The following is a 72,089-nucleotide window of genomic DNA, read 5'->3' as shown; positions in this document are numbered from 1 at the left end:
CAGTCTATAGAGACATAGAAGTACAGGATCTCCTCCTCTGTGTGTACAGTGTATAGAGACATAGAAGTACAGGATCTCCTACTCTGTGTGTACAGTGTATAAAGACATAGAAGTACAGGATCTCCTCCTCTGTGTGTACAGTGTATAAAGACTTAGAAGTACAGGATCTCCTCCTCTGTGTGTACAGTGTATAAAGACATAGAAGTGCAGGATCTCCTACTCTGTGTGTACAGTGTATAGAGACATAGAAGTACAGGATCTCCTCCTCTGTGTGTACAGTGTATAAAGACATAGAAGTGCAAGATCTCCTCTTCTGTACAGTGTATAAAGACATAGAAGTACAGGATCTCCTACTCTGTGTGTACAGTGTATAAAGACATAGAAGTGCAGGATCTCCTCCTCTGTGTGTACAATGTATAGACATAGAAGTGCAGGATCTCCTCCTCTGTGTGTACAATGTATAGACATAGAAGTGCAGGATCTCCTCCTCTGTGTGTACAGTGTATAAAGACATAGAAGTACAGGATCTCCTCCTCTGTGTGTACAGTGTATAGAGACATAGAAGTGCAGGATCTCCTCCTCTGTGTGTACAGTGTATAGAGACATAGAAGTGCAGGATTTCCTCCTCTGTGTGTGTACAGTGTATAGAGACAGAAGTACAGGATCTCCTCCTCTGTGTGTACAGTGTATAGAGACATAGAAGTACAGGATCTCCTCCTCTGTGTGTGTATAGTGTATAGAGATATAGAAGTGCAGGATCTCCTCCTCTGTGTGTACAGTGTATAGAGACATAGAAGTACAGGATCACCTCCTCTGTGTGTACAGTGTATAGAGACATAGAAGTACAGGATCTCCTCCTCTGTGTGTGTACAGTGTATAGAGACATAGAAGTACAGGATCTACTCCTCTGTGTGTACAGTGTATAGAGACATAGAAGTACAGGATCTCCTCCGCTGTGTGTACAGTGTATAGAGACATAGAAGTACAGGATCTACTCCTCTGTGTGTGTACAGTGTATAGAGACATAGAAGTGCAGGATCTCCTCCTCTGTGTGTATAGTGTATAGAGACATAGAAGTACAGGATCTCCTCCTCTGTATGTACAGTGTATAGAGACATAGAAGTGCAGGATCTCCTCCTATGTGTGTACAGTGTATAGAGACATAGAAGTGCAGGATCTCCTCCTCTGTGTGTACAGTGTATAGAGACATAGAAGTGCAGGATCTCCTCTGTGTGTACAGTGTATAGAGACATAGAAGTGCAGGATCTCCTCCTCTGTGTGTACAGTGTATAGAGACATAGAAGTGCAGGATCTCCTCCTATGTGTGTACAGTGTATAGAGACATAGAAGTGCAGGATCTCCTCCTCTGTGTGTACAGTGTATAGTGACATAGAAGTACAGGATCTCCTCCTCTGTGTGTGTACAGTGTATAGAGACATAGAAGTGCATGATCTCCTCCTCTGTGTGTACAGTGTATAGAGACATAGAAGTGCAGGATCTCCTCCTATGTGTGTACAGTGTATAGAGACATAGAAGTGCAGGATCTCCTCCTCTGTGTGTACAGTGTATAGAGACACAGAAGTGCAGGATCTCCTCCTCTGTGTACAGTGTATAGTGACATAGAAGTGCAGGATCTCCTCCTCTGTGTGTGTACAGTGTATATAGACATAGAAGTGCAGGATCTCCTCCTATGTGTGTACAGTGTATAGAGACATAGAAGTGCAGGATCTCCTCCTCTGTGTGTACAGTGTATAGAGACACAGAAGTGCAGGATCTCCTCCTATGTGTGTATAGAGCTGGTATAAAGCTCCTCCCTCCAGCTCTGGGGAACTGCAAAGTATAGATGAAGTCTACAGACATACCATATAAAATTTATATAATGTCTAGAAATAGTGCTGCTTCTCATGTACACACCGAGGGCATCTTATCCTGAAAAGTCACCTGAAATGACAGGTACGCTGTATATCCACTTTTATTATTTAAGAAGAAGAAAGTCCAGCACAGTTATTTCAACAGATGAGGTTTATTTCATGCAAGCAGGACACAAGACAATCGTGGAGGTGGCGCGTTTCGGCCGGTGGCACCCGGCCTTGCTCATACTCAGTAGTATGAGTAAGGCCAGGTGCCACCGGCCGAAACGCGTCACCTCCACGATTGTCTTGTGTCCTGCTTGCATGAAATAAACCTCATATCTGTTGGAATAACTGCGCCGGACTTTCTTCTTCTTGATTGCGTATCGGTGAATCCACACCTGTCCGAGCTGCAGTTGGTCCGTTGTGGGAGAGGTGATTTTGCTTGCTTCTACCACTTTTATTATTTTATATAGTTACAACCAGAGATGATCGAACTTACAGTATATTCGATTCGTCACAAACTTCTCGGCTCGGCAGTTGATGACTTATCCTGCATAAATTATTTCAGCTTTTAGGTTCTCCCGTGGGCTGGAAAAGGTGAATACAGTCCTAGGAGACTCTTTCCTAGGACTATGTCAACCTTTTCCAGCCCACGGGAGAACCTAAAAGCTGAAATAATTTATGCAGGAAAAGTCCTCAACTGCCGAGCCGAGAAGTTTGTGACGCATCGAATTTACTGTAAGTTCGCTCATCTCTAGTTACAACCCATTGCATTTTTTCGCCTACATATTTAGCTGCTATAGAAATGGATAAGCCCGATACATTTAGCCATTACAAGTTAATCTTACCATATAAATGGTTTGTGCATGCAAGATCTTGTCAAGGTGGAGGTTTTTGGGTATGGTTGGCACACATCCATATTCAAATAGAGGCAAATAAATAGGTAACCCTAAAAATGTTGTTAAATGATGCACAAAGACAATGCTGCCATACTGTATCCAGAACGAGGGTAGGTGAGATAAAATAAGAGACAGGGAGCGCTCCCTTGTAGAGTATATCGACACGGTGTGATCCCTCCACTGCACCTCAGTGATATACTCACCTAAGTGATATACTCACAGGGCTGATCCCTGTAAAAAAAAACCTTGTAAGGCACTATGTCCCAAACAGGCAGATGTAAATGTTGTTTGCAGAGTAAAGCACTATGCTGTGTTTATGGCACTTTGCATATATGTGTCGCTATCATACAGGTCTGCCGCAGCACAGCTTTGCTCAGTTCTCTGCTTGTGTTTTGTCTTTTTTATCAGTCATGAAAATGGCTTGCTGGGCTTTGTGGTACGCAATGAGGCTTGTTTATGAATGGACAGGAGGTCCCCCTATGAACAGCACACACAGACTAGGGATAAGCACTTCTTTACTGTGAATCCTTGTATAGTCCATATAGGATTTGTGCACTGTGGATGTTATAGATCAGAAATGGATTTTGTTTTCTGGATAAAAATTGTGGCTCCTGTTCTCACACAGTCTGTTGTTCTTTGTTCCCTATGTCTGTCCTATTCCTCTCTCTCTCTCTAAAAGGAAAACAGAAGGCGCTCCATGTGCGGGATCAGCAGGTCAGGCCCATAGGGAAGGGGAGTAGATCTATCCCACGCCGCTTACCAGAGTTGGTTGTGTGCGCACACACAATGGGAAGCGCCTGAAAGTAAATGTGTCCTCATCCGCAGCCCTCCTTGAGAACGATAAGTAGGCAGATGGACCGTAAGAGTAAGAGATATCGGCGCTGGATGAAGGAGCCAGGAGAAGTAGCAGCATAAAATCAAGGCAGGTTTATTGGATGCAACGCGTTTCGCTGCGCATGCGCAGCGAAACGCGTTGCATCCAATAAACCTGCCTTGATTTTCTGCTGCTACTTCTCCTGGTTCCTTCATCCAGCGCCGATATCTCCTACTCTTATGGTCCATCTGCCTACTTATCTCTCTCTCTCTCTGTCAGTCTCTCTCCCCTGAGACTGAGTACAGAACAGTGTTAGCCCTTACGGCTATGTAAAACTGCCCTCCCCCTTGTTATCTCTTATTGGCCCCTTGGTTGATTGACACATAAAACTATCAAATCATTTGATAACCTGTGGTCATGCTGGTCATCTGAAGTGATGCCACCACCCCCTGATCTTCCCGCCAAAACGCCATGCTTTATATGTATTTTCCGTGCTTTTACCAGGTAAAAGTACAGGAGTTCTACAAGCCGAGCAAAACGCAAAGTTCAGGTAGAATCTGGGTTCGCCACAGTCGGCTCTCTCATCTCTATTTTTGACACTACTGCAAAGGCGATAATGACTGACAGTCAATAACAAGACACCTAATGGGCACCATGTCACCAAGTGCCTGAAAATTGTTTGGGATGTGTAATAAAGGTGCCACCTGTATCTAGATGATGGACAAGAAAACTTTGGGAGCGTCATACAGTATGTTACTTTATGCATGGTGCAGCAATGTAGAGTTTATGCAAGGGTGTTTTTATGTACCTTTTTATGGTCAGTAGAAAAAAAAAAAGTTTAAAGCTGTAGCAAGCTAAAAAGGAGGAATGGTGGAGGAGGCGGAAAGATGTGAGATATTGTACATGGAGGCAACAATTTTTTTTTACATTGCTTCTTTCCCCTGTAACCAGACCTAAAATGAAGACTGCAGCTACCTTACTATAGAGCTGATCTGTGTCTCTGGTGACCCAGCAGCTCCCGTAGCAACTCCGCTCCCAATCAGGACTGCCTAAGTATCATTGCCACTTCCCGATCTGCCATGTATATAGTAATTAGAGATGAGCGAACTTACAGTAAATTCGATTCGTCACAAACTTCTCGGCTCGGCGGTTGCTGACTTTTCCTGCATAAATTAGTTCCACTTTCCGGTGGGCTGGAAAAGGTGGATACAGTCCTAGGAAAGAGTCTCCTAGGACTGTATCCACCTTTTCCAGCCCACAGGTGCACCTGAAAGCTTAACTAATTTATGCAGGAAAAGTCATCAACTGCCGAGCCGAGAAGTTCTTGACGAATCGAATTTACTGTAAGTTCGCTCATCTCTAATAGTAATGCATCATCTCTATGACGACAGACAACTCTTCCCTAGCAGCTGTATAACTTCTGTGCATCTGCATACTTGGCAGAGGCATTTTGACATGTCATAAATAGACCAGACTGGCATCTAAAGACAGAGCGGGCCACAGACAGTTAAGATATTATTTCAGTTTTCAAATAATTAACACATTTAGATTATTAATCAGATTTCACGTTCAGAAAAAAAAAATCATGCCATAATATGGTTCATTATTAGTGAGGAAGTCCGTACAAAGTGATTGTGGATTGCAGATCAGCCCTGCCTTATGTAAAGCAATCAGGTATCTTACTGGCACTAAAATCCTAATTATACTTGTTCTAATTACATCCAGAGCATAAATTAACATCAATTGCTTCCTGCAAGTTTACGAAGTTTGTTATTAAGTGCAGACTCATTTATTTTTTCATCTACAATAACCCCTCTCGGCATTCAGATTTTAATGATCATTTAAAAAATATATAACCATTAACATAATAAATAATGAACTTTTAAGTAATGTGATTTGCCCCTTCACTCCCATGCCATTAATGTTGATTTAACTGATCAGAATTTATTGAATATTTCTCTTTTGGGGGCCATTATAAAGCCATCATTTTTTTTTTTTGTACTCATGAAAATTTTGAATAATTAAGTGAATAATTGTTAGTAAAATTTAACTGTGTGGAACATTAATAAAAGGTTAATGGTTTAATATTGTCAATCTGTAGGAACAGCTGCTCAATTGTTTTGCCCTTCATAGTTAAAGGATTTCATGGCTGCCATGTAGTTTACCTTCCCCTCATTTCTGTACCTGGGTTTATTCCAGGAATAGGTTTGCGCCCCAGAGTTTCCCATTTACTTTCAAAATGGAATTGGATTACGGTAGATTATCCAAAGCTGAGAACCCCTTTTAATTAAAACTTATTAGGCTCACATTGGACTGTGCGGACATTGCTGTCCCGATAGATGGCAATGTCTGCAGCACGGAATCTGTCAGAACATTGAGCAAGTTCAATGTTCTGGTGGAAGAGAAGAATTTTCTGACCGAAAATACCACAGTGTGAATTGGATAACAGAAAACCCATTCAACTGCATTTTACCTTCAGCCAGCAGAATTTCTGACTGAAATTTAGAAACAGAATTCCTGGCCTTAGAAGAATCTCTTTAAATAAAACAGATCGAAGAAAGGGGGCTTAAGCTATGGTCACACGAAGACCGCAATGTGGCTTCTAATAACTGTCAATGTGTTCCTTTTGCAACCTGACATTCAAACAAGACTGAAATTTGATGGATTTCCCTTTGCAAGTCGATTTTACCTGCAAGTCACAGTGTAAGTGGGACCTGTTGGTGAAATTGAGCACAATCTAAAGGGGTTAAATAACGAACTTCAGCATGATCGCTGATGTCCATCATTCACTGAGAGTCCTGTCAGCTAAAAGCAGCTGGAACTTAGTCTATGAAGTGAGCACAGCTCCTGCGTTTCCCTTAAAGGGTAACTCTCATTAAAACTAATTGCTATTGCACTCCTTATGGTAAATAAAAAATATTTCTAATACACTTTGTTTAAAAAAAATGAAGTTTGCTATGTTTTATTTGTGCTTAAAAAAGCTCAAGAGCACATTTTCCCCCATCTTATACACAGACTTTGGACCGAAGTCCAAACACAGGAAGTGCAGCCTGGAGTGCTGAGGGGGGTGTGTCCAGCCTCATCCAATCATAGCTCCTCTCACACTTAACTGCCATATGCTGTTGGCTGGACACACCCTCCTCAGCCCTCCAGGCTGCACTTCCTGTGTTTGGGCTTCGGTCCAAAGCCTGTGTATGAGATGGGATAAAATGGGCTCTTGAGCTTTTTTAAGCACAAATAAAACATTTTTTTTTAAACAAAGTATATTACAAATATTTTTTATTTACCATAAGGAGTGCAATAGCAATATTTTTTTAATGAGAGTGCCCATTTAAGAGTCCTAAGAAAGCGAACATATCTGTAGGAAATGGCCTAAAAATAGTCACTATTGACTGTGTTTAGGCAATTAAAAGTAGTTTGGTGACCAGACTACTTTCATTTTTAACCCCCTTAAGGTCAAAATGGGCTTAGTCCTTTTAAGGACTAGGTCAATTTTCGTTTTTGCACTTTAGTTTTTTTCTCCTCTACTAAAATAATAACTTTTAATTTTGCCCCTACAGACCGATATAAGGGCATGTTTTTTTGTGTCAGCAATTGTACTTTGTAATATCATTTAATAAAATCTACTGTAAAACAAAAAAAATATTTGTGGGGTGAATTTTTTTTAATCCCTTAAGAACTCTGGGCGTATGGGTACGCCCTGGCTCCCTGGTACTTAAGGCGTACCTTTACGCCTGTGGGAATTTCGGTCCCCGCCGGGCGGGGACGGGACGACTGATGATTACTATCAGCAGGCATCCGGTGCAAATGCCCAGGGGGAGTCGCAAATCGCTGGTGAATTCAAACCATCTATTTGCGGCGATCCCTGAAGGGATAGGAGTGAGGTGGCAGGGGTACCACCCCTCCTATCCCTGCTATTGGTTGCTCAGAAGCGACGACCAATAGCAGATCGGGGTGGGGGGTTAAAGTTCAGTTCCTCCGTTCTGACCACACACAGTAGTGTGGGCAGAACAGGGGAACCATCGGTGACCGGCGCTGGAGGTCACTTACTGGCGGCGGTGATGACGTGCGGCAGGCTCCATACTACGGAAGCCGGTGAGTTGCCTAGCAACATCTGCAGGGCTACAGTTTGGACACCACTATACAGTGGTCTCTAAACTGTAACCTTCCAGATGTTGCAAAACTACAACTCTCAGCATGCCCAGACAGCTGTTTGCTGTTTGGGCATGCTGGGATTTGTAGTTTTACAACATCTGGAGGGCAGTTTGGAGATCACTGTGCGGTGGCTCCTAAACCGTGGCCCTCTAAATCTTGCAAAACTACAACTCCCAGCGTGCACGAACAGCCAACGGCTTTCTCGTTATGCTGGGAGTTGTAGTTTCGTAACTTCAGCTGTTGCATAACTACATCGCCCAGCATGCCCTTCGGCGATCAGTACATGCTGGGAGTTTCTAGTTTTGCAACAGCTGGAAGCACACTGGTTGGAAAATACTGAGTTAGACAACAGAACTTAACTGAAGGTTTTCCAACCAGTGTGCCTCCAGCTGTTGCAAAAGTACAACTCCCAGCATGCACGGTCTGTCAGTGCATGCTGGGAGTTGTAGTTTTGTAACAGCTGGAGGTTTGCACCCCCATGTGAATGTACAGGGTACATTCACACAGGTTGGTTTACAGTGAGTTTCCTGCTTCAAGTTTGAGCTGCGGCAAATTTTCCTCTGCAGCACAAACTCCTAGCGGGAACCTCACCGTAAACCCCCCGTGTGACTGTACCCTAAAAACACTACGCTACCACAAAATAAAAGGGTAAAACACTACATATACACACCTTACACTGTCCCCCCCCCCCCAAAAAAAAAAAGATGAAAACGTATCGTACGGCAGAGTTTCCAAAACGGAGCCTCCAGCTGTTGCAAAACAACAACTCTCTGTCCAGGCATGCTGGGAGTTTAGCAACAGCTGGAGGCACCCTCTTTGGGAATACCCCTATGTCCACCCCAATGCAATCCCTAATTTAGTCGTCAAATGCACATGGTGCTCTCTCACTTTGGAGCCCTGTCTTATTTCAAGGAAACAGTTTAGTGCCACATTTTGGGGTCTTTTTCTCCTTTAACCCCTTATGAAAAGGAAAAGTTGGGGTCTACACCAGCCTGTTAGTGTAAAAAAAGATAAAAATTTACACTAACATGCTGGTGTTGCCCCATACCCATTATCTTCACAAGAGGAAAAAGGGAAAGAGACCCCCAAAATTTGTAACGCAAATACCCCCTAGTATGGAAATACCCCATATGTGGGCGTAAAATGCTCTGCGGGCACACAATAAGGCTCAGGAGTGAGAGCGCACTATGTACATATGAGGCCTGATTTTACAGCGGTTCTGACAAACTCAAAAAAATGAATACCCACATGTGACCCCATTTTGGAAACTACACCCCTCACGCAACGTGACAAGGGGTATAGTGAGCCTTAACACTCCACAGGTGTTTGACGAATTTTAACTAAAATGCTTGTGTCACCCTAAATTTTTCATTTTCACAAGGGAAAATAGGGAAAAAAAAAAAAGCCCCCCCAAAATTTGTAACCTCATTTCTTCCGAGTAAGAACATACCCCATATGTGGATGTGGAGTGCTCTGCGGGTGAACTACAATGCCCAGAAGAGAAGGAGCGCCATTAGGCGGGAAAATTTGTCCGGAATTGAAGGGCATGTGTGTTTACAAAACCCCCATAGTGCCAGAACAGTGGACCCCCCCACATGTGACCCCATTTTGGAAACAACCCCCCTCATTAATATAATAAGGGGTACAGTGAGCATTTACACCCCACAGGTGTCTGACAGATTTTTGGAAAAGTGGTCTGTGAAAATGAAAAATTTAATTTTGCATTTGCTCAGCCCACTGTCCAAAGACCTGTCCAACGCAGTGGGGTGTAAATGCTCACTGCACCCCTTATTAAATTCTGTGAAGGGTGGAGTTTCAGAATGGGGTCACTTGTGGCCCCTCCACAAGCAACACCATTTTTGAAACTGCACCCCTGTCCACTGTTTTGCCACCACGGGGGGGGGGGGGGGGTGGGGGGGGCTTTGTAAACGCACATGGCCCCTGACTTCCATTCCAAATAAATTCCCTCTATAAAATATCAATGGGGCTCCTTCCCTTCTGAGCATTGTAGTGCGCCAGAAGAGCACTTGATGTCCACACATGGGGTATTTCCATACTCAGAAGAAATGGGGTTACAAATTTTGGGGGGCATTTTCTCCCATCTCCTATTACCCCTTGTAAAAAAAAAAAACAGCATTTTAGTGATTTTTTTTTCCATTTACACATTCAACTTTAACGAAAAGTCGTAAAACACCTGTGGGGTGTTAAGGCTCACTGTGCCCCTTGTTACGTTCCTTGAGGGGTGTAGTTTCCAAAATAGTATGCCATGTGAGGTGTTTTTTTTTTCTGATCTGGCACCATAGGGGCTTCCTAAATGTGACATTTCCCCACAAAAACCATTACAGCAAAATTTGCTTTCCAAAAGCCAAATGTGACTCCTTCTCTTCTGAGCATTGTAGTATGCCTGCAGTGCACTTGACGTCCACACATGGGTTATTTCCATACTCAGAAGAGATGGGATTACAAATTTGGGGGAGACACTTTCTCCTATTACCCCTTGTAAAAATGTAAATTTGGAGAAAAAACAGCATTTTAGTGAAAAAAAAGAAAGAAATTTACACATCCAACTTTAACGAAAAGTCGTAAAACACCTGTGGGGTGTTAAGGCTCACTGGACCCCTTATGTTCCCTGAGGGGTGTAGTTTCCAAAATAGTATACCATGTGGTGGGTTTTTTGCTGATCTAGCACCACAGGGGATTCCTAAATGTGACATGCCCACCAAAAAAACATTTCAGAAAAACTCTCTCTAAAATCCCATTGATCACTCCTTCCCTTCTGAGCCTTGTAGTGCACCCACAGAGCACTTGACATACACATGAGATATTTCCTTACTCAAGAGAAATTGGGTTACAAATTTTAGGGTGATTTCTCTCCCTTTACCCCTTGTATAAATTCAAAAACTTGGTCTACAAGGACATGCGATTGTAAAAAATGAAGATTTAGAATTTTCTCCTTCATTTTGCTGCTATTCCTGTTAAACACCTAAAGGGTTAACACGCTTTCTGGATGTCATTTTGAATACTTTAAGGGGTGCATTTTTTATAACGTGGTCATTTATGGGGTATTTCTAATATGAACTCTCTTTAAATCCACTACAAAACTTAACTGGTCCCTGAAAAATTCAGATTTTGAAAATTTTGTGAAAAATTGGAAAATTGCTGCTGAACTTTGAAGCCCTCTGATGTCTTCCAAAAGTAAAAACATGTCAACTTTATCATGCCAACAATGTATATGTGAATCAATATATGATTTATTTGGGATGTCTATTTTTCTCTGACGGCCCCTAACAGCCATAGCCAGCAGGGGTGACCTCACGATCGCCCTGATTCGTCGGCCGGTTTACCAGCCGACCAATCAGGGCACCTGCTGCGGGTGTCACTCCCGCAACCCACTCCGCCCCTCTTCCGGAGGACATGAGCGGGAAGTTTACCCCGGCAGCTGGGGACCCCGATCCCCGGCGTCCCTGTTGGGATCGGGGCCCCAGGAGCGGCGGCAAGGGACTGACCTGTGTGCCAGAGCAGTAGTTGGAGGTGAGTGACAGCCTCCTGCTGTTGCTTAGCAACAGCTCCCATCATGCAAAAAGGGCATGCTGGGAGCTGTAGTTATGCAACAGCAGGAGGCAGACCACCACAACTCCCAGCATTCCCTTATGGGCATGCTGGGACTTATAGCTGTTTGTGACCTAACTCAGTGTTTCACAACCAGTGTGCCTCCAGCTGTTGCAAACTATAACTCCCAGCATGCACCGTACATAACCAGTGTGCCTACAGCTGTAGCAAAACTAAAACTCTCAGCATGTACAGTCTGTCAGCGCATGCTGGGAGTTGTAGTTTTGCAACAGCTGGATGTTTGCTCCCCCAATGTGAACGTACAGGGTACACTCACATGGGCGGAGGTTTACAGTAAGTATCCGGCTGCAAGTTTGAGCTGCAGCAAATTTTCTGCCGCAGCTCAAACTGCCAGCGAGAAACTACTGTGAACCCCCGCCTGTGCGACTGTACCCTAAAAACAGTACACTACCACAAAATAAAATAAAAAGTAAAAAACACTACATATACACATACCCCTACACAGCCCCCCTCCCCAATAAAAATGAAAAACGTCTGGTACGCCACTGTTTCCAAAACGGAGCCTCCATCTGTTGCAAAACAACTACTCCCAGTATTACCAGACAGCCACTGACTGTCCAGGCATGCTGGGAGTTATACAACAGCTGGAGGCACCCTGTTTGGGAATCACTGGCGTAGAATACCCCTATGTCCACCCCTATGCAAGTCCCTAATTTAGGCCTCAAATGCGCATGGCGCTCTCACTTTGGAGCCCTGTCGTATTTCAAGGCAACAGTTTAGGGCCACATATGGGGTATCGATGTACTCGGGAGAAATTGTGTTACAAATTTTGGGGGTTATTTTCTGCTTTTACCCTTTTTAAAAGTGTCAAATTTTTGGGAAAACAAGCATTTTAGGTAAAAAAAATTTTTTTTTTTTTTTACATATGCAAAAGTCGTGAAACACCTGTGGGGTATAAAGGTTCACTTAACCCCTTGTTACGTTCCTTGAGGGGTCTAGTTTCCAAAATAGTATGCCATTTTTTTTATTTTTTTTTTGCTGTCCTGTCACCATAGGGGCTTCCTAAATGCGGCATGCCCCCAGAGCAAAATTTGCTTCCAAAAAGCCAAATGTGACTACTCCTCTTCTGAGATCTGTAGTGCGCCAGCAGAGCACTTTTCACCCCCATATGGGGTGTTTTCTGAATTGGGAGAAATTGGGCTTCAAATTTTGGGGGGTATTTTCTGCTATTACCCTTTTATAAAATGTAAAATTTTTGGGAAAACAAGCACTTTAGGTAATTTTTTTTTTTTTTACATTTGCAAAAGTCATGAAATACCTGTGGGGTATTAAGGCTCACTTTATCACATGTTACATTCCAAGAGGGGTCTATTTTCCAAAATGGTATGCCATGTGTTTTTTTTTTTTTTTTTTTTTTTGCTGTTTTGACACCCTAGGAGCTTCCTAAAGGTGACATGCCCCCCAAAAACCATTTCAGAAAAATGTTCTCTCCAAAATCCCCTTGTCGCTCCTTCGCTTCTGAGCCCTCAACTGCGCCCGCCGAACACTTTACATAGGCATGAGGTATGTGCTTACTCGAGAGAAATTGTGCTACAAATACAAGTAAAAATGTTCTCCTTTTACCACTTGCAAAAATTCAAAAATTGGGTCTACAAGAACATGAGAGTGTAAAAAATTTAGATTTGGAATTTTCTCCTTCACTTTGCTGCTATTCCTGCGAAACACCTAAAGAGTTAAAACACTGACTGAATGTCATTTTGAATACTTTGGGGGGGTGTAGTTTTTATAATGGGGTCATTTATGGGGTATTTCTAATAAGAAGACCCTTCAAATCCACTTCAAAACTGAAATGGTCCCTGAAAAATATCGAGTTAGAAAAATGCAAAATTTTCAAATTTTTCATCACATTTTGGGATTTTTCACCAAGAAAGGATGCAAGTTACCACAAAAATTTACTACTATGTTAAAGTAAAATATGTCACGAATCTCGGAATCAGAATGATAACTAAAAGCATTCCAGAGTTATTAATGTTTAAAGTGACAGTGGTCAGATGTGCAAAAAACGCTCTGGTCCTTAAGGCCAAAATGGGCTTGGTCCTTAAGGGGTTAAAGGGGTACTCCGGCCCTGAGACATCTTATCCCCTATCCAAAGGATAGGGCATAAGATGTCTCACCGCTGGGGACACCCGCAATCTTGTATTCACCACCCACCTGTTTGAGCTGCACGCCACGGTGCCAGCTCACAAACAGCCGGGTGGCGACCAAGGGGCCGGAGTATCATCTGACACCTATTTTTATTTTTCCGCATATGGGGCTATATGGAGGGCTCATTTTCTGTGCAGTGATCTTTAGGTTTTTAGCAGTACCATTTTTATTTTGATGAGACTTATTGATCAAAGATGCAAAGTTTTGGACTTTTTTTTTTTTTTTACATGGCAATGATCAGTTATTTGTACTCTACTGCTCTAGCCTGCCATCACTGGTGAGAGCCTCAGAGCACCGATTGGATGGTCAGGAGGAAGGTAAGGGCCCTCCTGCCATCCACTCAGCTGATGGGGACCCGTGATTTTGCGACGGATGTCCCGACCAGCTCTACTGAGCTAACCAGCACCGTTAACCCGCACTTTAGATGCCGCAATCAACTTTGATTGTGGTGCCTAAAGGGTTAATGCCGGGCATCAGCCCACTCAGTGATGCCCAGCATTAACAGTGTGTCCTGACTGCCTATAGAGACTCTGGCACCCACCGGGTTTGAAGTGTCCTCAGCTCGTGAGAACGCTTTAAACCTCAGTAATGGGACCATGGCGTACAGGTACTTAAAAGGGGTATTCCAGAAAAAAAAAATTCTTATATCAACTGGCTCCAGAAAGTTAAACAGATTTGTAAATTACTTCTATTAAAAAATCTTAATCCTTCCAATAATTATCAGCTGCTGAATTTGAGTTGTTGTTTTCTGTCTGGCAACTGTGCTCTCTGCTGACATCTCTGCTTGTCTCGGGAACTGCACAGAGTAGAAGAGGTTTGCTATGGGGATTTGCTTCTAAACTGGGCGGTTCCCGAGACACTTGTCATCAGAGAGCACTTAGAAAAGAACAACTCAACTTCAGCAGCTAAAAATTACTGGAAGGATTAAGATTTTTTAACAGAAGTAATTTACAAATCTAAAGAACAGAAAAACAATATCCCCCACCTCAAGGTTAGTGTTTAAATAGTAATAATGTTACAATAAGACCGTGCTTCAATTATTCCAATAATTTATAAAAAATTTGTCATAATATCTTATATTCCACTCTCCCAAGGCCCTTGCGGGAGAAGAAACAATGTTAAAATACAAATAAAAAAATATATAACATCATGCAAAAATATTCTATATGCCACTTCTGTTATGTTATTATTAGTATTGCAAGTTGTGTCCATTAATGGACACCGATATAATTAGGAAATGTAACTGTCCTTTATGTTGTAGCAATAGTCGCTACGATGATGTTACAATAATAAATTGTCTCTGGTTGGATTATTTGAGTGCACTACAAACTGTAGCAAATGATGTAATAAACGAAGTTTGTTACCAGTTCCTATGGTGCTCCTTTCTAGTCAGCAATCCCTCGCTGAGCTGCAGATGAACTTGCAGAGATGTGTGCTAGCATGCACAGATGGCGGCTGGTCCTGACGGCGCAGGGCCCGGGTGATACCGCCCGATGATACCGAGGAGATGGATGCAGAGCCTCGTGTTTTCAGCGTCTGACGTCAGGAGTCTTGCAAACCATAGGAGCTGAAACTTATTGAGTCCAGACGTAGAGGCAGGTAAGTCCTGGAAGTGGATTGCTCACTCAGAGCTGTAGGAATTTTCCAGAGTGCAGAGTGTAGCCAACCACGGTCCTTGCAGTAATAACTTTCTGAGCAACAAGTAGCAAAGTAGCATAAATAAAAATATTAACAACAACTAGACGCGTTTCAGGGTGCTTAATAATGTCTGACCGCTTCTTCAGTAGTCATGTTTTCTAATAGCAACAATGGTCTTTTTATATATGGCTGTTTCAGTTATCTTAATTAGAAGAGCAAGAAGCAATAAAATTGTGGTATGGATTTTTATTTTCTTAAGACTTGTCATTTCCTATAAGTCAATCATGCGGCAAATAAACGCTTAGTGTGAATAGGATAGAAGTCTTTTACAACAAAAACGGCACGTATTTGATTCTAATTATAAATATCATAAATATATGATTACATGGGAAATTATATTGTATAATACGCTTGTCTTTGTGGCAGAAAACACACAGGTTCAATTTCTATTACATCGGAGCGGTGCCGCTATCAAATGTGAACACCGGCTTAAGTTAAAGAAGGGGGTTAGTTTGATGTAGTTCAACAATGGGTGTGGTACAACAATACTAACCGCATTCTTAATGTGAATAACATCCCAACCAAATGGCTGCTAATATTATATTAAAGCGGTGCCAAAAATGGACACTGTCTTTATCTATAGAAAAATGATATATGTTAGTCTAATGAAGACATTAAGTAAAGAGAATATTTAAAGGAGCACCATAGGAACTGGTAACAAAACATTGTTTATTACATCATTTGCTACAGTTTGTAGTGCACTCAAATAATCCAACCAGAGACAATTTATTATTATAACATCGTAGCGACTATTGCTACAACATAAAGGACAGTTACATTTCCTAAGTATATCGGTGTCCATTAATGGACACAACTTGCAATACTAAAAATAACATAACAAAAGTGGCATATAGAATATTTTTGCATGATGTTATAAATTTTTTTATTTGTATTTTAACATTGTTTCTTCTCCCTCAAGGGCCCTGTGAGAGTGGAATATAAGATATTATAACAAATGTTTTAATAAATTATTGGAATAATTGAAGCACGGTCTTATTGTAACATTATTACTATTTAAACACTAACCTTGAGGTGGGGGATATTGTTTTTCTGTTCTTTTGATATATTTAACACACCGTGGTATAGGTGTGTACCCCATATCACCTCGGTAAGTGTATAATTGTGAGCTGCACCAACAAATTTTCTCTTTTCCATATAGTATATACCTTGTGTGAACGTGCTCCAATTATGAACATTTGGTTACATTTAGAGTGCAAGAAGCAGTCTTGACAATTTTAAATTTTCCACTATTGGTTCACAACAGCATGGCCAAAGTGAATCCAATGATGCAGGTATGATTCAAACTTTAAAAAAATTTGAAAACATTATGTCTAAAAGACTTAGAAATCAATGGGAGATCAAAAGTCTATCTCATTTATTGGAGGTAGACTTGGTCCCCAAAGGTCTCAGTTTATTTAAGACTCCTGCGGGAGATCTGGGAAGTGAAAGTTTCAACTAAAGATGGGATAATACACTAGAAGAATATTCTAGAGGACTGGTGGGACTGGTTATTGAACGAAGACAAGAATTTATTGGCCAACTAGATAACCAGCTCCACCAGATTAAATTAGATCTAGACAAACTGGATCAGAGTCCAGAATACCTCAAACAACAAGAATACATATGTAAAAGGTTAGATAAATTAGAAGCTGAAATCATTAATAGGAAAAATAAAAAAAAATTTGTGGCAGACTAGCAGCCAGGTAGCCAACACAGCAGAGATAGGAGGGGAAATACAATATAATATTCCCATACAAAATAAATCTGTCCCTCTAATGGAAAATCAAAATAAAAAGACTCTTTAGGAGAAACACAACATCACAGAGGGCCCTATTCTATAAGGGATGACCAATATCATAGATATTCCCCATATAGGCATAATCCCAGACCTTATGGAGGGAAGAAAAACAGTCCCCATTTTCAACAACCAAGGTATTATGGAAATCCATATCCCCAACAGAACAGATACTACCAAAAACACTACTACAATCAGTACACATACAGGGAGAATCAGACACCACAAACAACACAGGTGCCGAGGCCCCCACAAAGGATCCATACAGTAGCGGCAGAAATACATCCAGCTCCAAATCATACAGACCATACCAGGAACCCCCAAAAAAAAGAGGGTGCGTAGAATAATCAGGAAAAGATGTACAACTACAACCACCCCAAAAAGTGGGGAAAATGTATCCAATATCCCCTCTACATCTATCATAAATTTAAGTGATCACAAATTAACTTCAGTACAGGAATCTCTTCTCAACAGAGGACTAAAATATGCCCCATCTCAACCCTTAGATGTTACATACACACATATATATATATATATATATATATATATATATATATATATATATATATATATATATATATATATATATATATATATATATATATATATATATATATATATATATATATATTTTTTTTTTATTTTTTTTTTTATTTTTTTTTTTTTTTTTTTTTCCCCTATTCCAACATAGGTATGAAATTTATCTGTCTAAAGAAACATTTTCACAAGCATCCTTTAGAAAAAATAATAACTAGTTCAGAATACACTCATACAGAATGTAAACCTAAATCATGGTTTTACCCCAAACATTTAATGGGTCCTGATGTTACTACTTTTAAAAAACTAGTAGAAGGAGATTTAAGAAAAATTAAAAAAACATCTCAAAAAGACAATATAACATATAAGGAAAGACAAGCTATAAAAGAATTACAAAATTACAAACAATTACAGACATTATGTAAAGAGGCAGCGGAGAAAGAGGTCATCAATGAAAAAGAACAAATTCATTTTAGATACTCCTGAAAGATTACCTATTTTTTATTGCCTTCCAAAAACACAAATGTTTAAAAAATCCCCCTGGTCGACCAATCGTGTCTGGGATAGGTTCGATTACATCGAACCTATCCCAGTACGTTGATAAATTTTTACAACCCTTTGTTCAGAATACCCCTACCTATTTGAAGGACACCACACAATTAATTAAAATATTTGAGGAATTCAATTGGACTGACAAACATATTTTGGTGACACTTGATGTCTCATGATTTTATACCATTATCCAACATCACCAGGGTATAGATGCAGTCATACATTTTTTTATCACAGGGACACATCAAATTACCACAGGATTGAGTTTATCACTTCCGCTATTAATTTTATTTTGACTCACAATTTTTATTTTGAGGGGGATTATTATTTACAGTTAGTCGGTACCGCTATGGGCACCAGGTTTGCGCCCAGTTATGCTAATTTATTTATGGCAGAATGGGAGGAGAAAACCATCTTACCCCGACTTGGCGCAAACCTGGTGCTCTGGAAGTGGTACATTGACGACATTATTTTAATTTGGGAGGGGGAATTATCTGATTTGGAGCACTTTATGAGTTAAAATAATAACCAGTCAAATTTAAAATTTACATCAACCATCAGTAAAGACAAAATACATTTTTTGGATATTGAGGTGAGAGCAAGTCATGATCATTTAATCTGCAATATGTATTTGAAACCCACGGCAAAAAACAACTATATAGGTTTCACTAGTTGCCATCTACCTAGATGGCTATTGAATGTGCTGAAAGGGCAATTTCGTCGACTTAAAAGAAATTGCACCCAGGAAGACAATTTTTTTGGAAGAAGCTATTGCCTTAACCAACCAATTTAAAGAAAAAAATTATCCTGACTCTCTCCTACAACAATCTCTAGAATCCGTTAAGCAGTTAGATAGAACAAAAAGAAAGAGAAGAAATAGGGGCCGACTTTGGGGGTAAATTAGTGTTACCTTTTAACAGTGCATACAAAAAAGTTGAGAAAATACTTAAAAAGTATTGGCCTCTATTAAAAGAGGACAAAGAAGTAGGTTGGTTGTTACCATCACGTCCACCAATTGTGTTCACTTGTGCCCCAAATCTGGGAATATCCATAGCTCCGTCCATCAAACCACCAAAAATAAAAGGACAGAATTCCTGGCTTACCAAAGGTTTCATAAGATGTGGCATCTGCGCAAATTGTGTAAAACTAAAAGGCCCAAAAAGAGTTAGTGAAGTAAAATCTTGTCACCAAAAACAATGAGGCCAAATATGGAAAAAATTCATATACTTTATTGAAAATACAGTAAAAACGAAGCGACAAGCGAAAACGCGTTCGGGGTAGGTGAGCTGTCCCAAGATAGGGTGCATGACCAGAATTTGTCTGCTATTTCCATTCTTTGTTTACCCTGTCTTTTTTCTTATTTGATTCCTGTTCTCTACAGTCTCATTCTCATACATATTGTGTGTTTGCATACTGACATACCCCATGTGGTAGGCCACCATATTGAATGAGACTTCTTGTACCATGCTTATCCTGTTTATTCATAGGGAACATTCTCATTTTCTTGCAGTGTGTGTTGTATGACCACCGATTTAATATTGTATTGTAATTTTTTAGTACAAGTTTTTACTGTATTTTCAATAAAGTATATGAATTTTTTCCATATTTGGCCTCTGTTTTTGGTGAGAATATGTTATAGTGACCTATGGTACTACTATTTAGATCTTGTACCAATTCATTTAAGTGGACAATAGAAGAACTTATTACATGCAACACTAAGGGGGTTATATACTCCATAAAGTGTGCATGTAATAAACAGGATATTGGGCGCACAAAGAGGCCACTAAAAATGAGAATAGCGGAACATCTCAACAATATAAAAAATAAAAACACAACACCCAGCTCATTTCGCCACAATTCATAATAGTGACTTAAGATCTTTCACTTATACTGGTCTTCTAACAGTTAAGAAAGATTGGAGAGGGGGAAGTTATTTAATAAAAATGTCAAAAGCAGAAAGTAAAAAAATATTTGAATTTTCCTCCCTGGAACCAGCAGGTTTAAATTCCAGTTTTGAATTATTTGGATTTTTATAAGGGATGTGCTTAACTCCAGGATGTGGTCCCTTTAATTCATGGACCACCTTCTGGAGACCTCCATATCCCATCTACCTAGGGGAGTTTATATTAAATTAAAAAAAAAATCTAAAAAAATTCAAAGAATCCAATACACAAACCCATTCTAAATCACAATACTATTAATTTTGCTATTATTAATATAACGTTTTGTTTGCCATACACATTATATACCTACAGTTTTCTTTTTCTTTGGGTACAAGCTATGTCCAGCTATGTCCATATTTTTGGCAATGTTTTTAATATTTTAATATATTGGTAGGTTGCGATACATTTGAATAATTTACACCAGATAATCTATATCAAAAATGACCCTTTGACTGGGACAATATTCACATTAATATATTCAGTCACAGCACTTTTGTGGCCGCTCCACATTCACCTATTTGCTAAGACTGTTAGAATAGGACGGTATTCACACTGTGTGTTCGTGCCAGTTAAGATTGTTACTACTGTGAAATCTAGAAATCTAAAAATCTAGAATAGAACGGTATTCACACTGGGTGTTTGTGTTAGTTAAGATTGTTACTATTGTGAAATCTAGAAATCTAAATATTCTCTTTACTTAATGTCTTCATTAGACTAACATATATAATTTTTCTATAGATATAGACAGTGTCCATTTTTGGCACCATTTGGTTGGGACGTTATTCACATTAAGAATGCGGTTAGTATTGTTGTACCACACCCATTGTTGAACTACATCAAACTAACCCCCTTCTTTAACTTCAGCCGGTGTTCACATTTGATAGCGGCACCGCTCCGATGTAATAGAGATTGGACCTGTGTGTTTTCTGCCACAAAGACAAGGGTATTATACAATATAATTTCCCATGTAATCACATATTTATGATATTTATAATTAGAATCAAATACGTGCCGTTTTTGTTGTAAAAGACTTCTATCATATTCACACTAAGCGTTTATTTGCCGCATGATTGACTTATAGGAAATGACAAGTCTTAAGAAAATAAAAATCCATACCACAATTTTATTGCTTCTTGCTCTTCTAATTAAGATAACTGAAACAACCATATATAAAAAGACCATTGTTGCTATTAGAAAACATGACTACTGAAGAAGGGGTCAGACATTATTAAGCACCCTGAAACGCATCTAGTTATTTAATATTTTTATTTATGTTTATTTATGCCACTTGTTGCTCAGAAAGTTATTACTGCAAGGACCGTGGTTGGCTACACTCTGCACTATGGACAGTTCCTACAGCTCTGAGTGAACAATCCACTTCCAGGACTTACCTGCCTCTAAGTCTGGACTCAATCAGTTTCAGCTCCTATGGTTTGCAAGACTCCTGACGTCAGACGCTGAAAACACGAGGCTCTGCATCCATCTCCCCGGTATCATCGGGCTGCATCACCCGGGCCCTGCGCCATCAGGACCAGCCGCCATCTGTGCATGCCAGGACACATCTCTGCAAGTTCATCTGCAGCTCAGCGAGGGATTGCTGACTAGAAAGGAGCACCATAGGAACTGGTAACAAAACATCGTTTATTACATCATTTGCTACAGTTTGTAGTGCACTCAAATAATCCAACCAGAGACAATTTATTATTGTAACATCATCGTAGCGACTATTGCTACAACATAAAGGACAGTTACATTTCCTAAGTATATCGGTGTCCATTAATGGACACAACTTGCAATACTAATAATAACATAACAGAAGTGGCATATAGAATATTTTTGCATGATGTTATATATTTTTTTATTTGCATTTTAACATTGTTTCTTCTCCCACAAGGGCCCTGTGAGAGTGGAAGATATTATGACAAATTTTTAATAAATTATTGGAATAATTGAAGCACGGTCTTATTGTAACATTATTACTATTTAAACACTAACCTTGAGGTAGGGGATATTGTTTTTCTGTTCTTTTGATATATTTAACACACCGTGGTATAGGTGTGTACCCCATATCACCTCGGTAAGTGTATAATTGTGAGCTGCACCAACAAATTTTCTCTAATTTACAAATCTGTTTAACTTTCTGGAGCCAAATTGATATATAAAAAAAGTTTTTTCCTGGATAACCCCTTTAAGTACCAGGATGCAAGGGCGTACCCTTAAGCCCTTTGTACTGAAGGGGTTAAAGAGACCTGTTAAAAAAATAAAAAAAAAGCAGCAATCTGATTGGTTGCATGGGCAACTGCATAACCCTTCCTCCCCATGGACCTATAACACAGGTGTAAATCTAACCAAGATCAGTCATCCAGGTCAGGATTACTGAGAGAGGCTTTTCATTGGTTCATTGCCACCCACCCTTTGCCCAAATTTAGGGCAGCAGCCAAGGAAATTTTTTTTTTTTTTAATTATTATAAAACACCACACAAACCCATCTCTGGACTGCTTTACACTTAGTTGACTGTCAGTGTCATCAGTGCCACCCCTCATTTCCGGGTTGTACTAATACCCCCATCATGGAACAGACTGTTCCATGATGGAGGTTGTAGTATATGGGCTGAGGGAATGATCACACTGAATCTCACTTGAGACCTGATGTGATTAGAAGTTATTAAACAGGGGAGCGGGTGGCATGTTGCACTCCCCTGTGATGTAGGATGCATTTCACTTTCATTTTTAAATTCCCCGCCGGGAGCCCTGAATGGCCGGTATGGAGAATAGAGAGATAATAGAGATGATAGAGAGGTAAGAGAGGTAAGCGAGGAGAGAGAGAGGTGAGAGAAAGATATATATTCCCCCCCCCCCCCGGCAGCGCTATGAATGAAAAGTTTATTAGCAGAGCATCTGGCCAAGAAGCCTGCCGGCCTGATTCGCTGCTAAAAGAATACTTGTCTTTCATAGTGCTGCTGCGGCATATGTACATAGCACTGTGGGGGTCAGATAACGCTATATGTCTGGCCCCCACAGCGCTTCTATGTACATATGCCTCCATAGCACTATGAATGACAAGTATTCTATCAGCAGCGCATCAGGCCGGCCGGCTTCCCGGTCAGATGCGCTGCTGTTCGAATACTTTTCATTCATAGCACTGCGGAGGCTTATGATTATACGGCCCATAGACTTGAATGGGATTTTGTAACAGCCATTTAACATCGTTTTTAAGGCTTTTCTAATGGAAGTTTATAACGGGTCTTAACGGAGCAACTTTATATAGTGTGAAAGGGGCCTTAGTCACTGCCCCAGGACTTCAGTTTGCATGAACCCTTAAGGCCAGCTTCTGATGTTGTAATGCAGCTGCATTTTTATAAACTACTGAAGATTTTGGAAGATCTAGTTGAATTACAGTTACCTGAAACTGGCTTTAGCATTACATTCATCACCAACTCAATTTAATAAATGTAGTGACTATATAAAAAAACTTACAAAAATGAAAACAATGGAGCCCAAATGAGTAAAAATGTATTTCAATTGCTTTATTTAAACAAGAAAATAGGGATAAGCTGGTTGCATACAAAGCATAAATATTGTTATTTCCAAAGGGATGATGTAAGCAGGACTTTGTACGACAAAGACCAATATATCCAAAATGAATAAAATTTGTCTTGATAAAAAGGTTGACAAATTTATGAAAGTCCCGTATTTTAAGTAGTATGGCTTTCCAGCACACATGGTATGGTAGAGATGGAAAAAAATAAAAAAAATAAAGTGGTCAAATCAGACCATGCCAGAACTTTTTGTCCTTTCATCACTCATTCCACAAGTTTTACTAGATGCCCCTAATGAGGATTCAGGAGTGACCTCTGAGAAAGCACTTATTTAGGTATAGAACCCTTGCTAATGGGCTTATGATCTGGGATAACTGATTCTTTTCTCTTTTTTTCAGAGCCTGGTTTGGGGTTACGAACATACCCCAGAAATAAGGGTAGACTGGTCATATCATCATACAAAAAATATATGAATGGGCGATTAATGCTAAACGTAGACAATGAGCGTGACATAATGGAGGCTGTGGCAGCAGCAGCCTCAACGCCTTCCTCATTTAGCTGCAGCGTGGACTGATGTTCAACACTGGATACAAACAAGTGCTCATCTGAAATTCCCTTCAAATTTGGATTAGTGAACAACTCTCCAAGTCCTAAGAAAAAGATTACAATTATTACATAACGCAAGAACACACACACACATGGGATGTTCAGAAATCAAATACCTGTATTCTACAGCCTAACTTGGTCTGGAAAGGTTTCATCAACGCTCTACAAAGTGATTTGCACTTACAAAGAAATTAGGCTTGGGTTACACAAGCAAGTGACATATTCCATCTAAGTCATGCAACTTGCTGCCTCCCAAAAATGCAGAGAAGTTTCACACAACTTGCAACTTTGCAAGTATCTACCCCAATGCATGTGACTTGCGTCCAAAAATCCATTAAGGTTAGACCTTGTGCGATTCATGTCAGTGTCTCATTGTGACCAGAATAACAAATCAATGAACATTGCAATCTTCATGTTGCACAAACAAAGAACATAATAAAAGAACAACAGAAATTGTTAGCCTGTTGAGAGATCATTCAAGAGAATCTAAAATAGTATAGGAACCCACTCATTTCTAGCCCCGATCAGAGATTAGTGAAACTGATCTGCAACCAATGGTTACACCAACTAGAAAACTTTTGCAGGCAAGCAAAACACCAATTTTAGCAGTTTACACCAATCAATGTCTGACTATTCCTGTAGATTCACTCATTTTTGATCAGGTCTAGAGATGAGCAAGTCTACAGTAAGATATGGCCATCTATTCATTTAGCCATGTAAAAGTCGCTCTCAGGGAAAACGGGACACTTGGAAAGCAGAGACATTTAGAAGACTAAACAAGTCTAGATTCATTTGGATTTGCCAATCTTGCTGTAGATTTACCCATCTCTAGTCAGGACCAAAAGCAAGGTAAAACTTCAAATATTAGATTCACGTCAACAGCTTACAGTAACCTTACAGTACCGAATGCAGCAGCATTCACAAGGCTAACAGTATAGCAGTGATGCCGATTGGCTGTTGCAGTGTTCAGAGGTTTTCCCTGGTTGGTTGAAAGGTATCAACAAATAACACGAGACGTACACTATGATTGGCCGGATATTCTAGCCAAACTCTGTTGAAACCCACCGTACAGCTGAAACATAATTTGATGCCAAATTAAAATTAGCATGTCATGTCCATCTTATCTCTGGCAATGTACTGAACATGAGGTGGGTTTGTATGTAACTGGACTGAGTATTCTATCCCATTTAGCTATGCCATCATATACTATCTGTTGAGGTTAAAGTAATACTTACCAAGGTTGGATAAAACATGACCAAGTTCCAGTTTGAAATCTAGGTTTAGTTTTGGAACTTTCAGAGTGGTCGGCTTTTCTTTATGCAATTTGTTATAAAGTTCAGTTCTGTTCAACTTATCCAATATTCTTGAGAGATTCCAGTTCATGTTGTTTGGCAATACAACAACAAAACTCAGGTTTCCCTTAAAAGGTATTCTGGCCACCTTGTGGAAGAAAGGAAAATAGTCGATCAATTCAACATGTTATGTGAAGCAAATCAAAAAAATTCTGTAAAGTTTTCAAGTTTAGCAGTAAAAGTCAAACTGTAAAGTTGATTCTTTTAATACTATTTCTATATATGGGGTGATTTGGACTGTGTTTGTTTACTGGTGAGCATTATTTGATGTTACCAGACACTAGATAGTGCTATCTATACATTAGTGCGTTGTGCTACAATACACGCCAGTGCTTGGTGATAAATACAAGAATCTGAATCTGTGATATTTCTCCTGTCCGTCTATCCTGAGGGACAGGGGTAAATCACGTTCTCACCATTATATGAATATCATTACCGATCATCAATACCGATTCATTTTTTGCAAATTGCGTGATAGTGATTGATTTATCGGTGGTCCATTACCTCCAATAATATTTAATAAATTTTCTTGAAACTTTTTTCCTTTTTGGTGCTCACAAGTGGTTATCACAAGTTGGTGAAAAGATTTTAGTGCATATCAATAAAGAACTGTTTTTAATTTATCATTTGGAAAAGGGTTTAAATAGAGCTGGGATTTATTATTTAAGTGAACCTTTATTATTTATAAAGTGCTGTATTCTTTCATTGTATAAATAAGTCAAACATTTATAATCCTTTATATCAACATTCTTCAAAAATGCCCTTATAAATACAGAAGGAGAAGGACTTTTTAAGTGAACGTAACTCACGAACAGTAGGGTATTACTTTGCTTTTCACTATGTACCACCTGACCTAAGGTAACCACCTGACCCTATGTAAAATGTAACATTTTTTGCCAATCCCCTGTTAAAGGAGTGCTTTGGGGAACAAACTTATTCCCTATACAAAGGATAGGGAATAGGTTTCTAGTTGCTGGAAACCCCTGTGATCTCCTGTATGGAGCCTGGCTTCTTACCTGCCCACGGCATGTACCAGCCTCCCACCTTCTGAGATAAGCACAAGTGAGCTGAGACAGGATCCTAAACAAGGGTCAACTGTGAGTCTTAACCAAAACTAACAGCCACACAACAGCTGCAAAAATTTGTGTGTCTATATTAAACTTGAGTAAAGTTTGTTACAGACTACACAGAATCTACATGAGGACAGAATCACAGTTCACAATTGTGTTGAAAGGATTGCAATAGGCCATTTACAGTTATATTCCTTAGTTGACAGCAACTATGTTGTCCCAAGTTAATACTTGTGCTCCATAGAAATTGTTAGTCTCCATCAATAGCTTTAAAGTGATAAAACTATATTTTAGGCATGGAACAGAACAATTCAGAGGAACCATGTTGTAAACCATTATAGGAGCAAAACTACAAACATATTGGTGGTGCTTGATCCCCTATGGCACTTGACAGACCCCTTTTGTTTTAACAGAATACATTGGGTTTCTGTCATGGAGTCTGGAATATTACTAGACAAGATATCTTCAACACATGAGTTTCCATCAGGCTAAGCGTGCTGAACTATCAAATTAGGATAGTCACTGTTATACAAGATATCTTCTATAATAACCTAGACTTTGCAATACTTTGTTCACGTTTCACATACATAAGAGGAGAGTTTGAAGAAAAAAAAAAAAAGGAGATTACAGCGCTTCGTGCCGTTATAGATAAGTTGCAGAGGTGTATCCTATGTGCAGAGGTGTGTTACCTATGGCAACATCCGGGTAGGCTGAGTGCATACCAGCAGCATAAATTACAGAATCATTGGCAGAGGTCCGTAAATCGTATAGACTGAAACTGAAAAATCTTACTGCATCGACGCTTCCAACCAAGAAGATCTGGGATTCCAGTGGTAAGGTGGTTTCAATAGTTCAACTATTGAAGACTTAATAAAACATAGAACAAACATGCATGAAAACCAGGTGGTGGCAAGACACGTTTAAGAAGAGGTAATCTCCCGTTATCAATAGCAAGTAGAGAAGTCTTCTACATAAGGGGTAAAAGACAGGCTATAAATACAAAGGAAAAAGGATGCCAAAGCAAGGTAAGTAGGTGAGGCGAAAGAAGTCAAAATTAGCATGTTAATAATGGATCTAAAAAAAGAGCCTATGGAACCAGAGATATGAAATAACATGATATAAAATATACATTTAGGGGGTGCAGATGTATTGTAAATACAAATGAAGAGTCCAAAATTGGTGGGTCTAGCCAATCAGCATAGCTAGAAGCTTAGGTAGCCAATCATGATCGAGGTATGAAGTGATGCATGCTGTCAGCCGAAAATGCATTACAAGTCTGTGGAATAATTGCATGATGCCGAGCAGCCAATCCAGTGGCGAGAAAATAGTTCATTCATTGCATTGGTTGCCTCAGAGGAGGCGACCAATCAGAAGAGGGACGTATAGTTCAGTGTACGGCACAGTGGAGTCCAGTGGTGAGGGACGGCATTTTAAGAGGGGAGCCAATCAGATCATCCCTCCGGCAGATGGCGACCAATAGGAGTGTAGCCGTGCGGAGACAATCACGTGATGACGGCAGCAAATCCCGAGGTAAGGAGATACTTCATTCAAACCATTGGTAGTTCTGGGTGTTCAACCCTTCACAGGAGAGAATTTCTGGATCTAAACCCTCAGGACACTGGTCCCTCGAATATATCGAAAATGTCACCTAACTCCTTTTGCCCATCTTGATATACCACCCAGATTATCCCTGTACTCAATAACCCCGCCCCCACACTCAGTCATTGGTCTCCACCCTGATCATAGCCACCCTCCATTCGCACTCCCGTTCATGCCCACCCTGCTTGGTCTCATAGGTCCCCTCTCTGTACATTTATTTGATCCACAGGTTACCAACAAGCCAGGACTTTCGGACCCCGTGGTCCATACGCATGGTCCTCCAATTGGCTATCATCTCAGCGGCTAGTAGAACTGTCATGGTCCGGTTTTCATACGGCTGCATTCCGATTGGTCGCCACCTCTGAGTATGTGATTGGCCCCCTCCTTTGAACATCCTGTTGCCACACCTCTAGACTTCAGTGAACATTACACCCAATCATACGTCTTTATTCTGATTGGTCACCATACCCAGAACTACCAATGGTTTGAATGAAGTATCTCTGTACCGGGATTGGCTGCCCATCACCACATGATTATCTTGGCATGGCTACACTCCTATTGGTCGCCATCCAACGGAGGGATAATCTGATTGGCTCCCCTATTCAAGCACCATCCCACCCCTGGACTCCACTGTACTGTACACTGAACTATACATCCCTCTTCTGATTGGTCGCCTCCTCTGAGGCAACCTATGGAATGAATTAACTACTTTCTCGCCACTGGATTGGCTGCCTGGCATCACGTAATTATTCCATAGACTTGTACGGCATTTTTGGTCGACAACATACGTCACTACCTAGTTCATAATTGGCTACCTTAGCTTCTAGCTATTCTGATTGGCTAGACCAGATTTTTAATTTTGGACTTTTCTATTTACAATAGATCTGCACCCCTTAATGTATATTTTATTATATCTGATGTAATTTCATACCTCTGGTTCCATAGGCCCTTTTTTAGATCCATTATTAATATGCTAGTTTTGACGTCATTCGCCCCACCTACTTACCTTGCTTTGGCGCCCTTTTCCTTTGTATTTATAGCCTGTCTTTTACTACTTATATGACTTCACTACTTGCAATTGATAAAGATTACCCTCCCGAAACGCGTCTTGCCACAACCGGTCATTTCATGCATGGTTTTATTTCTTTTCTTTTTATTTTTTGTATGTTTTATTAAGTTTTCAATAAACAAACTATTGAAACCACCTTACCACTGGAATCCCAGATCTTCTTGGTTGGAAGCGCCGCTGCAGTAAGATTTTTCTCAGTTCTCACATATATAGAATACCCATGTGTGTCTTTATACGAGTTATGTATAATATATTTTGTGCACTTACCTGACTGTTTATCTTCTCATGTGTAAAATAACTTAACGGATACTTCAGTGATTGCATCATATCCACCATCACAGTCTCATCGTCACTTATTGCAAACACATCTGGCACTGTCTTGGCAGGGTCAAATCTGTTTCTCCAAGTTCCTGTGCAAATAAAGGGCAGTGCATGGTTTCAGGTGTTTCACTATTGCAGTTAAAGGGGTTGTCCAGGGAGCAGAGAAGGATATTATCTGTTCTGCTCCCGAAGCTATTGAACATTGTAAGTAGGCATTGTTTTGCCCACACACGCTGATCAAATCTTGGCACCGACCCATCTCGTAAAGTATATTTCTGAGATGTGCAGAGGGCAGAAGTTGAGCAGAACGTCAACACATGACAAAAACTTATGATACTCTTCTTTCCTCTTAAAAGGGGTATACCGAATGCTTTAGCAGATCCTTCTCACCTACCCCAATCCCCTACAGCTGCCATTCCAATTGCTCCTGGCCCATTGCTTCCAGCTTCCTCTGACATTCCTTTCCTGCAGGAAATTCCGGACTAACACATCACGTTTGAGGCATCTATTGGAGCTTAGTTTTTTTGAAAAAAAAATAAAAATGCGCAGACTACAACACACCACACACACACACACCAGTTAGTTGTCATGACAGTGGTGAAAGATCTATTATAGGTTGCCATAGACAGACTGTACTAGTAGATAGCCAATCTAAAAGTTCACTGTAATACAAACATTGTGTAGATCACTATGCATTACAAGTAACTGTAAAAGCAAATACACAGTTCCAGAATTACTAAGTTTAACAAAAGGGTACAAGTAAAACTAAAAGTCACTGCGCAAGAGACAAGCAGTCACACAGTTCGGAAGACAAGAAAAAAAAATTATAGGGGGTCAGAATAGACCAACTTTGTAGTAAGTAGTAAAATAAACGAGAAAGCTGTAGATCGCTATATAATCAATCTACCAACATTCCAGTTTTACCAAAACACAAACCGTGTAGGAAAAATCCAAGAGTTGAAGAAAAAAAAAAAAAAAATGAATAGTCTGGGACATTGAAGCATTACTGTTAACTTATTTTTGACTCTCCGGGGTCTTACTCCAGAGATCCACTGTGGTCGTGGCATATAAGCTGGGGAAGGGGTGGCATTACGCTCCATTCCCCGGATGACCGATTTGACCTTTACTCTGCAGAGACTTCTACCTTACTACCATCAGTCATGCAACATGAAGCTTGCAAGGTAACCATGTAGCCCTAGCCTAACTGTGCCATGGAGAAGATACGGGAGGGACTCACTTGCAAAGTTTATTAAAGTCTATTAGCTGTTATTTTGGAGTCACAGCCCAGCTGTACACAGAATAGTCAAAAGGAGAATTGCTGCAAAATTTACCTGCGGAAAATCTACAGCATTTCCAACCTTTGTAAAATAACGCCAAGTCCTAACTGTAGGAATGTCCCTTCCCCTGTCCTCTAATATTCTGTGAGCTAATTCCAGAACGCTTGATGGGCAGTGTGTTATGTTCACAGGATCCAAGGTACCTATAATCTTGTACATGTCCTACATGCACAGAAGTGTGTATGGAAACAGGGGAACTGGTCCTGCAACCAGCACCCACTATCCAAATTAAATGAGCACTGTCAGATCAAAAAAAAAAAAGTTTGTGTTGTTACTAATGAAAATGAAAGACCTTTTTGTAATATGGTTGTTTAAAATGTATTGAATATTTAATAAAGAAAACTGCTCCTGAAAATCCCACCACTATGGGTCCAGACCCAATCACCTCCCACCACCACCACAGGGGACAGACACGCCCCCTTCCCTTAAGAGGATTTCTAACACTGATCTAATAGAGAGGGATTTTAATAATAAATATAGATGATAGAGCCATAAAGTTAGATTTACATGGTCAGGATTAGGTACTGAGTAACTTTTTTTGTGGCATCTGACAGATACGCTTTAACAGTTACTATATTAAAAGATGGAATTGCTCCCAGTACTATACATATTCTGGCTTTCTAACACTATCTTACAGAAGAGGCTATGAGAAGTGAAGCTCTATTTACAACACGTGCAGTGTCCAGCAGGGGTATACGTAAGGGAACTCCCCAATGGATACCTCCTCTTTATGAATGACTGGCATGCATAGATTCCCATGTTAAGTATACTGCATACTATACTATTTTTCTCCCCACGGGATCCTGCACTATGTTATTGAGCATAGGTCTGCACCAATCCATCCAGCAGACAAATGCAAACTGTGACAAACCACCCAATTGGAGGCCACACTGACTTTTCAGGCCTACGATTGAGGTCTATGGATAGGGACAGCATTGTGTAAAAACTTTAAAAATGTTATACATTTCTGCAGCAATTTTGTCTCTACCATGTTTTTAACAGTAACTCTTCAGTCATTGTAGATCTGGCTTTGCTGCAGGCATGAACATTAGAACATCTTACTGACACTTTTATTCATTACAGGGGCCTTACTGTAATACATACCTACTGGTGAAAGTCAAACCTGAACATATAGAACTATGAAACATGAAAAGCATGTTACCTTTGAAGTGTAATGCATTCAGAAGCATTAAGACAATATTTGATGGGATGTTGGAAAGAAAGTTTGGGATTTTTCCTCTGGTGGCATCCTTAACCCACTTGTTTATATCCTCCAGATTCTGCCGCATATCCTGCTTGAGGTTTACAGGTTTTGTTCCATAAAGCCTTTCTGATCTCTTAAGGAAACTTTTTTTAATTTGAAAATCTAAAAAAAAAAAAAGTGAGAAACTTAGACATTGTCCCACCACAGTCCCTAAAGTTTAGCAGGATAGCTAGCTACTAGATAGAAAAACCTTTTGATTGTTTATCTCCAAAAATAACCTAGGAGGCCACCTACCCCTTGTCATGTTTCTCTTTGTAAAAATGTAGTAGCAAGAGATAGAGAAGGTAAAACCCTTTATTTAAAGGGGTACTCCGCTGTTAGACATCTTATCCCCTATTCATCTTATCCCGCTGTTGGGACCCCGCCAGCCAACATGCCCCCCTCCCATAGACATGAATGGAGGGGGCATGGCCATGACATCACAATCCCAGCCTCCGGTTCCCAGAGTGTTCTGAACAAAATGCTCCGAACACTGGAGCACTCCTTTAATGAAAGTTCCCTGTTAAAGGAGTTGTTCAAGGTTAGTAAAATGTATTGCCATCCAAATGGCTAGGGGGGCTCTGAGGGTCGGACCACTGCAATTTGTTGCACGGCGCCCTGGCTCTTTGCACTAAAAGAGCTGATGATGACACCGCACGAAGCACTGGTCAACACATCCCCTCCAGGCATCTCTAGGGGAGAGGTAGAGATACACCTTTGTGCTGGCGCACAGTGTAGGAGATCACAGGGGTCCGACCGCTCTGACCCCAGCGACTAGACACTTATCCCCTATTCATTGGATAGGGAACAAATTTTCCTAACCTGGACTACTCCTTTAAAGGGGTACTCCACTCCACTGCTTAGCGTTTGGAACAAAACTGTTCCTAATGCTGGAGCAGGGAGCTCGTGACGTCCGCCCCGCCCCCTCAATGCAAGTCTATGGGAGGGGGTGTGACTTGCATTGAGGGACCGGGGTGGGACATCATGAGGGGGCTGGGCTATGATGTTACGAGCTCCCGGCTCCAGCATTTGGAACAGTTTGTTCCAAATGCTGAGAAGCAAAGTACCCCTTTTAAAAAGATGCTGTGAAGTAATTTGTTGATAGATTGGACAAAAAAAATGATGCAGATTATTAGCCATTAAGTACACCATGTTGAAAAACTACAAGCTTACACATTATAGAAACACATTCATGGCAGAAAAGAAGTTCTCTGATGAACTATAGGTGGAGATTTGTCAAAAATTGTGCAGAGGAAAATTTGACCAATTGCTCATAGCAACCAATCCGATCTCTTATTTTTAACAAGGCCACTTTTCCTCTACACAGATTGTGTTCCCCCATTGTTCTTCCCTTATCTAACACACCTTTCTTGATGTACATGCGAGTAGCTAAACTTAAAGAACTTTTCACCAGTCGCTTTGTCACTTTGTGCAACTTCTCGTGAAGACATTGTAATGATTCCACATGGAGTGCCTCCAATATGTGCGTCTCCGTTTGATTCTCAGCACCTAAAATTAAAAAATACACATTAAAATATGTTAATACTGAAGCAATGCCTAACACTTTCAATGTCACTAGAATAAAAACAAACCCACTCACCCACCTACCCTTTGACATTTTCCAGCTATTCAATAATTAAAGATTACTCTTAAATATAATGATATTTAGCCAAAAAGCAACATGACATATTGTCAAGGTGTGCAAGTCATTAGTTTATTTGTTCTTTAAGCACAGACAAAACAAGGGTTCCAAAGCTGGCCAAAATCTTCTGCAAGGCTATTGCATACATAGCTCAAGGGTACCAGTTAGGACAGTTTTTAGTAAGCAGTTAATACTTTGTACATTTTACATTTCAAACAACCATCTGAAAAATAGGGTCACAAGTGCCGTATTCTGCTGCTGCTTATTTTCCTACCCATTGAAGTCAATGGGTAGCGAAATAAGCAGCTGATTTTGCTACCCATTGACTTCAATAGGTAGGAAAATATGCAGCAAAATACGGCTGTTGACCCTACCCTAAGGGTGTATTCACACATACAGTATCCTGCACATATTTGATGCTGCAGATTTTTTTATGCAAAGTTCAATGTAAACTAAATGACTGAACACTGCATCAAATCCTGCATCAACTTCAAATCCTGCGCAGGATACTGTACGTGTGAATACACCCTAAGAGAGGAAACTACTCTTTCATACTGCCTGATCCACTGTTCACTGTGGAGGAGACCAATATCATATGCCTTGCCCAACCAACCCGATTGATAGCTAAACAGGGTGGGGGTGAATCCACCAGGGTATGCCTGATGACTCCTTGTTTAAAAACGACAAAAGCAATGACTGCAAAAAGCAATGACTGGCAAATCTGACACTATTGGGGACTGTCTGTGGACCCATTCAAATCAACGCTAGTAATAGCGTGAGAATGCACCCTAAAGCTATGTTCACACGGCAGAATTTCCTCCACTTTTCCATGCAAAAACCACAGCGCTCAAGTAATTTGAAGCAGATTGCAAGAAGAATTTCCATGTGAAAATTCTGTCTGGTTTCAAAGCCCCGTTCGTGTCATTGAAAGGTCGTGAGTATTTTCTGCATCAAGAATTGACATGTGTGAACATAGCCTAAGAAGAGAACATCGTCGGAGTGACAGCATTGTACCCTGCCAATACAGCAGTTTTTAACTCTGAAAGTGCAGATTTTACACCACAATAATAAAAAAAAAAAATTAAAAGATATAGCTATCAGCTGTATGTTCAGAACTGATTACATACAACCAGTTCAATTTTGCGCCATCAAAACCCTATACCGTAAAATCTCCCTTAGTAAAACACTCCCCAATAGTGGACAGTTTTTAATTCCCCAGCAGAGTCCCATAAGACTTGTATTTGCACCCACCGAATAGGAGACACTCCCAATAGCGGATGCAGACACACCCAATAGGGGACAACCAGGCTTATGTGCCGGTCCTACCTTGTACACATAAGCAAGAAGGAGAATCCAGCACTGCAGGTCCAAAGCAAGGAAGGTGCTTTATTACATAATGACACACAGACACAACGTGGATCACAAGGTGACGCATTTCGGCGAACTCTCTCGCCTTAAGCGTACAAAGAAATGTTAAGATCCTTCTGGTCTATATAGGGGACAGAAGCCCCACCCCCTACCAGGTGAAAACACCTGAGTGGATGAGGGTGGAGCCACCTGCCCCTACACAGACAGATTAACAACATAATACATACTAAAACAAAAAACACACCAATATGTTGGATACAAAAAACATAATACATAAATGAAATATATCCACCGTGAAAAATAGTAACAAGAACATAAAATAATTTGAAAAAAAAAAAAGGGTGTGAAATTTATAGTGTATTATTAATACCCTGACCATCCATAGTTGATCGGTATACCAACATAAATCAGTAAATGACATAAAAAATATCCTAAGTTAGAAATACCAAGTCATTGCTGTGTTCCACTCTCTCCCCAAAGTCCACAAGGATGTGTTGCCTCCCCCCATGCGCCCCCATTGTTGCGGGCATCTCATCTTTGAATGAGAGACTGTGCTCCTGGATTGACAATCTACTACAGCCATTAATCTGTCATATTCCTGGGTACATTAAAGATTCGAGCCATGTTCTCCAGATGTGCGAACAGATGAAGTGGCAAGCCAATTATGTATGGATCACGGCCGATGTGACGTCATTGTACTCGGTCATACCGCACTATTTGTCGAAACTGGCTCTTATCTGGTTCTTAAAAACATTCTCAGTATCCCAGTGATTTATGTAATTACATTGTTCAGGTAGTGGATTTTCTGATGACCCACAACTTTTTCCAGTTTGACCAGGAATTTTACCTCCAAATCACTGGCGCTTCGATGGGGGTGAAGTTCTCCCCCTCTCTCGCCAACATATATATGTGTTGGTGGGAGAGGGAGACATTATTCGCCCCCATCAACCTATTTTCCACCTCCATCCAGTGGTATGGCCACTACATAGACGACCTCATATTTATATGGGGTTCCGATACAAACCTTCTCTGACTACCTAAACAATAATCAGTTTAATCTAAAATTTACTGTCGCAATTTGTTCAGGTACATATCCTTCCTGGATATGCATCTCACCGGTGATGCTAATGAGGGCAAAATTTCCACGTCCACATACAGGAAGGAGACCTCTGTCAACTCAATTTTGCAAGCTGGCTCGTGTCATCCCCCCCACGTCACGAGGAATCTACCCGTGGGGGGAGATGATCCGTGTCAGACGCAGTTGTTCCTGAGAGGAAGACTTTGTTCGGGAGTCAGAGGCTACAGCATTACGTTTGAAACAGAGGGGGTACACAGAGGGCTCTATCAGTCGTGCTGTTCGGATCGCTCGAGATAGTGATCGATCAGCACTATTGAAAGGTAAATTTAACAGCTTCAATCTGGATGGTGAACACCAAAACAAGAAACCCTTAACCTTTGTTACACAATTCAGTGACTACTTTGTTGCCATTCGCAGAATTATTATGAAATATATCCCCATGATTTCAGGAGATCCGGCATATTCCGGGATTTTCTCGAATGGCTTTAGAGTGGTCTCTAGGAAAGCGAAAACCATTGCGAGTAGGGTTTCCCCAAGCATGTTCCAACGTACTGGAGCTACTAAACCCAGTTGGTTGCAACACATGGGGTCGTACAAATGTGGCCACAAATGTGGGGGAGATGATCCGTGTCAGACGCAGTTGTTCCTGAGAGGAAGACTTTGTTCGGGAGTCAGAGGCCACAGCATTACGTTTGAAACAGAGCACATGCTGTCTAGTCATGTTAAACAGTACTGAATTTAAGTCCACAAGTAATGGAGAAATCTTTCAAATGGAGATACACATCAACTGCAATACCACCATTGTAGTTTATTATATCACATGCCGGAAGTGTAACATCCAGTATGTGGGGTGCATGACAGGTGCCCTCAAAGTGAGAGTTCGGAGGCACCTGTCAGACATCCCACACTTTAACTCCCACCATGTCTCCATGGTTAGCAGACATTGTGCAGAGTGTCATGCAGGCTCCTTTCGGAGCTTGTATGTACAGGGTATTCAGAAGGTCACAGCCCCAATACATGGAGACCATAGGAGGAAACTTATGGACCGAGATGTCTATTGGATCCTCAAAATGGGTACTAGGTACCCTGTAGGTATGAACAGGAGGCAAGACACCATGCTATATTATTAGTTCCACACAGGGTGTGATCAGATCGTTGTGTCTTCTTGCCTCCTGTTCACACTGATCCCCATTCAGTACACACTATTTTTATTAGTACAGACCTCTTTTAGAGATCGGGTTCTCACTGGGCCGAGTACTAAAGGGTATCTATTTATATATGAATATGCCCAGTCTTCACAGGATATTATAAACCATTTTATTTATTTTTATATGGTTGTGCCCAGTTTTTACCCGTAGGCCTATTACTCAGGGTTGGGTTGGTGATTCTTCCTGCACCATATTAGTCATTTATTTCCATAATGTAGACATGTCCTTATTGGAGGCTTGTCTTATGATTAATTTGTTCAGGTGCATGAGACCCACCATCCCATTTTCTTCTCCAAAACTGCTATGTGAACAACTCCCTCACTATCCACTAATCCGCGTGCTTATTGCTTTAGACTTGTTCACACACACACACAAAGATTTTATTATACTGATATATGTTGGTATCTCTATCCAACTATGGACGGTCAGGGTATTAATAATACACTAATTTTCACACCTTTTTTGTTTCAAGTTATTTTATGTTCTTGTTACTATTTATTTTTCACCTTGGATATATTTCATTTTTGTATTATATTATTATATGTTTTTTGTATCCAACATATTGGTGTGTTTTTTTTAGTATGTATTATGTTGTTAATCTGTCTGTGTAAGGGGGGGGTGGGGGTGGCTCCAGACTCATCCACTCAGGTGTTTTCACCTGGTGGGGGGGTGGGGCTTCTGTCCCCTATATAGACCATTTCTTTGTACGATTAAGGCGAGAGAGTTTGCCGAAACGCGTCACCTTGTGATCCACGTTATTTGTCAGTGTGTCATTATGCAATAAAGCGCCTTCCTTGCTTTGGACCTGCAGTGCTGGATTCTCCTTCTTGCTTATGTTTGCATCTACACGTGTAGTCCACACATTTCCGCGCACTGGAATCAGGAGTGGCGAGCTGGACACTTGTGGAGTGTGTGTACCTTGTACACAGGGCCGGCATCAAGGGGTACAGCCAATACCCCAGTAACGGGCCCTGGCCCCCACTGCAGAAGCCCCAGCACAGAAGCAGAAGCCTGCTGTTTAATCAGTAGTCTCCTGCTTCTGTACATTTGCCGGCCACATCATAACTACCCCCTCCTTCCCTGATCCCCCTGTGCCACATAGTCCCTCTATTACCCCCTGTGCCACGTCATTTCTTCTTGATTCCCCCGTGCTATTTCATTCCCTCTTTGTTACCCTCTGTGCAAAGTCATCACTCCCTTTTTACCTCCCCTGTGCCATTTCTTCCCCCCTTAGCCATTTCATTCCCCTTCATCACCCTATGCCACTTCATAAAGAGGGGAGTGATGAATTTACACATGGGGATGAAGGGGAAATTATGTGGCAGGGGGTAAGGGGGGATAATTTGGCACAATGCACGGGGGAATAAGGTGGCACAGGGTAAAAAGGGGATAAAATGATACGAGGGAGGAATAAGGGGGATTCAACAGCACTTGGAGATTCTAATGTAATACTACTTTTTATCATGTTTTATAGATAATTACACCCTGGAGTGAGTACAGGACAGGATTTGGTAATTTATAAAGATTGCTAAGCCCTTTCCCTATAGGGGACATCTCTCAATAGCAGACACTTATTCCCTGTGAGTGTCCGCTATTGGAAGATTCTACTGTATATTTATATTTTTCTCATATCAATGTAAACAGTTACCATACATATCTAATCTTTATGGAAGCGTACAGTCGTTACCTAGTGCCAGCTGTAAAAGACCAAGGGCGATGCTAAAGGGGGACACCACCACATTCGGGTTCTGAGATTCCAGCTCGACCTGTTTCAGAAGGTCCATGCTAAATTTATTCATTGCCCTTCCAAATTTTTGCACATCTGCAGGTGACAGCACCCCATCACATTCATTTTCAGATGAGAATGCTAGGTCAAATCCAACTTCTTCACTTGAGCATTCCTTAGGGTGAAAGGCCACTGTTGGGTCAGGAGGTTTACTAGATTCTTCTGGTGCTGCTGTGGATGTAGTGGTTGTGAAGGACTCTGTTAGGTGAGGATAGATATCTAACAGACTGTCTGAGGTAGAGTCTACAATAGGAGAGTGTGTCGTTTCTGTATGAGGAGTTGTAGTAACAGGAGTTGTTGCTGTCGTATCTGTAACAAATTCTTCATTCACTTCCTGTATATATAAAGAAAAAAAAATATAGCATTGCATTTAATTCAGTCATTAAATCAGTGTACTGTAATTCTTTTCCATGACTAAGACTTAAGTCGAAATGTGTCGGAGGCGTTTCCTTCTGTGCATATGTACTTTTAATCCATTTTTGTGTTTTGGATTTTATTATGGATCAATAAAATATATATTTTTTACTCATATGGGAGCCGGACTTTTTCACCTTACCTTTTTTTGATGAGTCCACCTGGAGACACGGCTTCAGTGTATAGCCCGGAGCTTCCAACCCGAGATGTACTGAGAGGAACGATATCTGTCTATGTGGATTTATGGGTGAGCTGATATATCTACCTTCCTTTGAGTTATTTGTCACTTTAATGTGTCTACTCCAAGCCCACTGCTCATATGTCTATATGTAGTGTTTCATAGTTTATTTCACTGTGATATCTATTGTTAGATGCACTTCTATACCTTATTGTCTCATCAAGAGTTAATCTTGTCTGTGCAAGAGTATGCACAGAGAGCCAAATGACTGCTTCAGCCAATCAGGGCTCCTGCTCTCCCAGGTCTGTCTAGATGAGAAGGAGATAGTTGAGTGGGAGAGAGGAGAGAGTGTGGAGGTCAACTCCAGACCTACTGTGGGCCCTGTGCCTCACCACATGAGGACAGGCCTAGGAGACCCAATTGCTTCAACCATCACCCTTCACAGGACCCGGCAGACCAGGTTGTCCATCAATTAAGTCTGTCCAGTCAAGTTTAGACCCAAGTTTGCTGTGGGGAGAAGAGCCAGTGAGCCGACAGGCCTCATCAGCAAAAGAAGAGGATAACGAGTGAAAGCCTCAAGCAGCTCCGGTCCATACAAGTCCACCCTGGTGGTAAGCCTTAACCATGGATTCCACAAGTGAGGTGCAAAGTTAGTGATAGTCAGCTCTAATGTCAAGTCAGGCTTAAGTCAGTCATGTCCCAGTAAGCAAATCAGTCTTTCCAAGTCAAGTTCAGACTGGTCTCAGCTAAATTTAAGTCTTAAGTTAATTTGCAAGGACTACAAGTCCCATAGTGCCAAGCAGCAATTGTGGTTCTCTGTCGTAGCCTTTAGAGAATAGTGCACTAAAGTTACCTGTTCCTGTTTTGGATTGCAAGTTGCTAAAGTAAAAGTAAAAACAGGTTTCCCTAAGCCAGCATTTAAAGTATTTCTTTACCCGGCACCGGCAGCCTTTTATCCATGGTAGTGTGGTGGTTAACACTGCTGGCATCAAACGTTCTTTCCCCACTGTACACAAATACGCCATTAGCCCCCCGCCTACCACACTTATCACTAAAATTTTATTCTAAAGGATAACTAGAGATGAGCGAAATTTTGAAAAATTTGATTAGTACGATTCGCCCAATTTAAAAAATAAATAAATAAAAAAAAATGTGGTTCGATCAGAATTTATTCGCGGTGAATCTATATTAACCCCTTAAGGACTCAGGGTTTTTCCGTTTTTGCACTTTCGTTTTTTCCTCCTTACCTTTTAAAAATCATAACCCTTTCAATTTTCCACCTAAAAATCCATATTATGGCTTATTTTTTGCGTCGCCAATTCTACTTTGCAGTGACAGTCATTTTACCCAAAAATGCACGGCGAAACGGAAAAAAAAAAATCATTGTGCGACAAAATCGAAAAAAAAACGCCATTTTGTAACTTTTGGGGGCTTTCGTTTCTACGCAGTGCATATTTCGGTAAAAATTACACCTTATCATTATTCTGTAGGTCCATACGGTTAAAATGATACCCTACTTATATAGGTTTGATTTTGTCGCACTTCTGGAAAAAATCATAACTACATGCAGGAAAATTTATACGTTTAAAAATGTCATCTTCTGACCCCTATAACTTTTTTATTTTTCCACGTATGGGGTGGTATGAGGACTCCTTTTTTGCGCCGTGATCTGAAGTTTTTATCGGTATGATTTTTGTTTTGATCGGACTTTTGATCACTTTTTATTCATTTTTTAATGGTATAAAAAGTGACCAAAATACGCTTTTTTGGACTTTGGAATTTTTTTGCGCGTACGCCATTGACCGTACGGCTTAATTAATGATATATTTTTATAGTTCGGACATTTACGCACGCGGCGATACCATATATGTTTATTTTTTATTTTTTTTACACTGTTTTATTTTTTTTATGGGAAAAGGGGGGGTGATTCAAACTTTTATTAGGGAAGGGGTTAAATGACCTTTATTAACACTTTTTTTTTTACATTTTTTTTGCAGTGTTATAGGTCCCATAGGGACCTATAACACTGCACACACTGATCTCCTATGCTGATCACTGGCGTGCATTAACACGCCTGTGATCAGCATTATCGGCGCTTGACTGCTCCTGCCTGGATCTCAGGCACGGAGCAGTCATTCGTCGATCGGACACCGGGGAGGCAGGTAAGAGCCCTCCCGGTGTCCGATCAGCTGTTCGGGACGCCGCGATTTCACCGCGGCGGTCCCGAACAGCCCGACTGAGCAGCCGGGTCACTTTCACTTTCACTTTAGAAGCGGCGGTCAGCTTTGACCGCCGCTTCTAAAGGGTTAATACCGCACATCGCCGCGATCGGCGATGTGTGGTATTAGCCGTGGGTCCCGGCCGTTGATTAGCGCCGGGACCCACGCGATATGATGCGGGATCGCGGCGCGATCCCACTTCATATCGCGGGAGCCGGCGCAGGACGTAAATATACGTCCTGCGTCGTTAAGGGGTTAAAGGGGTACTTCCTGTGGATTTTTATAATTTTTATTTTTTTTAATAAATCAACTGGTGCCAGAAAGTTAAACAGATTTGTAAATTACTTCTATTAAAAAAATCTTAATCCTTCCAGTACTTATTAGCTGCTGAATACTACAGAGGAAATGGTTTTCTTTTTGGAACACAGAGTTCTCTGCTGACATCACTGTCCATTTTAAAGAACTGTCCAGAGTAGGAGAAATTCCCCATAGCAAACATATGCTGCTCTGGACAGTTCCTAAAATGGACAGAGATGTCAGCAGAGAGCACTGTGGTCATGATGTCAGCAGAGATCTCTGTGTAACAAAAAGAAAACCATTTCCTCTGTAGTATTCAGCAGCTAATAAGTACTGGAAGCATTAAGAATTTTTAATAGAAGTAATTTACAGAATTGTTTAACTCTCTGTCACCAGTTGACACACACACACACACACACACGGCTGCTTTGGGCCTGACCAGTCAGTCCCGTCCCCCCCCCCCCCCCCCCCCTGCTCCCAGGCAATGCATTGTTGCATTAGCTAAACCCCTTAATAACAGCCCATTTTGGCCTTAAGGACAAAGCCAGTTTCCTTTTTGAGTTCATTTTTTCCTCCTCGTCTTTTTAAATTCACACTTTTTTTTACTTATGAGAGCCTGCTTTTTGCATGACCAATTGTCCTTAGAATAAAAAGGTGTTATTACAACCATAAGATGTACAGCATAACAAAATGTGTGTATGTTCCACAAAAACTTCCAAACGGCTAAAGATATTAACATGAAACTTTACACACGTTAATTTTATGTCAACAACAAACATAGGATAGGTGATTTAACCCTTACTCACCCCCATTTGCCAGGGGCGGGGTTTATGTTTAAAGTCCTATACAAGTCAATAGGAAATATATGTTACTGCATAACTTCCAAACGGCTGGAGATATTTCGATAATACTTGGTCACATGTTATTTATATGTCCACTTAAAATATAGGACAGTTAATTTAACCCTCAACTACACCCATTTGTGAGGGTCGGGGTTTTTGTTTAAAGTCCCATGCAAATCAATGGGAAATGTATGTTCCCACATAACTTCCGTACCGCTGGAGATATTTCAATACCTGGTACACATATTACGGGTCAGGATAGGAGGACGGGACATGAAGTCAAAAGCTTCCCCCTTTGTTTATTTTCCTCCCCAACAGGGATTAGGAAGGAAAAACCGGGCAACACCGGGTACTCAGCGCATATATTATATATATAATTTTATTATATATATATATATATATATATATATATATATATATATATATATATATATATATATATATATATATATATATATATATATATATATATATATATATATATATATATATATATATATATATATATATATATATATATATATATATATATACACACACACACACACACACACACACACACATATACATATACACACACACACACACACACACACACATATACACATATACACATATACACATACACACCGTATTTATCGGCATATAACACGCACTTTTTAGGCAAAAATTTTTAGACTAAAGTCTGTGTGCGTGTTATACGCCGATACACCCCCAGGAAAGGCAGGGGGAGAGAGGCCGTCGCTGCCCGCTTCTCTCCCCCTGCCTTTCCTGGGGTCTAGAGCGCTGCTGTCGGCCCTTTTCACCCCCTGGTTATCGGCGCCGCTGCCCGTTCTGTCCCCCTGACTATCGGTGCCGGCGCCGATAGCCAGGGAGAGAGAAGCGGCGCCGACAGCCAGGGGGAGAGAAGGGGCAGCGGCACCCATTGCCGGCGCCGCTGCCCCGTTGCCTCCCCCCATCCCCGGTGGCATAATTACCTGAGTCCGGTCCGCGCTGCTCCAGGCCTCCGTCGTGCGTCCCCGGCGTCATTGCTATGCACGGCGCGGCGCATGACGTCAGAGCGCCGCGCCGTTCAGCGCATAGCAATGACGCCGGGGACGCACGACGGAGGCCTGGAGCAGCGGAGCAGCGCGGACCGGACTCAGGTAATTATGCCACCGGGGATGGGGGGAGGCAACGGGGCAGCGGCGCCGGCAATGGGTGCCGCTGCCCCCTTCTCTCCCCCTGGCTGTCGGCGCCGCTTCTCTCTCCCTGGCTATCGGCGCTGGCAATGGGGAGCCGGTACCGATAGTCAGGGGGACAGAACGGGCAGCGGCGCCGATAACCAGGGGGTGAAAAGGGCCGACAGCAGCGCTCTAGACCCCAGGAAAGGCAGGGGGAGAGAAGCGGGCAGCAACGGCCTCTCTCCCCCTGCCTTTCCTGGGGGTATATCGGGGTATACACGCGCACCCTGATTTTTTTCTTGGATATTTGGGTAAAAAACTTTTTTCCCAAATATCCGTGGTAAAATGAGGGTGCGTGTTATAGGCCGGTGCGTGGTATACCCCGATAAATACGGTGTAATATATATATATATATATATATATATATATATATATATATATATATATATATATATATATATATATATATATATATATATTTATATATATATATCTCTATATTTTGCGCTTTGAGCTGTAGTTTTTATTGGTACCAGTTTTACATATATGTGTGACTTTTTCTGGGATGTGATGTGGCCAAAAAAGTAGCAATTCCTGATAAATTTTTTTAGATTTTCTTTTTTATATGTTTACGCTGATGTCTGCCATTACCAGCAGGCCCCTGGCTGCTGACAAAAGCCAGGACATGCCGTGCATGATCCGAGCACCATTCCGGTGGTCACATGTACAGGACATAAATCCTGGTGTACGAAGTACCCGCGAATCAGGAAATACATTTAGGTTCAATGGGAGATTTATAATTAACTAGCTGAATACCCGGTGTTGCCCAGTTTTTTCCTTTCTAATCCTTGTTGGAGAGGAAAACAAACAAAGGAGGAAGCTTTTGACCTCCTATCCCGTCGTCCTATCCCGACCCGTAATATGTGTACCAGGTATTGAAATATCTCCAACCGTACGGAAGTTGTGGGAACATATATTTCCCATTGATTTGCATGGGACTTTAAACAAAAACCCGGACCCTCACAAATGGGGGTAGTTCAGGGTTAAATTAACTATCCTATATTTTAAGTGGACATATAAGTAACATGTGACCAAATATTATGGAAATATCTCCAGCCGTTTGGAAGTTATGCCGTAATATATTTCCCATTGACATGTATGGGACTTTACAAAAAAAAAAAAACGACCCTAGCAAATGGGGGTGAGTAAGGGTTAAATCACCTATCCTATGTTTGTTGTTGACATATAAGTAACGTGTGCAAAGTTTCATGTTAATATCTTTAGCCGTTTGAACGTGAACATATACACACACACGTTGAGTTTTATATATAGAGATGTTACCCCTTTTTCTCGTGTATTTTGCACAAAAATTTGCGCAATGACATTCATCGCATCTTTATTGTGTGTCTTTTATTGACAGAGCAAACAGAAAGTACTCTTGTGTATTGTGGAATGCATTCTACAGTGGATACTAATTTATCATGTGCATTTTTTTTTTTTTTTTTTTTTTTTTTTTTTTTTTTTAAGTGTAGACACATTTTTTGTAATGCAAAAATACATCATCAAAAAAGGACACGTAGGAAAGTGTTCTACCAAGACAGCCGGACTCTGCCTATGATGGGAGTTATATTTCAGGGGCTGATCGCACCGGGTCATTCTCCAGAGACCTGTTACGATCCGCATTTATTAACTGTAAAAGCCCGTGGCACTGAACTGCCCGCCAGCTCCTGTATACAGCTGTTACATTTCAGTGTGGGAGTATTTGTATTACTTCAGGGCTGAGGGATGGCACTTGCACTTTTAGGACTACTACTCCCATCATGGACCAAATCCATCCATGATGGGAGTTATAGTACAGGGGCTGAGGTCCAGATCGCAGCAGGTCATTCTCCAGAGACCCACTGCGATCTGTATTTATTAAGTTAAACCGGTGGCACATGTGGCTACACTGCCCTCCCCGCCGGTTCCTGTATACGCTGTCATAATCCATAATCCCTGCCAACGGGAGCTCTGATTAGTGAATAGCTTTTCACCAGAGCCCCTGGTGGCGGGGATTATGAATTATGACATACAGTATTCCCCGCCTGGAGCCAGCGGGGTGCGCAGTGTAGCCGCACTTGCCGCGGGCTTGTTCACTTAATGCGGATCGCAGTGGGTCTCTGGAGAATGGCCTGCTGCGATCTGCACCTCAGCCCCTGGACTATAACTCCCATCATGGATGGAGTCTGTCCATGATGAAGTACTAGTCCTAAAAGTTTCGCAGCCGAGGGATGTGCAAGTGCCATCCCTCAGCGTTGTTGTACTACAACTTCTCCCATCATGGGAAAGACTGTCCAAGGGCAGAGGAACAGATCGAAAGGGGGTCTCACTACTGAGACCCCCTGCGACCTTTACTGCTAGTGATGACAACATTAGAGGGCAGAGCTACACAGTTCAGGCCTGACTGTTCTCATTATGCATTTTTCATAATGGAATCAGAGCATTTCTGGCAGTGTGTTCCCAAACAGGGAGACTCCAGCCCCCATGATGGGACTCTTAGTTTAGCAACAATTGGAGGCTCCCTGTTTAGGAACATGCTGCATTATGTGCGCTCTCCCCATATTTCTTGTTTTTCTTTTCTTCTCATTTCAGATGTGTGAATGCGGAGGACTACATCAGATTCGGTGGACTGCGACGATGACCAGCGTTTTTTTTATTTCAATAAAATGGTTAACGAGGGCTGTAGAGGAGTGTTTTTTTAAAGAAAAAAATTCTCAATGTGTTGTGTTTTTTATAAATGAATTTTCAGGCTTAGTAGTGGAAGCGGTCTTATAGAGGGAATCCATTACTAAGCCGGGGCTTAGAGTTAGCCCCAAAATCAGCTAACACTAACCTCCAATTATTACCCCGATACCCACCGCCTCAGAGCTGGTACCAACAGGCCCATAGCTTAAAAAAATGGTGCTCCTGGGCCTAGGTATTAACAGGCTGGCCCTCCCCAGCCTTAAAGGAGAACTCCAGAACATAAAAATTGTCCCCCATACTGCCGGCAGTAAAAAAAAAAATAAAGATGTACATACCTTCCTCAGCACCCCCGGGGCCGCCGGTAACCGTCTCCGTCGCAATACACTTCCTGGTTGCCGGTGGTCGGATGAATCATACTGCGCTCAGCCAATCACCAGCCGCAGCAAAGTCAGACTCGATAGGCTTAGCGGCAGTGTGACGTTTTCGGTCCCAGGTGCCGGTGTAGTGAAGAATTTTGTGTCCTGAAGCGTTTTCACACTGCCGCTCAGCCTATTGCCGGCCAAGTCTGACTTTGCTGCGGCTGGCGATTGGCCGATTCATACGACCACCAGCAACCAGGAAGTGGATCGCGGCGGAGACCGGAGCCAGTTACCGGAGGCCCCGGAAGAGCGGAGGAAGGTATGTACATCTTTATTTTTATTTTACTGCAGGCAGTATGGGCGACAATTTTTATATTCCGGAGTTCTCCTTTAAGGCTGGGGAGGGCCAGTAACAATGGTCCTCACCCACCCTTTGGTATCTGGCCGATATTGAAAATAGGGGGAGACCCCCACGTGTTTATTTTAAATAACAATAAATAAAATAAAACCACACACGTGTGTGCTTCCCCCTGTTTTTCAGTATCAGCCAGGTACCAACCAAGCAACAGCCTGCCGTTAACAGGTTGGGAGAGGACCATTGTTACTGGCCCTCCCCAGCCTAAATAACGCCAGCCTGTTACCGCCCAGGCTCTTCCTGGCACCCCTGTGGCAGTGGGTACTGGGGTAATAATTGGAGGGTTAGCGCTACCTGATTTTGGGGCTAACGCTATGCCCCGGCTTAGTGATGGATTCAGTCTACAAGACTGCTTCCACTACTAAGCCAGAAAATTCAATTATTAAAAAAATAAAAATAAAAATAAAAATAAATAAAACACTTCCCCACAGCCCTCATTAACCCTTTTATTGCTGTTCATCGCAATCTGCCAAATTTGACAGTCCTCCGCATTCACGTATCTAAAATGAAAAAAAACAAAAAAAAACACACATGTAACTACAACCATTTCTGTGATTTCTACACTATCAAAAAGCTATTGAGAAATTTGTGATGTAAACTGGATTCTCATGTCTTCGAAAAGATCATGTAAAGCAGACAATATATACGTGGACATGCCCACTTTTACAAAACTGACGTGAACAGTGTAAGCTGCGGCACAAAGCTCTTTGAAAGCCGGTAATTACTCACCGGTAATTCTGTTTTCACGAGCCATGACAGCACCACCTGAGAGAGGGACTCCGCCCCTAGGGACAGGAAACCTTGGAGAATAAAAGGAAGTCCACTCCTCTCCATCCTCAGTGAGTTACAGAGACCTAGAACAGCCTTCCTACTTAGTTAGTAATAACAGTCATGAAAAACAACAACAACTAAACAAGCAAACATAAAATTTCCTTCCCCCCCCCCCCCCCCCTTCACCCAAGTGACCTAAACATCCGTGATACAATATTTAGAACAAACAAAAGGGTGGGAATGCAGCGGTATTGTCATGGCTCGTGAAAACAGAATTACTGGTGAGTAATTACCGGCTTTCCCCATCGCCATGATAGCACCACCTTAGAGCATACCAGAGACCAAGATTTGGGTGGGATAACAGTTTGGAGAACCTTACGACCAAAGGATAAAATCAGAACAGCTCCCCACATCCAACCTATAGTGGCGAAAAAAAAAGTGTGGGGAGACGACCAGGTGGCCGCCTTAGAGATTTAGCCTATCGAGGCCCCTCTCCTCTCGGCCCAGGAGGATGCAACTGCACATGTAGAGTGAGCCTTGAGACCAACAGGAGGAGAAAGGCCAGAGGAGACATAAGAAACAAATAGCCTCCCTAATCCATCTAGCTATGGTATCACTTCAAACACTATTACCCTTATTCTGACCACAGAATTGTACAAATAGTCTATTTGATTTCCTAAAATCTTTAGTTCTTTCCAAATAAGAAATAACGCACCTCCTTACATCCAGCATATGAAAAGATTTCTCTCTCTCATTTGCTGGGTTGCTACAGAATGAGAGTAAGACTATTTCCTGAGACAAGTGAAAATTGGATATCACTTTCAGCAAAAATGCTGGGTCAGTTCTAAGAACTATTCTATCATCTAGGATAAGAGTATATGGCTCAAGGCAAGAAAAATTAGCTATTTCACCCACTCTACGAGCAGAGGTAACAGCTACCAGGAGAGCAGTCTTCAGAGTCACGTGTCAGATGGAGATAGAGGAAACTGGCTCAAAGGGTTCACCACATAACATATTGAGAACTAAGGTTAAATCCCAAGAAGGAGTTTTAGGAAGTTTTGGAATCTGGAGCCTTTTGATTGCCTAAAAAAAAAAAAAAAAACAATCTCACAATCCACGGATGACTGGCTATAGATTGAGAGAACAAGGATCCTAGGGCTGACACTTGCACCTTGAGAGTGGCTAACTTAAGACCTTTTTCTAATCCCTTCTGAAGAAAGTCCAGAATTTATGCAATATTAGGTTTATTAAAGTCCACCAAGGATGGGTCTATAAACTTAAAGTAAGCCTTCCAAATCTTGAAGTATATTGCTGAGGTAACAGGCTTCCTACTTGACTGTAATGTAGAGATGACTGAATCAGATAAACCTTTGCACCTCAGAATTACCCTTTCAAATTCCATGCAGTTAGGTGCAGACTGAGTGTCTGGATGAAAAATAGGACCATGAAACAAAAGATCCGGTTGTTCCGGTAAGACCCAAGGGTCTGTTAATGACATCTCCCGAAGGCATGAAAAGCAGGCCCTGCGGGGCCAGAATGGAGCTATGAGAATGACCCTCGCTCTGTCCTCGAATCTTTTTTAGAACTCATGGTATTAACACTAGTGGAGGGAAGGCATAGCTCAGACTCCACTTCCAGTACTGGGACAGTGCATCCACTGCTGTAGGGTTCTCTGAGGGGGACAGGGAAAGAAACTGTTTTACTTGGCGATTTTCTCTGGTGGCAAAAAGATCTATCTGAGGATAGCCCCATAGTACACAATTTTTTTTGAATATGTCCTTGTTTAGGCACCATTCCCCCTGATGGAGACTGTCTGCTCTGGTGTTGAGGGAGCCCTTTAGATGAACTGCTGATATTGACGCTAGATGTTTTTCTGCATATGAGAGGACCTGGGAAGAGAGACATTAAATGAGGGTTCTTAGTTGTACCCTGTCTGTTTATAAGGGCCACAGCAGTTGAGTTATCTGTAAGAACTTTAATATATCTTTCTGAAAAATAGTGTTTCCAATTGTCTGCAGGGCACGAAGGACTGCCAGTAATTATTTGTAATTAGAGGACTTACACTGTAAGGAAGATTTCCAGGACCCGTGAAAATCTTGGACGCCCACATGAGCTCCCCAACCCCACGGGCTAGCATCAGTTGTAACAATAGTGGGGTGCATAATCTTCTAATCTAACCCCCTTAATAAGTTTTCCCTGTCCTGCCACCAAAGGAGAGTTATTAGAATTTCTGAAGACAAAATGAAACTTCTATCAAGATCTTCAGGTGACCCATTCCAGATTTTTAGAAGTTCAGCCTGAAGACAGCGTGAATGAAACTGAGCCCATGGCACAGCTGGAAAAGAGGCCGTAAATAAACCTAATAATTTTATCAAATTTTATTTTGGGGAAAGAAGGATTTTTCCTGTATAAAATCCAAAATAATACCCAAAAATACTTTTTTCTGGGTTGGGGATGGAGACGACTTCTCCCAATTCACTATCCACCCTAGTTTTTCTATAATTTGTAAGGTGCGAGAAGCAAAAGACTGTACCTTTGAAGCTGAGTCCGCTACCAGGAGAATGTCATCCAGGTATGGGATGAATATTCCTTCCATCTCTGATATCACTTTCGTGAAGATCCTTGGCGCTACTGAGATCCCAAAGGGAAGGGCACAAAACTGAAGATGCATTAGCCTGGGGCCCGGGTGCACGAAAATGCTTAGGTACTTTTGAAAGTCCGGATGTATGGGTGCATGGAAGTAGGCATCCTTTAAAGTCTAGTGAGGCCATGAAACAATTTTTTGTAAGCAGGTTTACAGTTGATTTTAATGTTTCCATTTTTAATTTTTGGTATTTTATAAATCTATTTAGAGGTTTTAAATTTATAATTACCCGAAAGGTGTTGTTGGGTTTTTTCACCATGAACAGTGTGGAATAAAATCCCTGACACTCTTGACCTGATGGTACCTGTACTAGAACCCCTTTTTTTTTATTAACAGAAGAACTTCCTGTTGTAATGAGATTTGACCCTACAGGATTTTTTGTTATGATAAAGAGAGTGGGAGGGAGGCTGCAAAATTCCCAGCACAGACCATTCTGAATGACCTCCAGAACCTGGGAACTGCCTGCTATTTTTTTGTCACTCTGGAAAGAAATTCTGCAGTCTGCCACCCACTCGCAGGACCAAGTCTTTGAGATCCTGATTTTTTTGAGGTTTGGGGCTGGTTGAACATGAGGCCGCTATTCTTTTTGGAGAATTTCCAGCGCCCAGACTGACCTCGTCCTCTATTCTGGCCTCCACCTTGCCCTCTGGAACTAAAGGACTGGTTACGTTTGCTAAAGTTAAACCCTTTCTTCCTGTCATTTGCTTTCTCAAGTATATCCGAAAGAACAGACCCAAACAAATGCTCTCCTTCACAGGGGATGGCACATCATTTATTTTTTGAGGACACTTCACCTGACCAATGTTTTAACCATAAAGCCCTCCTAGCTGAATTTGACAGTGCTCCAGCACGGGCAGATAACCTTAGTGCATCTGAGGTGGAGTCAGCTAAGAAGGCCACCCCCTTACGTATAGTAGGGATAGAGGCTAGGAGCTGTTCCCTTGGAACCTTATTTTGTATGTTAGAGGTTAACTGATCTAACCAAACTAAAACGGATCTGGCTACAGAGGTCCCTGCCACGTTAGGTTTCAAGGCTGCCCCTGATGTTTTCCATGTTCTTTTTTTTATCCATTGGATCCATTTTTTTATCCATTGGATCCTTAAGGGTCCCAAGGTCTTCAAATGTGAGAGATCCCTTCCTAGAGATCTTAGAAATAGACAAATTTTTTGGTGGGTGATCCCAAGTTTTAGTTTCAGTGTCAGCGAATGGATATTTTCTTTTTAAAACCTTAGGCAAAAAAGACTGTCAGGATTCTCCCATTCTTTATGGATAACTTTTGAAATAATTTTATGTATAGGGAATACCCTATATTTTTTTGCAACCAAGACACTCAAACATAGTGTCTTGGATTGACCTTGGTTCTCTGGGTTCTTCTATATTTAGAGCGGAACAAACCGCCTTCACCAATTGGTCAGTGTCCTCAGGTGAAAAAAAAAAATGCTTTCCCTGAGGAGTCTTCCTCTGACTCTTCTCCTGAGTCCAACCCATCTGGCACAATAATACCCTCTTCATCAGAATCAGATTGATTTAATACCACTGGAGTAGTAATAACAGTAGAAGCAGTGGGAAGAGGTGCAGAATCAGTAACAACAGGATTAGCAGCAGCTGTTAAACTCTGAATGGATGACTGGATCTCCTTTCTAATGAGATCCTGCATTTGTGCCAGAAGAGACGGAACTAAGGCTGGAACTTCTGAAGTAATCAGCCTCATGTCAGGACTGACATGAGGCCTTTCCATATTCAGGAGGTAATATTCCTCTACACATATTACATTCACGATTCTTTGTCTTTTTGGAATGTTTCCTAGGTGCATCATCACCATGCTGAAAATAACCAAAAAGACCACAACTTAGTAAAAAATACCAAAACATAGAAAGAATACACTCACTACAGAAACTGCCGGTACCGAAGATGGCATCTTTGCAGAGGAGTCAGATGGAGAACGCCTCGGATTGTCACCGCTGGTACTCATGCTGGAACACAGGAAGAAAATCCCCCACTCCAATGCTGGCAGGTATGAATGGCTAGCCAGCTCACCACAGGAGGAAGAATGGCAGAATGAAAACTCCTTTTGAATCTGCCGCCTCCTGAGCTCCGGAGGCCCGGCGTGTGACATCACATCCACCCCTTCTGACCTCCAGCTTCCTCCTGCATCATCACTTGCACAGCAGTGACGGTGTAATCCCCGCCCCCTATGCTTCCTGCAGCTATCCTCAGTTATCTGCGCGACCGTGCTCAGACATCGGGATCCTCCGCCAGAGCCCGCCGCAACCAGCGACGGCGGACACAGTAAATCTGTGAGTTAACACCGGGCTTCCGACGGAGGAGAGTGTGGGGGGGGGGGGGGGGGGGGAGAGGGTGGGAGATTTAAACTAGAGGAAAAACGTGAGCTCAGCAGGGATCCCCCATTAGGGACCATAAGGGATTCCTCACCACCTACACAGAGGGGCCCAGCATAAAGAAATCCCTCAGCCATTCCTAAAATCCCACAGAGACTGGGGCTTCTCCAGGCTTCCCATAGGGACAGTAAACCACTAAGGATGGAGAGGAGTTGACTTCCTTTTATTCTCCAAGGTTTCCTGTCCCTAGGGGCGGAGTCCCTCTTCTCAGGTGGTGCTGTCATGGCGATGGGAAAAATGTGGGATATTTTTCATGCCAAAATGGATTTTTTTTTGGCACAAAATTCTTTGAGAATCTCCCCCTCTGTGTACTCTATAAAGGTTTATGATTTTACTATTGTGCAGAGTTTTGTTCGGCACACACTGCTGCTCCAGCACTTCTAGCTGTGTAAGCAGTGTACTGCGGGAAAATGCCACAGCTCTGTGAAGTGTGAGGTAGAAAAGGAGTGCACGGTAGAGCGGGGCGGAGTTTCTATATTTGCACAAGATTTTTCAAAAGGACATGCACAACTTTTGTAAATCCTGAGCAAGAGTGTAAATTAGACAAGCAGTGTAAAGGGGTAGATCTGTGTCTACAATAGACACCTAATGATAGTAAAAGTAGACACCTAGCGAAAGTAAAAGAATACCGGCAGCTCAGCGGAGCTGATCGGAACTATCGCAACAAAATCTTGATGTCCCAATCAGCTTGCCGGACAACGGGAGGGTCCTCAGATGAGCGAAGTTAGTTATTCGATTCGTCACAAACCACACGGCTCGGCAGTTGCCGACTTTATCCTGCATAAATGAGTTCAGCTTTCAGGTGCTCCGGTGGCTGGAGACTCTCAACTAGGACTGTGTCCACCTTTTCCAGCCCACCGGAGCACCTGAAAGCTGAACTAATTTATGCAGGCTAAAGTCAAACACAGAGCCGAGAAGTTTGTGACAAATCAAATCACTGTAACTTCGCTCATCTCTAGCAGCAGGCTAGAACAGCAGATTGCCGGTTACACTGATCAGTATGTGCAGTCAGAAGATTGAATGTTTTAGCCGCCTATGGGGAGAGATAATAGAGATAATAGAGATAATAGAGATAATAGAGATAATAGAGATAATAGAGATAATAGAGATAATAGAGATAATAGAGATAATAGAGATAATAGAGATAATAGAGATAATAGAGATAATAGAGATAATAGAGATAATAGAGATAATGATAGAGATAGAGATAGAGATATATAATTTTTTTTTTTTTTTTTTTTTTAGTACATTTTTTTTAAATAAAAGTTCATTAACCCCTTCCCTAGTAAAAGTTTAAATCACCCCCCTTTTCCCCATTTTTTAAATAAAATAATGTAATAAATAAAATCAACCATGTGGTATCGCTGCGTGCGTAAATGTCTGAACCATTAAAACATTAGGTTAGCTAAGCCACACGGTCGATGGCATTCAGGTAAAAAAAATACCAGTCCAAAATTGTGCATATTTTTGGTCACTTCATACACCATAAAAATGTTAATAAAAAGTTATCAAAAAGTCCCATCAAAACAAAATTGATACTGATAAAAAAACTAGAGATGACTGTGCAAAAAATGAGCCCTCATACTGCCCTGTACATGGAAAAATAAAGTTATAGGGGTCAGAAGATGACAATTTTAAACAAACTAATTTTGGTGCATGTAGTGTATAATTTTTTTTTTTAAGTATTAAAATAACATCTATATAAATTGGGTATCTTTGTAACCATATGGACCTACAGAATAAAGATAAAGATAAGGTGTCATTTTTACCTAAAAGTGCACTTCATAGAAACCGGAGCCCCCAAAGTTAACAAAATGGCTTTTTTCATTTCACCCCACAATTTATTTTTTTTAGCTTTTGCCGCAGGTTATATTATAAAATAAGTGGTGTCATTGCAAAGTACAATTGGTGATGCAAAAACAAGACCTTATATGGGTCTGTAGGTGCAAAGCTTTAAGCGTAGTTGAAAGTTAGGATTTTTAGAAGGGAAGGAGGAAAAAACAAAAATGCAAAAAAGGACAAATTAGCTGAGTCCTTAAGGTGAAAATAGGCTAACGGGATTGTGCACAGTGACCCCCCCCCCCCCCCCCAGCAGAACAGTGAATGCAGCTCTGGATTAACTCAGGATCAGGAGCAACATCTTCTATACTCCATAGCTGCACTGACTATTCTGCTGGTGAAGTCATTGTGCGCACACACTACTTATCCTGTACTGATCCTGAGTTATCAGAGGTGCAGACTTTGGGGTAGATTTATCAAAACCTGTCCAGAGGCAAAGTTGCTGAGTTTCCCATAGTAACCAATCAGATCACTTTTTTTTGAAAAGGCCTCTGAAAAATGAAAGAAGCGATCTTATTGGTTGCTATGGGCAATTCTGCAACTTTTCCTCTGGACAGGATTTGTTAAATCTCCCCTTTGTCTTTATTCACGGTGCAATTAGATTTCCATAGCGCAGGACACCAGGAAACGCAGTGTAGTGGAGTGAACAGCCGATTTCACGCCAAAGCCCAGCGCTTCTTCAGACTATGCCTATTCTGCCACCTGTAGGCAGGTAACTACACCTCCCCTCACATCTCCCGTGAAATGTGAGGAGAGGTGTATTTACCTGCCTCCTGGTGGCGGAAGAGGCGTAGTCTAAAGAAGCCCCGGCCTTTGGCGCGGAAGCAGCTGTTCAACCCATTACACTGCATATCCTGGCATCCTGCACTATGGAAATCTACTTGCACCTTGAATAAAGACAAAGTCTGCATCTTTGATGTGTCTCAGGATCGTAAGTGCTCCCCCCTTCATTCTTTTCTCCCTTTATGTTACATTACTTTTAAGGTACTGATCTTTAGTTATTTATATCCTGTATCATACTCCAGAACTGCACTCCTTCTGCAGGCGAGGTCACTGTGTACATGTGGTGTCCCAGTACAGGAGTGCGTCCTGTCGGGTAAACATTGATTCAGGTGCCTGACCTAGGCCTTGCTGCTCAGGTGATGCTGTGATAATTATAATTTGCATTATGCTGCACTGTACCTTTAAGGAATGTACTGGATACCTGTGAGGATGTATGATGGAGTACCCATGTGACCCTGAGTGCCCAATGGGCACCCCCAAATTGCCCTGTATATAGTGTAAAGGGAGGGGGGGGGGTCAATCTCAGACTGTTCAGGTTTACAGTGCCCTGGCATCACGATTTGACAAGTATATCTTGCACCCCCATGTCACTACATACATTACATTACTTATACTGTACTGATCTGAGTTATATCCTGTACTATACTTAAGAGCTGTACTCCCTATTCTGCTGGTGGAATCACTGTGTTCATACATTACACTCACTAAGCCACTGTTCCCTTTGAAGTCTGGGCAGTGGCTGACTGAGTAGCAGACATTTGTGCCTCGTGCAGGCACGTCTGCTAAAAAAGCAGCAAGACTTCAGTGACCCACTAGAGAGGAACACAGAAGAACACCCCTTTGCCTCTTTCATTCTCTGCAGTGAACACAACAGACTCCATTTTGGGTCCTTCACGCTGGCTGCCTGTTAGTCACCAATATCAAATATAATGGGAGTGATGTCAGGGATGATACATTGAGCTCTCAGCGGTGTCAAGGAGTAATGTCAATGAGCACTCCGTGGTGAAGGGAAGGGCTTTTTGGGGGGCAAGCAGTCATCTGTTACCAATTTACAATAGATTGGACATATCTGAATTTATTCAAGATAAATTTAGTTCAGCATTTCCTAATAAAATGCAGTGTCCACTAGAAGGATTTAGGGTTAAATGATAGCTTGGATCAATTTTTTGGAGTCCATGGTGCACCATGCAAGTCTTAAGCAAATAATATACAGTTAGCACAAATCTGTTGTCTGACCAATAATAGTTGCTACCACCTGGACCCTGGGGGCAGGCGTCTGGCCATGCACGGAGCAGTGTCAACCACTGTACGGAGAGGTTGTCAACACACCCCTTCTATGTATCTCTATGGGAAAGCCGGAGATACACAAACACTGTACCCCGTTCTCCTATAGAGACGAGTGGAAGGGGCATGTCGGCCACCAATGTATATATATTTTTATTACATTTTACAAAAGTTTTTTTTTCTTCACTTATAGCCCCACAAGGGGATTTTGCAATTCCATAAATCACCTACTCCTGTATTAAGCCTGTTAGCATAATAGGTGAGGTAGGCACAGATACGGGGCATACCCAGGAGACTTTATTAGGCCTCTGGCCACCAAGGAATCCCAGTATACACTTCCACACTTGATTGTCACTAGAGATGAGCAAATCTAAGTTGACGAACCCGAATTCGTTACGAATTTCATGAAATTTTCAAATCGCGCAAATCGCTTGTTTAAACTCCATTTTACAGCGTTCCAGGCTAAAGTAGACCTAAAAGGGCGGATCCACATGTCATTACATGGAACAGGGGATTATGGGACCGCGGGAAAGTACGACGGGAAGGGAGGTAGGCGGGATGACCCCGAGTCACATGCGAGATGCAGCCTATCAGCATTCATTGACCTCTGTGATGTCACAGCCCTATATAATCGGCAACCATCTTGCTGCTGCTCATTTGATCCATGCACTCAGAGAGGACGGACTGCGTGTGTGTGCGCGAATTGCTTATACCACAGTGTACCACTGGCAACTGATAGTCACAGCAGCATTGGGGAAAGACAGGAGTGCAGTCCTTTGGTGTTCTCACTGAGAAGAATCTTACGACATGAACCTCCTATTCACATTATTGAGCATTGCAGCAGAGAGGGGCAGATAGCTTTTCATTGCCTAATACATAACAAGCTGCCTGAACTTTATGAACCACCTTATTTTTTAGCGCAATTCTGTGCTTTTTCTCATCTGCTGCTTATAATTGTGTGTAGACTGTATAAAAACCAGTGCACACCATTCTTAACACTCTGTAACAGAGTGCAATTTAGGGTTTAAACCCCTTTTTTTATTTTGGTGGTGCACTGTTGTGTCTAGTGTTGAGCGGCATAGGATATATTCAAATTCGTGAATATATGGACAAATATTTGTCATATATTCGCTAAATTTGCATATTCGTAATATTCTCGTTTTATTTTCGCATATGCGAAAATTAACATGCGAAAATTTGCATATACAAAAATTAACATATGTGCAAATTTCCGCATATGTGGAAATTTGCACGCCAGTCTCACACAGTAGTATTAGAGCCTTCTTTACACCACACAAGCTGGAAGCAGAGAGGGGTGATCACTGATGTGTACTGTGAAAAAAAAAAAAAAAAAAAAAAATGAAATATGAATATTCGTAATTCCGAATATATAATGCTATATTCGCATAAAATTCGCATTGCGAATATTCGCGAGCAACACTAGTTGTGTCCTGCTGCTGTTCACAAATAAGTTTTTTAGCGAACTGTAGTGCATTTGTCTGCCCTCATACGTGCATAACACATACCTACATCAAAGCAGTCTATTTTGTATCTGTAACAAGTCTAGATACAGGGAAAAGTCCTGGCAAAAGTAATCACCGGCTGGTGTTTTACAAAAATAGAGTTTTTTGGAGTATTGTTGCACATTTTTTTGCCCTCATATGTGCATACCACATATGTACATCCAATTAGTATACCATTTTGTACCTGTTAATTGGTCAAGGGCCAACATACTGTGAAAGGAAAGCCAAAAGTAATCACCTGCTGCTGTTCTAGACAAATACTGTTTAAAAAAAGAGTAGTGAAGAGTATTGTAATACCCTTATATACGCACTAAGTATGTCAGACAGAGAAGTGCTAGGACGTGCACAGAGGCGTGGCAGAGGCCTAAATACTTCAGGCAGAAGTTTCAGCAGACTAGGGGTGAGTGGCAGCAGGAGTCGCAGTGAGAGGCCTGAGCTCCCGTTATCAGCTAGAGGTTGTGTCTTGACCAACAACCCATCTGCCGTAGTTGATTGGTTAACATGCTCATCCACTTCATCACAAGTGACATCTGACACGCCCAGTCAACAGCCGGTGGGGGTTCCTCAGACACAACCCTCAGTTGGCATGGCCCGGGAGCAGTCCCTGTCCTCCGATTGCCTCTGTCCTATGCTGTTCCCTCTCCTACAGAAGTATCTTATGCTGTGGGTTCAGCTCCACTTTTCACTGAGGACGATCTAATAGAGGACAGTCAGCAGCTACTGGACAGCCAAGAAGGGGAGGAGACATGCGCCGCTTGCTTCGCTAGGCGGCCAAGTAGGGATGAGGAGAGTGACATGGGAGGCGGTGTTGCCAGGGTTCAGGGTCCTGAAGCAGACACTGTTGGGGAACATCAGTGAAAAGCAGACACTTGATTATGAAGCTGATCGCAATTGGAAGTCGGGTGCAGAAGGGGTGGTGGCATCATCATCATCAGAGGGTTGCAGGGTGCCCTTGAGGCAGCAGCTGAGCCAGCAGGGCGGTAGCATGGTTGGCAGTCAGCATGGTGGCAGAAGGGGAAATTTTGGAGCCAAACGTGCCCGGGGGAGACCACCTGCTTCACGGCTGCCTACCTTTCCAGGAGGTAGTGGAACAGGGGTTCCTGGAGACTGTGCAAATAGCAGTCAATTAGTGCGGACTGCAGGTGGGAAAATCAGCTACTCTGGGGTGTGGCAGTTTTTCATCAGGCATCCGGAGGAGGTTCATGTAGCCACATGCAAGATATTTCGGCAGAAGGTGAAGCGTAGCCAGGGTCCCAATGTCGGTACCACATGCTTCGCCACCATAAAGCAGACTGTGAGAACCGTGGCTCCGATGTAGTGGTCAAGACTGCTGCATCTCCCAGTGGCCAGCCGCTCTCTCCTTCAGCCAGCCAAGGCTCCACCACCTCAGCCGAAGGGAGCTGTGTGTCAAACCCTCCTTCTGTCGCTCCAGATGCTCCTGCTTCTCCCACTTTTAGTCAACAATCCATCGGCGAAGCCATGTCCAAGAGACAACAGTAAGTGCCCACTCATCCAACGGCGCAGAAGTTGAATGTGCTCTTGTCCAAGTTGCTGGTGTTGCAGTCCCTCCCTTTTCAAGTGGTGGACTCTGCACCTTTCAGAGAATTGATGGCTTGTGCCGAGCCAAGGTGGAGAGTCTCAAGCAGTCATTTCTTTGCGAAGAAGGCAGTACCAGCCCTGCATAATTTTGTACAAGAGAAGGTGGGCCAGTCCTTGAGCCTGTCGGTGTGTTCAAAAGTGCACGGCAGCGCCGGCATGTGGAGCTGTAACTACAGGCAGGGACAATACATGCCTTTTACGGCCCATGGGTTAAATTTGGTTCCTGCACAGCCACAGCAACTTGGACAGGTCACACCGCTTCCTACTCCACACTTTCGCTCTGTTGGTCCTGTGACAGTGTGCGACCACCTCCCTATCCTCCGTGTCCTCGGCCTCTATTGCACGTGCAAATTTCAGTGGCCCTTCATTGTACCATATGTGTAGGGCACGGCAGTGTCACGCTGTTCTTCACGTGGTTTGCCTTGGCAAACTGGGGTCACACAGGGGAGGAACTGCTAAAATGAATTAGTCAAGAAATCAGAATATGGCTTACTCCACAAAATCTGGAAATGGGAACCATGGTGACCGACAACGGGAAGAACATAGTGTCCGCGTTGCGACAAGGAAGTGTGAAACATGCGCCCCGCATGGCACACACGTGTTGAATCTGGTTGTCCAGCACTTCCTGAAGTCTTCACCCCATTTGCAAGACATCCTAACAATGGGAAGGAAAACTGTGCATGCACTTCAGCCACTCGTACACCTCAAAGCACACCCTCCATGAGCTGCAGCATCAGAACGGTATTTGCGACGTTGCCACACATTGGAATTCCACCCTCCATATGTTGGACAGACTATACGAACAAAGAAAAGCCATCACCAATTTCTTGATTATCCAAGCAGATAGGGGTACTCCCCTGTGTAACTTCAATGTGAACCAGTGGCAGCTCATAAGTGACACCTGCCATTTGCTGAGGCACCTGCCTTTGAGAAAGCCACATTATTTGTAAGTCGCCTGGATTACGGGATGAACAACGTAATTCCACTCCTATATTGCCTACAAGAAATGATTGAAATGATGGCTGGTCACGGCAATGGAGACGTTGCGTCTACATCTCACGGTTACATGAGCCCTGTGGGGGCTGAACTGGAGGAGGAGGAGGATGGGGGCAGAGTGGAGCACAGTTTAGGTTGGATGAGATGAGTGGTGTTTCTAGTCATCGGACAGGAGAGGAGGAGGAGCAGGAGCAGCTAGAGGGTTATGAGGAAGGCGATACAGAGGACCCAGACACACTGTGGCAGTATGCAGTGGAGATGGAGGCAGGGAGTCCCTCCGAGTCACTAGCGGAAATGGCACGATGCATGCTCAGTTGCTTGCGTAGTGACCCTTGAATTGTCAAAATTCATCAGCGGGATGACTTCTTGCTCTCCACCTTATTGGACCCTCAGTAATGTCACAGAATGGGGGCTTTTTTTTTTTTAACACACCCACTGAGAGGGGGGACAAACTGAACTACTACAGAGAGATCCTACGTAGTCAATGCTTATCGGCAACATGGTCCATCCACTCGCAGGTCTGACTCGGGGGGGCTCTCTGTGCCCACCTTCCACTGCCATGGCTGCTGGGGAGGGGACGGGTGGCAGGAGCAGTAGCAGCTCCATTATCAACAGCCTAAGTCTACAGTCTGTGATGAGTAGCTTTCTTCACCCGCATAGTGAAGCAACTCATCAGCAGCAGGTAGACATGGAGCAGGACCTGAACCAGCAGGTGTTTGCATATCTTGACATGGCCATGCCAACAAACCTTCAAGATCCGCTGGACTTCTGGGCAGCCAAACTTGATTTATGGCCGCAACTAGCAGAATTTGCCCTGGAAAAGCTGTCCTGCCCGGCCAGTAGTGTGCCATCAGAGCGGGCGTTTAGTGCGGCCGGGCCATATTCGCCCCAAGGCGAACTCGTCTGTCCACGAAAAATGTGGAGAGACTGACCTTTGTGAAGATGAATCAGGCATGGATCAGCCAGGATTTCAGCCCACCAATGCCAGATGCCTCAGAGTAGATTGACCATGCTGCTACACCAACACTTCACAATTATGGTTATGAAACCCTCTTGGGTTATCAATTAGGGTTATGAAACCCTCTTGGATACTGCGAATGCCTGCTCCTGACTCATCCTGTGTCTCTTTCAGGAACTACTTGCCTCACTGATGCTTCAGGCCTTGGGCCTTTAACCCCTTAAGGACCGAGGGTTTTTCCGTTTTTTTTAGCATTTTCATTTCCTCCTTTCTTTTAAAAAATCATAACTTTCAATTTTGCACCTAAAAATCCATATGATGGCTTATTTTTTGCACCACCACTTCTACTTTGTAATGACGTCAGTCATTTTGCCCAAATATCTACGGCGAAACGGAAAAAAAATCATTGTGAGACAGAATTGAAAAAAAAGCTGTTTTGTAACTTTTGGGGGCTTCCGTTTCTACGTAGTATATTTTATGGAAAAAATGACACCTTATTTTTATTTTGTAGGTCCATACGATTAAAATGATATCCTACTTATATAGGTTTGATTTTGTCGTACTTCTGGGAAAAAAAATCATAACTACATGTAGGAAAATTAATACGTTTAAAATTGTCATCTTCTGACCCCTATAACTTTTTTATTTTTCCGCGTATGGGGCGGTATGAGGACTAATTTTTTGCGCCGTGATCTGAAGTTTTTAGCTGTACCATTTTTGCATTGATAGGACTTATTGATCGCTTTTTATTAATTTTTTCATGATATAAAAAGTGACCAAAAATGCACTATTTTGGAATTTTTTTTGCACGTACGCCATTGACCGTGCGGTTTAATTAACGATATCTTTTTATAATTCGGACATTTCCGCATGCGGCGATACCATATATGTTTATTATTTTTATTTACACTTTTTTTTATGGGAAAAGGGGGGCGATTCAAACTTTTAATAGGGAAGGGGTTAAATGATCTTTATTCACTTTTTTTTTTGCGCAGTGTTATAGCTCCCATAGGGACAGGTAGGCAGGTAGGGATGCTCCAGCTGTCCTGTAAGCTGTTCGGGATGCCACGATTTCGCCGCTGCTATCCCGAACAGCTCCCTGAGCTAATCGGTATGCTTTCACTTTAGACGTGGCGTTCAACTTTGAACGCTGCGTCTAAAGGGTTAATAGCGCGCGGCACCGCGATCAATGCCGCGCGCTATTAGCCACGGGTCCCGGCCGTTGTTAGAGGCTGGGCCCGACCCGCTATGACGCGGCGCCACGCCGTGGCCCCATGTTATAGATCGGGAGCGGACTCATGACATACCGGTACACTATGGGTCCTTAAGGAGTTAATTTTTGGATGTTTAGCAGTAGCTAAATACATGCTTAAAAGGGGTACTCCGGTGCTTAGACATCTTATCCCCTATCCAAAGGATAGGGGATAAGATACCAGATCGCGGGGGTCCCGCCGCTGAGGACCCCCATGATCTTGCACGCCGCACCCAGTTTATAATCAGTCCCCAGTGTGTGTTCACTCCAGGTCTAATTACTGTCGATCACGGGCCAGAGCGTTGTGACGTCAAGGCTCCGCCCCATGTGACGTCACGCTCCGCCCCCCTCAATGCAAGCCTATGGCTTGCATTGAGGGGCGGAGCGGGACGTCACACGGGGTGGAGGCGTGATGTCATACGCCGCCGACCCCGAACAGGCTCCGGGGACTGATTATAAACTGGGTGTGGCGTGCAAGATCACAGGGGTCCCCAGCGGCGGGATCCCCGAGATCAGGCATCTTATCCCCTATCCTTTGGATAAAGGATAAGATGTCTAAGTGCCGGAGTACCCCTTTAATGCTAATTTCAACATTGATATTTAAATGTAAGGGGTTAGGAAACCCTCGGGTGAACTGCTGATGACTGCTCCTGTGTGTTTCAGGAATTACTTGGCTTACTGGTGCTTCTGGGCTTGGGCCTTAAATTTTTGGATGGTAGCACTACCTAACATGCATCTTCAATAGACATTTCAACGTTCACCTTTTAATTATAAGGGTTGTGAACCCCTCGTGTACTCATGCCGCTTCCTGCTCCACTCTGTCAGCCCAATGGTCCTGTGACAGTGTGCGACTCCGCCTCCACATCCTCCACTGTGTCCTAAGCCTCCACTGCCCGGACAAGTCTCAGTGGCCCTTCAGCATACCATGTGTGCACGGCACAGCGGTGTCACGCTGTTTTTCACATGGTTTGCCTTGTCGAAAAGTCTTGGAAACCATGGCCGGTCAGGGCAATGGAGACGTTGCGCCTACATCTTATGGCCACATGAGCCCTGTGGGGGGGGCTTGTTAGATTTGGTCCTTTGAACCCACACGCCGGGGTCTGGGACACAAACTTTGATTTAAATGTAAAAAAAAAAAAAAAAAAATTCACATATTTCAATGGTCTCCTCATGCTTCAGCCAATATATGGTTTACTGATGCTGCTGCTGGGCCTGGGAATAAAAATTTTGTTATGGTAGGTAGCACCAGCTATCCAAAATCTTCGGTTTAAATTTCTAAATTCATCTTTTAATCATAGGTATTGTGAAGGCCTAGTGCCTACTCATGCTGCCAACACCTCCACGCTGTGTCATTCAGCCACTATATGGTCTCATGCTTCCAACACCTCCACGCTGTGTCATTCAGTCACTATATGGTCTCCTCATGCTTCCAACACCTCCACGCTGTGTCATTCAGCCACTATATGGTCTCCTCATGCTTCCAACACCTCCACGCTGTGTCATTCAGCCACTATATGGTCTCATGCTTCCAACACCTCCACGCTGTGTCATTCAGTCACTATATGGTCTCCTCGCACTGATGCCACCTCCAGGCTCTGTCATTGTGTCTAATTTTTGAAAAGTTTGCTCATCTCTAATTGTCACCCAGGTGCAGTTGGGGGAACAGTTGCTCAGAAACCACTTCTATGCAGCAATTACAATTAAACCACAACATGTTAACCTATGGCATGTTAAAGGGATTGTCCAGTATTAGAAAAATTGTGCTATTTTTTTTTTTTACGCATGCAAAAACAGTACCATTCCTGTGGTGTAGTACTGCAGCTTAGTCACATATTTCAGTGGGACTGAACTGCAAAACCAGACAACCTGTGGACAGGAAATTCCTAACAACAAACAAAGGGGGAGATTAAAACCTGTGTAGAGGAAGAGTGGTGCAGTTGCCCATAGCAACAAGCTTTGTCCTTTCATTTTTTTAAAGGCCTCCGATAACATGAAAGACGCATAGATTTCCCTCAAAGTTTCCACCAAAATAGTAGATTTCCGATTAACCCGACTGTTGTGAAACAGGTGACATGGCCCAGGCATGTAAAAAAAATAAAACTATATTTCAGTTTTTGGCACACATTGCGCCTAAAATGAAATCGGAAGGCATTTTAGATTATTTATATGTATATTCTTGCTCCAAAATGTAGTTACCATGCTTAACTTTCTTTCCAGATGCTCGGGTTTCCATTACACAATTGTGCACGTATAAGTTTAAAGTAAAACAACTTATTTTTCTGGGAGTTGTAATATGGTGAAAGAGTTTAATCTCTTTACTTAGATTAAAGGGGTTCTCCACTGCTTTAACCTTCTTTGGCCAGTTAGTACTGCGGCTATATGTCATTAACGCTTTCTTTCCTGTTGTTAAACGCAACTATATGTATTTTTTTTTTTACCTTTTTTTAACAGACCCGGAAGCTGGTTAATTCCTTAGTTTGCTGGCTTGCCTCGACCACTTTTTTTTCTCCCGCCACCATCTTGCCATCGACACGTCACCCTGCACGGTGTTGTGTGGGAGGCCGGCCTGCCCCTCGCTCCGTTCGTGCCTGCCTCCCACGCTAATGAATATTCTGCCGTCATAAGCGCGCACCTCCTTACTTTCAGCTTCTTCTAAGCTGATTGCGGCGAATCGGCTCCAGTGATTGGCGCATGCGCAGTTCGTCCTCGATCGTGAGGGTCATCTGCACATGTGCCATTGTGATATCAGCCTCGGGCCTGACGCGCTGGGGATTGTTAACACAAACCTAGGTACTAACTGGCCAAAGAAAGTTAAAGCAGTGGAGAATAGTGTTGCTCGCGAATATTCGCAATACGAATTTTATTTGCGAATATCGCATATTCGCGAATATAGCGCTATATATTCGTAATTACGAATATTCGTTTTAACTTTTATTTTTTTTTTCACAGTAAACATCACAGTGATCATCCCTCTCTGCTTCCAGCTTGTGTGGTGTAAAGAAGGCTCTAATACTACTGTGTGAGACTGGTGTGCGAATTGTCGCATATGCGAAAATAAAACGAGAATGTTACGAATATGCGAATATATGACGAATATTCGTCCATATATTCGCGAATTCGAATATGGCCTATGCCGCTCAACACTAGTGGAGAACCCCTTTAAGTCAGAACAAAGCCAAAATGTATTCTCCCCCATTGTGTATGTTACTTCAGTAGTCTGCATGCAGCCCTATAGAGGTCACATAACGTCTAACATTATTCAGGATCAGTTGTGCAATAGGAACCGACGTATTCACTACCAATTGTCTCAGGTAATATAATACAGAGATTAGCTTTCTAAATACATAAGTTTAAGAGTTAAGTAGCTTGTTGTCTCCAAATAGAAGACAAGCTTAGGTTGGATGTCGGAAAACCCTGTAATACCTGCAATTCAGTCAAAATTCTTAGGGAAATGTGGTAATATTTGCAAATAGCACAATGTCTATTGGTTAACAGCACTGAAAAGTACACAAACAGTAAAGTCTAAACTTTTACAGATGTAAAGCAATACTACACGGTCAAACTTCGCCTCCCCTACATTAACCCCGTCAGCCCCTGTGCAGTCCCATAGATGCCCTTGTGCTATTTGTCAGTCATTAAAGGGGAACTCCAGTGGAAAACAAATGTTTTCAAATCAACTGGTGCCAGAAAGTTAAACAGATTTGTAAATTACTTCTATTAAAAAATCTGAAGCCTTCCAGTACTTATTAGCTACTGGTGCTGCTGTATAATACAGACATTTGTGAAGTTTTTTTCCAGCCTGACAACAGTGCTCTCTGCTGACACCTGTCCGTGTCAGGCACTGTCCAGATTAGAAGCAAATCCCCATTGAATACCTCTCCAGCTCTGGAGTTCCTGACACGGACAGAGGTGTCAGCAGAGAGCACTGTTGTCAGACTGGAAAAAAAAAAATTCACACATTTCTCTGTAGTATATCTGTAGTTTAGGCAGCTGATAAGTACTGGAAGGGTTGATATTTTTAACTAAATTCATTTACAAATCTGTTTAATTTTCTGGAGCCAGTTGATTTGAATTCCACCTCTTTCCCCCCCCACCGGAGTTCCCCTTTAAAACTCTCATTACACAAACAAGGCAAACTCAAATAGCTCTACAAGGACTTTGTGCTAAATGTTGCAACTCCATAACTCGGATGATAAAAGCATATGGGGAATATAAGAATACACAGATCGCAATAACACAAAATATATTTGTAAACACATTACAAAGTAATTTCACTATAGTCATTGGCTCAGTTGTATTCCAATTAGAGCACAATGCTTTTACAGCAATGAATGACTTGTACACTTATTTATGGTGGATTTACGCAGATGTGAGCCTTATTGTTTTCAATTTAATGGTAATTTATGTTTAAAAAAGTTTTTTTTTTATACATACATACAGAAAACAGATATACTGTTGGCATGACATAAGTAAAAGACAAGTCAGACTTACAGCTTTCAAACTGCATATACCAGCCAGAACCAGGAGGCAGAACACCACTTTATCCATTCTGCTGAAAAGGAAGAGATTTTCTGTTATATGTAGAAACAAAAAGGCAAAACAAGTCCAATCTGCAGCCAGGTTCTGTTCTCAGAGATATGTCATGATAAACAATCCATTCCTAATGTTCTGTAAATGGGTAAAAGAACCTGCACAAATGCAACCATGGGAGGTAGTGCAGTTACCAGTCTGACTCCACACATCAGGAGAGTCATTCTTGGAAAGGAATCAAAGCACCATAATAACCCACCTGTTCCTGGTGTCCTGCACTGTCTGTACCTCACAGGAAAGAGACCACATGCAGGATCTCAGCATTTCAACATCAGTTCCTCCCACACATGAAGTCACTAGATCCCCATCTACTACCTCAAACAAATAGCGAGCTGCACAATCACCAGCAGGTTCTCAGGTCTTGGTGTACATGGGCCCAGGCTGCTCCAATTAAAAGGTGATTACGCGCCTGCTCCTCAACTTTGTAGTGAAAATACATTTTTATTTAGAGCTCCCCGTGACATATTGCATGAGTACAGTAGGTGACTACATAGTTTTACATCATAAATTATAAATAATCCTAATGAATAAATGCCGATCTATATAAAATATTTAGCATATTACAGTAGCAGCAAAGTGGATGGGATTTGTTGAAATCTGGTAAACATGAAATGTAGGCTATATATATATACACAAGGTTGGCCATTTATATGGATACACCTTAATAAAATGGGAATGGTTGGTGAAATTAACTTCCTGTTTGTGGCACATTAGTATATGTGAGGGGGGAAACTTATCAAGATGGGTGGTGACCATGGCGGCAATTTTGAAGTCGGACATTTTAAATCCAACTTTGTTTTTTTCAATAGGAAGAGGGTCATGTGACACATCAAACTTATTGGGGATTTCACAAGAAAAACAATGATGTGCTTGGTTTTAACGTAACTTTATTCTTTCATGAGTTATTTACAAGTTTCTGGCCACTTATAAAATGTGTTCAATGTGCTGCCCATTGTGTTGGATTGTCAATGCAACCCTCTTCTCCCACTCTTCACACACTGATAGCAACACCGCAGGAGAAATGCTAGCATAGGCTTCCAGTATCCGTAGTTTCAGGTGCTGCACATCTCGTATCTTCACAGCACAGACAATTGCATTCAGATGACCCCAAAGATAAAAGTCTAAGGGGGTCAGATCGGGAGACCTTGGGGGCCATTCAACTGGCCCACGACGACCAATCCATTTTCCAGGAAACTGTTCATCTAGGAATGCTCGGGCCTGACACCCATAATGTAGTGGTGCACCATCTTGCTGGAAAAACTCAGGGAACGTGCCAGCTTCAGTGCATAAAGAGGGAAACACATCATCATGTAGCAATTTCGCATATAAAATGGTCTTGAGGTTTCCATTGATGAAGAATGGCCCCCTTAGGCTAAGTCTCCACTTGATTTTTTGCACTGCGTTTTTAGGGATTAGAAAAACGCCTGAAAAATCGCCAGTGCAAGTAACGTCATCATGTGTTTTTTCTGGCGCACCTTGGCGTTTTTTTTTTGGTACCCAAAATTTCTTGGGTACCAAAAAAAAAAGGATGCAGCAGTGATGGAAATTTTTTTATTAAACGCAATGTATATATTTTATAACCCAATTTTTATTATTTTTTAATAAAGTGTGTGTTTCACTTTATTTTATTTATTATTTTTTTTAATTTTTTTTATGTAGTACTACTACTCCCAGCATGGAACAGACTGTTCCATGCTGGGAGTGATAGTACCCGTACTATAGACATATATCATCCATAATATAGCAGAGAAGCAAGCGGGTCTATACAGCGCTCACCTCTCTGCACTATACTCCGGCCACTGATGTCAACAGAAATTCATATTTCCCACCCAGAGCTGTGATTGGCCGGATGGTTGCAGCCAATCACAGCTCTGAGGAAAAGATGAATGAATGAGTGGCCGGCCCGGAGTATAGTGCAGAGCAGGGATGCGAGCGATGTATACAGCCGCTCCATCTCTGCTATAGACAGGACGATCACATCGGGTGTCAGTAGTGACATCTGCTGTGATGTGTCCTTAAGCAGGCACTACTACTCCCAACATGGAGCACACTCTGCTCCATGCTGGGAGCTGTAGTACCTGTATTAATAGACAGATCACAGCAGGTGTAACTTCTGACACCCGCTGCGATCTGTCTATTAATGCAGGTACTACAGCTCCCAGCATGAGGCAGAGTGTACTCCATGTTGGGAGTATTATTACCTGTAGTTATGGAAAGATCACTGCGGGTATCACTTCTGACAGCCGCTGTGATCCTCCTGTATAATGTATAGAAGCGGCTGCTCTCCTATGGTCCCCTGCACGGCCGTATATATACACATATTCCTATTTCTCACAGAGAACTGTGATTGGCTGGAACCATCTGGCCAATCACAGCTCTGTGGGAAATATGAATAAGTGTAAATATACGTCAGTGCAGGGGACCATAGAAGAGCGTCCGGCCGCATCTATACATTATACAGAAAGATCGCAGCGGGCGATCTGTCTATTAGTACAGGTAGTACTACTCCCATCATGGAACAGTGTGTTCCATGCTGGGAGTAGTAGTACTAACTAAAAAAATGTAAAAAATAAAGCAAAAAAGTAAAAAACACACTCACAATATATTTTTATAATTGTTGGCTACATTTGTATTTCCCCGCACACATAAATTGATCCGTTTAAAAAGTAATAGTTTTTTTTTCAATAATATACATTTCGTTAGATACAATTTTTTCCTTCACTACTGTATATTTTAGATAAACATTTTTTAATGGTACCCTACGAAATTTTATTAAAAACAGCTATCTACATCACTTTTTTGGATCGCTAAAGTCCAAAAAAGATTAAAAACCGCCTGCAAAAACGCCAAAGTTAAAATCCACATAGCGTTTTTCTTGGCGTTTTCTCACTCCCATAGACTTCTATTGGACCAAAACGCCACGATTTTGACAAAAAACGCTGGTTTAAGGGAACTACAGCGTTTTTTTCAAAATGCCTAAGAGGGAAAAAAACGCAGAAAAAGTGAAAAAACGCCAAAAGGATTAAAAAAATGCAATTGTCTATGCTGTGAAGATACTAAATGTGCAGCACCTGAAACTACTGGATACTGGATAGGGTTGCATTGACAATCCAACACAATGGGCAGCACATTGAACCCATTTTATAAGTGGCCAGAAACTTGTATATAACTCATGAAAGCATGAAGTTACGTTAAAATCACATCATTGTTTTTCTTGTGAAATTCCCAATAAGTTTGATGTGTCACATGACCCTCTTCCTATTGAAAAAACTAAAGTTGGATTCAAAATGTCTGACTTCAAAATGGCCACCATGGTCACCACCCATCTTGAAAAGTTTCCCCCCTCACATATACTAATGTGCCACAAACAGGAAGTTAATATCGCCAACCATTCCCATTTTATTAATGTGTATCCATATAAATGTCCCACCCTGTAGATGTCTGTGCACACAATATGTAAAAAAGTACATATTTTTTACTGGCGTGTATGGCCTCTTTCTTACTGCGGTTAGTGCATGACAGTGTGACGGCCACTGCAAGAGTCGGCCAGAATAACGGGAGAAAAATTACAGCATGTGCAGTCTTTTTCTCCCATTATTC

At 42.0% G+C, this 72,089-nt stretch overlaps 1 protein-coding gene across 1 annotated transcript; it reads right to left on the bottom strand.

The window, feature by feature from the left end:
* Positions 1-23,539: 23,539 nt before the first annotated feature.
* SERPINF2 (serpin family F member 2) lies at positions 23,540-68,705 on the bottom strand. The gene is made up of 8 exons (XM_056558697.1): positions 68,689-68,705; positions 68,391-68,448; positions 39,141-39,573; positions 33,523-33,666; positions 32,077-32,280; positions 29,524-29,666; positions 25,402-25,606; positions 23,540-24,210 (listed from the first exon to the last, which is right to left on the bottom strand). Exons 2-8 carry the CDS (start codon positions 68,445-68,447, stop codon positions 23,888-23,890), a joined length of 1,509 nt encoding a protein of 502 aa, XP_056414672.1. The 5' UTR covers position 68,448; positions 68,689-68,705; the 3' UTR covers positions 23,540-23,887.
* Positions 68,706-72,089: the final 3,384 nt, after the last annotated feature.

The sequence above is a fragment of the Hyla sarda genome, chromosome 2, assembly GCF_029499605.1.
Source record: "Hyla sarda isolate aHylSar1 chromosome 2, aHylSar1.hap1, whole genome shotgun sequence".
Taxonomy (NCBI): Eukaryota; Metazoa; Chordata; class Amphibia; order Anura; family Hylidae; genus Hyla; species Hyla sarda.
The sequence above is the reverse complement of the archived record's forward strand: the minus strand, read 5'-3'. Positions and strand labels throughout refer to the sequence as shown.

Excerpts from the sequence above, each read along its gene's own strand:
- SERPINF2 (XM_056558697.1), bottom strand. The coding sequence starts at position 68,447 with ATGGATAAAGTGGTGTTCTGCCTCCTGGTTCTGGCTGGTATATGCAGT. Across the intron at positions 39,574-68,390 it reads GTATATGCAGTTTGAAAGCT|GAAGTGAATGAAGAATTTGT; the intron begins GTAAGTCTGACT and ends TTATATATACAG. Across the intron at positions 24,211-25,401 it reads TCATGTTTTATCCAACCTTG|GACTTGGAGAGTTGTTCACT; the intron begins GTAAGTATTACT and ends TCTTTTTCTTAG.